The following is a 72,089-nucleotide window of genomic DNA, read 5'->3' as shown; positions in this document are numbered from 1 at the left end:
CCTTACTACTTGTAGATTATGTGAGCCCTGGTTGAGATTTGTCCAAGTGCCCTGAATATGTAAGTTAACATATATCACTAGTCCCCCACTAGCTCTCCCTGAGGCTGCCTTTGTAGCTGGGACATGAAAACTTTTGTAGCCCTCTAAACTACAGTCATTTGATTCAATAACCCATGTTTCCTGTAGGCAAATTATTTGAAATTTATTTATGTAACTGATCCATTCTCGGGACTCGAGTTTGGCTGCTAATCCTGCTATAATCCAGGATACAATTTGTAAGTTTTCATAAGTGTTCTCCTTAGGACGTCCTGTTTGGTCTCCTAATGAGTGCACTGCCTGCTTGCCAATTTTAGTTAATGTAGTAAACCTGGGTTGTGGACTACAGTGAATAGTTGATCTGTTTTGTTCAATGGTGATCATATATTCTGGGGCTTTTATCAAATCACCTCTATCTCTACTTGTTTTGGGAGATCTATTGCCACCTCTCTCACACTGGGCAGGTAATGACCTATTCACATCTCCCCTTCTCGTTCCTATTTCCAACAGTTCTACCTCTCTTGGCCTTATATATTTCAGAATTTGCTTTCCCCTTCCATGTCAATCCACCTGTTCGAGAACGCTAAACCTGTTCCAGTGTGCGTACTGTGTCTCAAAGGGATCGTAATTTGTGGCCGCATAAAGAGGCCTTTGCCACTGGTTCGGTGTGTATTGGGTATCCATTTGGGGGTTTCTAAACATCGGGGGTCTGTTGGTCTGCATAGGTCTATGAAGTGCGTGAGGGTAGAAGTAGGATAAAATTACAGGGTGAATTTGTGAATGAGTATCACTGGGAGATGCATTGCAAATGAAGTTAACCGCTGCAATGTCTCTGAAATTCACCGTAATTATATCCCCTGCTATTGTCTTGGTACCTTTGCCGATCCATTCCCCTCTTCTTACAGAAAGAATCTGTCCATGAATGTTGGGGGGTAGTGGTCTATGTATTTGCAACCACTGGGCACATTTATTTTTTAACTCTATTGGTGTTTCCCTTTTGCCTTCTCTTAGGGGTGGAACTCCTGTTAGTACCACTACAAAGGGTAAAGCTTCAGGTGGGAGATTAATTGTTCTAAAGCGGGATGCTGTTTTATTTTCTGTAATGTTTGCTGGAGGGATAAAATTTACCTTTGGGTTCACTTTCGGAGTTTGGATGTTATTTCCAGATGATGTTTGAACAGATCCGGAGGGTGGTTTATGTATTTGAGAATTTGTTTGTTTATTAGTCTTATCTAAATTCAGTATGATACTGCCTGTCTGAGTGTCTTTTATACTTATTTGTGGGTCTCTAGGAAGATTATTTGCTACCACGTCCTGTATTGGATTTACCTTATCTTTAGTTGGTTTGTTGGATGAGGCCCCATCCAATTTTGTTGTTATTGAGGCACCCTCTTGTGCTGTTTGGCATTTTAGTGCAGCACCTTTATTATTTATGAGAGATGTTAGCCTGTCAATTTTAGATATGAGGGGTTTTATCAGCACGGTGATGGAATGTTCTAGGTCCGTTTTAAGGTCGGCCACCATGTTGGTAATCCAGCAAGGTATTGCTGTAGTAGGTGGGTTTATAGGCGTCACCAAGTTATGGTTTCTTGTTTTGGTTTGGCCTTTTTTCTCTCCGCATTTCGACCCTTCTCTAGACCAGTTATTTTCCGTGGTGTTTAATTTCCTCTTATTCTTTTTTGTTTGTGAGACAAGTCGCTCCCCATTCATCTCGGTGGAAACCTGAGCACACGGGAGATCGACAAGTGAGGAGGGGGAAATGGCCAAGCTAATATCAGGATCATCTGCGAAGTCTAAAGAGACTGCAGAGACGTTATTTAATGTTTCCTGTGTATCTTGGACGATGATCACGGGTGGTAAAGACAGCCTCCTCTCCGTGTTAGCAATGGCATTAGAAACTGCCCCTATGGTTTGCTTGAGCATCTTATCAATGGCAGTTAGAGTTGGTAATGTTTGTTGGGAATCAGGTTTTGATCTGGTGCTTGATCTTAATAAAGGCATTTTTGGCTTTCTGACAGGCTTCCTCATAATATGCTGCGAGGGGGTACAATAGAAATGGGTGGATTTCGCCGGATATAATAATGCACAGTTTATTTACCTTGATCGCAGACTGCTGTGATGGAAATTGGGGGGATGGCCCAGCCCAGCCTCCTCTGGCCGCTGAGAGCCGTAGAGGGCCCGCCCTTTGCCCGGGCTTAGCACCGGGCGTCCCGCTCGCGTCCCGCGAGGCTGAGGGCTTGCTGAATTTGAAGCCCCTCCTGGCGCCTTGGTCTTGCGTCAGGGAACGCGCCGCCGCCGCAAAGGCTGCCGGGGTTTGTAGTCCCGGAGCGGCGGTGGTGTGCCTGGTGATGGCGGTCACTTGCAGGTGAGAGGATGTGGCGTGGCGTAGCGTTTGTCCGCAGGTCTCCTCCTGCCTGTTGTCCTTAGAGTGTCTCCGCAAGGTAAGGAAAATGTTTGGCTCCCCCCGCTCCACCGAGGGCTTGCTGAATTTGAAGCCCCTCCTGGCGCCTTGGTCTTGCGTCAGGGAACGCGCCGCCGCCGCAAAGGCTGCCGGGGTTTGTAGTCCCGGAGCGGCGGTGGCGTGCCTGGTGATGGCGGTCACTTGCAGGTGAGAGGATGTGGCGTGGCGTAGCGTTTGTCCGCAGGTCTCCTCCTGCCTGTTGTCCTTAGAGTGTCTCCGCAAGGTAAGGAAAATGTTTGGCTCCCCTCGCTCCACCGAGGGCTTGCTGAATTTGAAGCCCCTCCTGGCGCCTTGGTCTTGCGTCAGGGAACGCGCCGCCGCCGCAAAGGCTGCCGGGGTTTGTAGTCCCGGAGCGGCGGTGGCGTGCCTGGTGAAGGCGGTCACTTGCAGGTGAGAGGATGTGGCGTGGCGTAGCGTTTGTCCGCAGGTCTCCTCCTGCCTGTTGTCCTTAGAGTGTCTCCGCAAGGTAAGGAAAATGTTTGGCTCTCCCCGCTCCACCGAGGGCTTGCTGAATTTGAAGCCCCTCCTGGCGCCTTGGTCTTGCGTCAGGGAACGCGCCGCCGCCGCAAAGGCTGCCTGGGTTTGTAGTCCCGGAGCGGCGGTGGCGTGCCTGGTGATGGCGGTCACTTGCAGGTGAGAGGATGTGGCGTGGCGTAGCGTTTGTCCGCAGGTCTCCTCCTGCCTGTTGTCCTTAGAGTGTCTCCGCAAGGTAAGGAAAATGTTTGGCTCCCCCCGCTCCACCGAGGGCTTGCTGAATTTGAAGCCCCTCCTGGCGCCTTGGTCTTGCGTCAGGGAACGCGCCGCCGCCGCAAAGGCTGCCGGGGTTTGTAGTCCCGGAGCGGCGGTGGCGTGCCTGGTGATGGCGGTCACTTGCAGGTGAGAGGATGTGGCGTGGCGTAGCGTTTGTCCGCAGGTCTCCTCCTGCCTGTTGTCCTTAGAGTGTCTCCGCAAGGTAAGGAAAATGTTTGGCTCCACCAAGGGCTTGCTGAATTTGAAGCCCCTCCTGGCGCCTTGGTCTTGCGTCAGGGAACGCGCCGCCGCCGCAAAGGCTGCCGGGGTTTGTAGTCCCAGAGCGGCGGTGGCGTGCCTGGTGATGGCGGTCACTTGCAGGTGAGAGGATGTGGCGTGGCGTAGCGTTTGTCCGCAGGTCTCCTCCTGCCTGTTGTCCTTAGAGTGTCTCCGCAAGGTAAGGAAAATGTTTGGCTCCCCCTACTACAGATTGAGTTTCCATCTAGTTCAACACAACCTGCTAAGGTGCCAAAGATAGACCAGGCGGCTACTGGTAACTTCACTAAGTTTGGTGACTTGTCCTCCGACACATTTGAGCAAACTCCACCACCCTTGCTTTTTGAACTGAAGGTGCATGTCTTCCTTCTTGGCTGAAAAGAATATATTTTGTTTGTTTATGGTTACACCTTTGAATTACCAATTGGATTGGTTTTGTGACTGTGTTTTTTTGTGTGCTTCTGAATGGACATTTTATTCCAGAACACTCTGCAGTACAGACAACAAACTTGGTTCTGAAATCACACGCATTATCACACCATGAAAAGAGAGACTTGTCCCTTGTGATCTTTTCAGCTGTTTCAGTTCTGGATGGGATTTTATGGGATAAGGTATTATTTGATGTGTATGGTCCCACTCAACTTTTTACAAATTCTTCACTTGTTTAAATTACTTCAAATAATAATATCACCCCATGTACAGTATCTGATGATTGGGACATGAATGCAGTATATCAAATGCTAGAAGATCTAGAACTTTCGACTGTGTTTTCTTCTGATGAGTTTCATAATTGCAAATAAAGAAAGCAGACAAGCCCTTTATTAGGTTTTAGGGCATAGTTCCTGACCTGAACTTTTGAAAAAGGAGCCCAAACAACAGCTAGTTGTTTTTGGAATCCCCTTCCCCACCTAACTAGTAGGTGGTATGCTTCATCTTTGGGGCCCAGCTGGATCACCGAGTGCAATCCAGCTGTGCTTCAACGCCTGAATTACAGCGGAGCTGGTTGTTTGAAATATACAAAATCCGCTTTTGAAAAAAGAGCAACGTTGGGTGTACAGACTATATACTCAAACCAAGGATCTTAATGACAATGTGCCATGGAATAGCATACAGTGAAACTAATTGGTCCCAACAATTGAGAGGCGACTCCATATCAGAGTATAATGATTTCTCTTTATGGGCCTCATTCGATAACAAACCTATCAAAGAGATCCTAGATAAACACCATATCAGAGGATCTTGCACATATGCATCTCTTTAGGACGCGTCCGAGGTGTAGCCCATACACAATCACGCTTTAACCAATATGTATGTATATATGAGTCAATGAAACACAATGCCAATTAGCTCACCATATATCCATCCCACTGCAAAATCAGCCTAATAATAGTGCCCCTTAAATGCACAGCAATTTGGCCATAGCATTCATGTAACCAGCGCTGTAATTATTGTTAGTGCCCCACTCAGGCACAATAGTTCCTCTACAATGTTTTCCAGCGTTTATCTGACCAGCTCTCTAGCAATAGGCGCCTTAAATACCTCACATTAAGCCACAGACAGTGTTAGAAAAGCACACTATTTCCAGGAACGGACGCTTTAGTAACAGGCGCCTTAACACACATGCGTATCTACACACCAAGCCACAGGCAACACAAGGTTAGTGCACCAGTTTCAGGAACTGGCGAGTCCCGCAGTTCCATCCACGTGATGACACAACCACTTCCTCCTTTGTCCTACTTCTAGTAGTAAGACCCTCCTCAAACCGCAAACGGCGGGACCTGATAGTCAACGCAGGTCACAATGTCTAACATCACCCAGACAAATGTGAGTACAAGCACCCGCTGGCTACACGCAGGAGCCGCAATGTGATTCAGTACTTTACTGCAACCGATGTCCTAGCCATTTTACTCCTTCTTTAGGGTCAGAATTGGGTGTAGCATTGATTGATCGGATTCATGAGGCAATTTTCAAACAGAGTCAAAGTGAGGCTGCATTTATGTTGTCAGTCATTTATGTTGTCAGCCACTATGTTCTGTGAGTCTGTGTTTAATGTATTCTCTTGATAAATATCACGCGCAACCACTAGATACTTAATTGTAAAATACTCAACAAATGTGCCATAATGCGAAACATATGTGTACTATAAATAGTCCACTATTGCTCGAAGACGCAAACATCTTCATGTGCCATTAATCTTTGGATTTGCATTTAAGTAGGCACCACCGGGGCACATTGTAGCCACGCATGGTTATTTTTCAGATAGCCATCATGCATGCCTTTACCCAGTCACATGCATGATGCCATCATCTCAACATTCTCCACTACTCTTTGCATGTAGGAGCGCTAATAAATAAGACATGCATGAGAAAACAAACATGTTGTATTGTACTTGAACTTAACACCTCTTTCCTTTATAGGTACTCCCTACAAGGATCTGTAAGTAACGAGATCCCACCACACTCACAGCACACTTTAGGGTGTGTGCTGATATTTGCACCACAGTGGCCCGTTACTTTGTCCACACACTTAATTGGTCCTGACGAAAACCTCTTGAACACATCTAAAGGCTGAAACTAGTAGACTTAAATCTTTAAGCGATACAGAGGTACATTTCAAAACCTCATGCTGATCCCGAAGATGTTTTTACCTATGTCCTAGGACCCTTCCATTAAAAATTCTTACAAGGGTTTGTCCTAGAGGCACTTTTATCACATAATTGCACTTCACATAGCACTTCACACCTCTCACACAAACAACCAGCTCTGCTGTAATTCAGGTGTTGAAACTCAGCTGGATTGCACTCGGTGGTCCAGCTGTGCCCCGATGATAAAGCATGCCACCTACTAGGTAGGTGGGTGAAGGGTTTCCTAAAACAACTATATGTCGTTTGCGCTCCTTTTACGAAGGTTCAGGTCAGGAACTACGACCTAATACCTACTAGAGGGCTTGTCCACTTTGTTTATTTGCATACTACCCAGGGAAAAAGACAATTATTTTTTCCTTACTCTCTAGTTGCTCTATTGAGTTTTATGATTGTACAGCTAAATTTGATGAGATGTTTTGTTTTCAACATTACGGACACCCCTTTTTCTACACAAAGATAGTATTCCTCATGACGTTTTCAGCGGTACACAATAGGAACATTTTCCTACACCACCAAGGGGTAGTTCAAATGTATTTGCACAGAAGTTTGATTATTCTTCTGAGGATGACATTTCTTAAGCGGCCTCATTCTATTTTAGGCCTGCACTGTCACCTGCAGAGAAAAATATGTTAACTGACACTAAGCTGATTTACTAAGCTTCTTTCCTTTCCCAGATCTCTGTACAATGTTTGAACTTTGGGAGGGACACAGTATATGTAAAATCTATCTGGGGGACTTCAGATTGGCAGGTTCAGGGAACTGAGGCTTTATTTAGGGCCTATTCAATATCACAACGAATGATTTTCCTGAAAGAAATGTGTAACAGACAACGTGTCTTGGCCATGCCAAGATTAAAGATTTAAACACAACATTGGTTTCCCACTCTTACACAATTTGAGAACATGCAGCAGTTAACACCACACACTGAGGATATCATAGAGAGTATGCTAAATAAGAGTAAACATAACTCATCAGATCCCAATTCGAAGGGATGGTTAGTCTGGCTGTTAAATTGTAGTAATGGTTTGTTGCACACTGCTGTTTTTAAAATATAATTGTATAGTAATCAAATATTTCTGATTGCTAAGGTATATATAGATTGCTGTTCATGAATGAGGTGGCCTGCCTCACGTTTCATACTGTTAATTTTGCAAGTGCAATGATGCACTTGACCCTTTCCACACTGCTGTAAATGAAGAACTTTCTGTACACACATTAATCATACATCAATACATAATTCATCTTCTTTTTATTTTTGTGATCTTTTTCTGTGGATTGTTCTCCGCAACTACAGCATATTTTGTTTTGCAAACATCAATGTCAATGACAATTTTACAATGTTTAACATATATCTGTAATTCACAAATTATACAAAACAATTCTCTCACAAAATATTCCCAATGCATTTTGGGATATGAATACCCCTTCTTTAAGAGTGCTGTAATGTAAACAATAAGACTGCTTATTAATCTGAACAGGAAGAAGCTGGCATGCTTAAAACATCCTGCATGCAAACTGCAAACAAATGACAGCACGTTCCTTAATCCAATGATTATTAACTTCCATATTTACGTGAATCTCATGAGTGATAAGAATTTAACAACAAGAAACCAATTCAGAGACATAACAAGTTTAAAAAATAATTCAACTCCATCAGCAATACCAACCTAACCACTCTATTTTGCACCTCTAAAACATGGATAAATGGTGATGGTAAAAAAATTGCTCTTGGTAATCCCAAATGTGCTCACTGGAAGACTGAAAAAAAACCTTGTACAGACACTTACTGAGAGAAACCTTTAGTCCTCTTTGACACTTAATATTAATGCCAAGTTGACAATAATCATAAAATAACCTGAGGAAACAAGAAACAAACCATTTTATGAGACCCAAAACCACCACTTCAACAATGAACCAACTGTCTAGATACCTGAAGCTTTCTGATATCTACCCTGAGTTCTACGGTGTATGTATTTCCAAATGTCGTATGCTTGAGTAATGCTCTTCGATGCTGTAAAGCACAAATGAAGTTTTCAGAGCTTAATTAATAATCACAGGAAGCTCTAATGCGAGACATAAGTGATTTGGTGTAAAATCAATTGTACAATCAGTTAATCGCCATTTTACCTGCTCAAGTGGAAATCGTGTGCGTGGTATTCCGAAGTTCTAACTTAATATCTCAGTTACTGTATGGGTGTGTGAGTGAGTATGTGAGTGACCGTGTGGGTGAGTGAGTACATATGTGAGTGGCTGTATGAGTGAGTGACTTTATGTGTGAGCAACTGTATGGGTGAGGCACTGCATGTGTAAGTGGTCTATTGCTGAGTGAGTATGTGTTTGAGGAACATTATGAGTGGCTGAATGAGTGAGTGGGTATCTGAGTGGTTGTATGGGTGTATGAATAGCTGGATAGGAGAGTGACTGGATGTGCCAGTCACTATATGGGTGAGTGAATTGGTGTGTGTGCCTGTAATGGTGAGTGAATGGGTGTAAGAGTGACTGCATGAGTAAGTATGTACATATGTGAGTAGCTGTATGAATGTGTGACTGCATGTACGAGTAGCTGTCTGGCTGAATGGTTTTATGGATATGTTAATGGGTGTGTGAGTAGCTGTATAGCTGAGTGACTGAATATGTCAGTGACTATATGGGTGAGTGAGTGGGTGTATGAATGACTATATTGGTGAGTGTGTTTGAAAGGCTGTATGTGTGAGTAACTGTGTGTGTGAATAGCTATATGGATGAGTGAGTGGATGTCTGAGTGGCTGTATGTGTGAGTGAGCATGTGCATTGGTAGCTGTACAGTTGAGTGACTGAATGTGTCAGTAACTGTAGGGGCGAGTGAATGGATGTGTGAGTGACTGTAGGGGTAAGTTAGTGTGTATGTGAGTGGCTGTATCAGTGAGTGACTGCACGTGTGAAAAACTGTATGTGTGAGTGAGTGTGTTCATGAGTGACTGTATTGGTGAATGAGTATGTGTGTGAGTAGCTATATGAGTGAATGAGTGACTAAGTATCTGAGTGATTATATGGGTATGTTTGTGGATATGTGAGTAGTTGTATAGGTGAGAGACTGGATGTGTCAGTCACTGTATTGGAGAGTGAGTGACTATATTGATGAGTGAGGGGGTGTGAGTGACGTATGCATGAGTGAGACTTTGTGTTAGTAGCTGTATGGGTAAGTTAGTAGATGTGTCAGTAACTTTATGGGTGAGGGATTACATAAGTGGCTATATGGGTAAGTGAGTGAGTATGTGAGAACCTGTGTAGGTGAGTGAGTGGGTGTGTGGGCAGCTGTATGCGTGAATTTGTGTGTATGTGTGAATGGCTATATGGCTCAGTGAGTGACTGAGTGAGTGGTTCTGTGAGTGGCTATATCCATGAGTGAGTGGCTATGTCAGTGACAGTATAGTTCGGTGAGTGGGTATGTTATTGACGGCATGGGTGAGCGAGTGGTTGTACATTAATCAAATATATGGTGCCATTCATCTGTTTAAAAAGAAACAACATAAATATAATTTAGTATTCGATTTTACAAAATTACATATCATAAACAAAATATTAAACATTTCTTATGCTGTAATAATATCCTATATTACATTAAAGCATTTCTTTTCCCCTCTTTTACTTTTATACCTGTACACCATAAATGACGTACTGTATAAAGAATCATCCCTGAAGAGTGGGGACAAAAATCATATAGATTGTAGGAAGAAAAACAGAACCACACAGTATGTCACTACAAATAGGTGACTCTAAGCATTGCACTCACTACAATTATTTACTCAATAATTTTATCTATAGTTGTTGAGCTCATTTAAACATGCATATTTTAAAAAGAAATCCTTTATAATTAAAAGTGGTACAATACTACTAATAGATATTAAGTGCACTGGAATTAGGGAGACCCTTAGCAGGACATCACTCATAATAGTCCGAGGAATGTCATAAGCATTGAAATTCCACGTAGAAAAACCCCATGTACCACTTTTTTAACAGTAATCCTCCTTAGAACTTTGCTTGTAGAAACAAAAGATAAGAATTTGGTACGTTGAAAGGCAGTTTTTGTTTGAATTTAAGGTTGCTGTAAAATAGACAGTGTAAGGTCCAGATGTTACACTACACCTTTTGTGAAAGATGATTGCCATCGTATTATAGGTTCTTCCAGAAATTAATATTTGTCCAGGTTTGAACTGACCCCGGGTCGAGTACTCCGCTCCGCCAGCAGAGTTTGCGAAGTTTTAAACACTCTGTGCTCTGCTGGAAATGCAAGGTTGCAGCAAAACTCCGGCTACATGGTTTAGCAAAGTAGGCACCTAAGCCGAGGCCAGCCCCTACAAAAACCTTTTCTGCGGGCCCTCTTCCTACTTGCCACGGTGTCATCTTCTTCCCGTCAGAAGGAGGAGAATGATGAAAAGAAGCAGACACTGCAGCAAGGAGGAGGCCGGCCACTAGAGAAGGAACGCGGAGCACCCCTCCACAAACTCCGACCAGGGTTACATTTGAAGTTTGCAATCTCTGTTTCCAATTTGCTTCTATCAGTTCTGCATACCTGTAGCGTTAATATAGATACTTTCCACTTCGTTGTACATGTAATGTTGGCTTATTATCTGACTGTGAAGTTGGATAGGTATTGTTTTGGTTAGCTTTTTTGATCAATCTGTCAAAAGACACAGTTTTGCAATCCGTTAGCGTTAAATAAAGAAATTGTTCCTAATCTATTTGTGTATTTAACGTGAAAGAGCTATCTTCACACTCTTGGTACCATGAGTAACTGAGTCCAAATAAGTCATCAATACTTATTCTTTTAAAACTACAAGGATGACCATTATAAACTCCTGTGTATCTTGTTTAGTGTCCTGGGTAAATTGTACTGATCCACTATATAAATCTACTAGACCTCGAATGACTGAAGCACACTGCATTACTGTCTTATCACTATGCAAACGTCGCAGCAAACCACATAGTGTGGAACATAATCTCTTCTGGGGTTTCTTTTCAATTGCATTTACAACATGTGGTAAATGAAAGAGTACATTGAGAACAACATTTGCATAGCAGTTTACAGCAGAATGCTTTGGCAACTGGTAACCTAGAATAGCTGATTTATTTTCCTCTTTTTTCCTCTTAACAGATTCCTTGTTCTCCTTTTTTTTCTTCTTTTGTGCAACAGGCGTATAATCCTTTGTAAACTTTTGCTTTAGACACATTATCCATTTTTCATCAATGGGATACTGTCCTAAAGGAGGAGCATCTACACTTCTTAACCAATTGTATTTTTTAACACAACTTGCATTAGTACTAAGGGGCCTATGAGAATCTCGGGCAGTTCGCCACTGCCCGGCCGGCGGTGGCGATCCCCCCGCCAAAGGTTCCTGTTTCACCCCCGCCATATTAGTGAGACGACGGGTACCGTGGCAGACACAAAGACCGTCTGCTGCTTTTCCGCCGGTCGGATTGCCGGTTGGGTGAAAAAGGCACACAATATGGTGGCGGTGCCGTGCAGGCACCGCCATCCATATTATGATGCCTTGGGAGGAATGCCTTTCAATGGCCTACACTTAAACCTTGAGACAGAAACTGCTGCTGTCAAACATACAAGTATATTACAAGCTAAAAATATGAGCGAAATTTGAGAATTTGCGGTCCGCGAATTTGCACGAAATCGAATTTGCGATCCGCAAAATCCGGAAATTCGTGCGAATTGGCGAAGTTTTTTAGCGTGTTCGCGGGGTTTTTTGCGTATTCGCGGGTCGCTTGCAGTTCACCGACCGCGAAGTTACCCATGCGGTCGTACATGGGCGCGGCCATCTTGTGCGCATTGCGTATTTCCGTTTCCGGGCGCTATTGGCAATCTCGCGTTGTGTGCGGTGCGCTATTAAAAGTTTGTGTGTGTTTTTGCGTTCTCGCGGGGGAAATATCGCACAAACTTACCCATGCGGTCCTCAATGGGCGCGGCCATCTTGTTTTTCATTCATTGCTATGGTTCTGTGCCTGGCTTTTTGTCGTGGGTAAATTGATCATATAATGTACAGGTAGCCAGGATGATTTATCCAAGATGTAAGTTTATTGGATGATTAATACAAGTTCCAAGTAAGTTTCAGGTAATATCATAAATATAAGTATATAGTAAATATAAAGTCCCACCAGGAGCTAGATGTTAATTGCTCAGCCCACTCTTCTCAACTGTCATTCCACAGACATACAGGCACACACACATTCTGAACTCTCTGACATCACGCACTCAAACATTCTACATAGACTCTACATTCACTCTGGCTTGAGCAACTAGAAAGTGGTAGAAACCATGTACAACATATCCCCTTTTCTTCACAGGGAATAAACAGTAAATAAATATAATAACTTACAACTAAGCAAATATAACATAAAAGATAAACTTGTAAAGAAACTGGCAGATCAAAAGGAAAGAGAGAAAGAAATAGGTGAAAAGAATAAAGGAAACAGAAATAAAGCAAAAGGATAAACCATAAAACATGGCACATATCCCTTTCTTCTGGAGAAATTAAACAATGTGAATGTAAATTTTTTTTTTAAAGTGCAATAACATATAGTAGATATCTCATTGCATTATACATATTATGGGAATGTACAACTTTTAATAAAATAACCTCAATGCTTAAACTTATTAATAATAACGCTAAGGCGTATTCATACCTGTACTTCTTTAACAATAACGCTAATGCGTTTTGAAACCTGCGCTTCCTCAATAACGCAAACGCGTTTTAATACCTGCGCTTTAATCTACGAAGTTAACACGTCTTAAAATCTGTACTTTAATTTATGAAACTAACACGTCTTTATACCTGTAATTTAATTTACGAAGCTAAAACGTCTTAATACCTGTAATTACTAAACATTGAAGCTAACGTGTTTTGATACCTATACCGTGTTTTGATACCTGTATTTGCTAAATTGACGAATAACGTGTTTTAATACCTGTATTATCTAAATATTAAAGTTTGTGCTATAATACTTGCACCATATACTTGTATCATATAATAATTATAGAATATCATTGCGTCTTACTACTTGCGCTTTAAAGTTAAATAGTACACACCTAAAGTTACATAAACTATAGTGCACTATTAATAAATTAATTTAAAACATGGCTAAAAGAATATAACTTACACTGCTGGATGTATAGTGGATGTATAGTGAAAGTAAGTCAGGCATCACATAAATATGTAGGTATTGTACAGTTAAAGAGTGTGCGCATTACTCTCACTGAATAAATTAATAAGAGTAAGAAGACCAGCTTCTTCCTAATTATATTCTACAAATAAATGTGGTATAAATACTCAAGAATATTAAATACAATACCTGACTACTTTATGAGAAGGTTAATAGAAGCAGTAAATAATATAACATTCGCTTAAAATCAATGTAAATATTAGTGCATACAGGAAGCATTTCGCGCCTTATGATATGTGCGTGTTAATTAAATTGCCAGATAACGCGTCTTAATATCAGTGCGCAGGAAGCATCTTGCAATTTATGAAATGCGCGTGACCCTACCTCCTTATATATAACTATTGCTAAACACATCACAGGTAACTTTAAATTTTAGCACAAGTCAATATAAGCTTAATAAATTGGAATCACAATCTCAAATAAGAATGCATGTAATATAATATAAACAGTGCAAACCCCAATAAAACTAGAGTAGAGTTCAAGTTGTCATAAACATAGCAGAAAATCAGTTCCGGTAACTGCAGATTATAGTATCAATTACTATTTGTAGAGGAATCACATAAAAATAAAAAAATAAATAAAAAAATGGGTTATCAGTTAAGTGCAGGAAACTTTAATTGAGTATTACACCTTCACCAAAGTCTTGTCAAATAAACTTCATCATCGGTAAATTCTGGCAGCTCTCACAGGCAAATCCAAGATGGTGGCACGTAAGAGTCATTAGAGTCGTGTGGCTCACAGCAGCTGCGTGCTCTAGGTAACTTGCAGAACGTCATAGAGGTGATGAAACTCCGCAGGAGGATTACACAGAACACTTAAGACGCTGTCAGTCAGAAGCTCGAGGTAAGAGAGAGTCTCGTGGTAATTTCAAATGTCGCTTGAAATGTGCCAGTAACTGTCATAGCGTTGAGAATGAGTCATGGTTAATATTGAAAACTGCCTAATATGAGTAAAAACAGTCTGACTTGAATTAGAAAGCAGGAATTTCCAAACCGCTTGTCCAGGAGCTTGTAGTCAAGGCTAAACAATAACACCTCACATCACAAAATTGTTCTAAGAAATGACGAACAAACTTTGAATAAAGTTAGATGGAGTATCGAAAAATCCCATTAGATGGCGTACGGCGTTCACTTGTCAAACTTTGTAAAAGACTATTCGTATGCCACAGGACGATCTCATTGAAAGGCAGAATGTTTTATTTTAATTGAGAAGTTTGGCGCTTGTAAATGAGCAGAAAGCTTCAGTGTAATTAGGTGACAGATTGTCTTCAAACGATCTTCTCTTATGTTTGTAAAGCAGGAAGTTTTAGTTTAAACAGGTAACAGGCTGTGTCTTCAATTGACATCATTACAACTTCACCTTTTCTTTTTTTTTTTTTTGTTAGTGAAGGATATCTCATCACAGCACCAGTTTAAATAACGCCATGGCACACTTCTCTGCTCATAACACTAGTAAAGATGACTTCACCTTGAATATGTACGCTAATTGTGACACTGGTTTAGAGTTTAGGGCGACAGATTTCGGGGTCACTGGTGGGGTTTTGTAGTGTCAGTTAGCTTAAATGTATATTTTAAAATGAAAAAAGTCTTTACCTTGATCCAATTCTGTTTCTTAAGGTTTTGTTCCTTGTAGATACCTTAGTTTGCACGCTTTAAGTTCTCCAAACGTCGCCAAAATGTCGTGGGTAAATTGATGATATAATGTACAGGTAGCCAGGATGATTTATCCAAGATGTAAGTTTATTGGATGATTAATACAAGTTCCAAGTAAGTTTCAGGTAATATCATAAATATAAGTATATAGTAAATATAAAGTCCCACCAGGAGCTAGATGTTAATTGCTCAGCCCACTCTTCTCAACTGTCATTCCACAGACATACAGGCACACACACATTCTGAACTCTCTGACATCACGCACTCAAACATTCTACATAGACTCTACATTCACTCTGGCTTGAGCAACTAGAAAGTGGTAGAAACCATGTACAACACTTTTCTATCCTCTATTAATCTTTGCAATCCTTTGTTTCTTTGAACTTTGTTTTGCTCATTATCTATCTCTCTATTTGTCTAGATCTATATTTTGTGTTTTTTTTCAACTTTATGTTACTTTAATAACTACTTTTTTTGTTTATCTCTCTCTTTTTTTTTTCCCCCTATTCTTTTCTTCTTTCGCCCAGGACCATGGCAAAGGGAGCCGGCAAGTCAAAGGGTAAGGGTCCTGCACCCAGTAGCCGGCTCACTTTGCTGGCGATTGAGGGGAGTGGATGTAGTGGCCAGGGAGGCTTTTACCACGGAGGAGGTGGCCGCCCTTATATTTTTTGTTCTGTGCCACCTCCCTAAGACCGTGGCAGCAGGGGGCAGGCCCGGTCAAGGGTATGGCCTCGGGGAGCGTTGCCAGCGGTGGGATAAGGTATGCCTGGCCATTCGGAGGGAGTCGGGGGTCCGGAGCACCTATAACCAAGCGACGCACGGGTGGGCTGACGTCCTCGACCGGGAGCAGGACCTGCTCCACCTGCTCGGTGTGGAGATCCCTGGCCTTGGTGAGTAGCTATCTAATAACTACTTTGTATTCTTCTGCTCTGTGTTATATTGCTAATATATGTTTTTCCCGAAGAGCAAGAATGCTGCCTATTCGATTACGTTGCAGGTAAAATAGTGTTTAAATAGCTTCTGTGATTGCAGGTGCTTGCCTCCTCAGTGGCGTTGCTACTATTCTTACTTGTTTGCAAATTTGTGCTCATTTGGCCTGAATATGTGTGAGTGTAGTACTTTACAGAACTGCGTAATGCTAGAGAGACTAGAGACTCAAGTCTAGTCCTTCCTTTGTACTCCTGCTGCCACTAAGAAGAAGAGATAGTGATGTATTGATAGGTTGAGTATAATATGACTTGTTATTAGAAGTAGGACATTTTTTAGTGCTCTGCAATCATGATGACGGACTGTGTCTGTCACGTCGCGTGCTGCTGAGTGCTGGCAGTCGTAGTAGAACCTTTTTGTTGTTGGTTTAGTTAGTGATTTACATAACTTTTCAAGTAGACGGTCTGCGAATCCAGCAATACTGTACTAGTATCCTCCTAGTTGACCAGATCAGATAGGTCAATACATGTAGTGCAATTGTTGCTAATTTGTTTCCCCGAGATAATTTTAGATTGTGGTCAAAGAAATCAAATATTTCCAAAAAACAATCATCCATGTTTGTGTTTATTTCATGATCATCAGCACCTCCCAGGGGCAAGGCAGCAACATCCCAGACTCCGGCGGAACAGAGTGGGCAGAAACGGTCCTCTGCAGGCTCTTCTGCTGGCCCCAGTAAGTTGTTCTGTTGTTAATATAATTATACTTCCCTAACTCTTACAGCTCCTATTCATTCCAAACTGTTTCCTAATTCTATTTTTTACAAAATAGTCTTTGATCTTCTTGTAGACTGTTTCTACTGTCTTATCCTGCCTCTTTACCATCACTCTCTGTGCTACTACTATTTACTATTATTTATGAGTCATCTGTGTAAGTAGCTAAGCTTGGCCAGTCGGCAAACGGTGTTAAACAAAACTCTGATCCAGCAATAGCTCAAGAGGCACTCAGTGCAATCTTCTGGGTTACCCTTGCTGTCTATTCCAGTCTTCTTAATGTTAGTGCTTTGACAATTTCCAACAACAATATGTCAATGTCCACCAAGAATAAGCTAGTAGTTGGATTTTTGATTTGATAGTAGCACATACCATACCGCTAGTGTTTCAGGGACTATTCTACACATACAAAAGTATGGACAAGAGAAATAGGACATTGTTGATGATAGGTGCAGTTCGACTTTCCACATACCTCAATCAGAAGTATCTGTGCGGGACTCGGGAGCCCTCACCTGGTTGGAACTTCAATTCCTCCTGGTGGTGATGAGGAGTAGTTGGTTCTGTCTGTAATTATAAAAATGTTGCATGCTAAAGAGCAAGCATTCATCAGTTGTGCTAAAAAGAGTTGCATGTTATGGCTAAGCATACAACTTAACACCCTCCCCAAAACCATGACTTCTTTTCAGTCCCAATAATTAAAAATTGTTTAGCATTTTCTCTTCCATTACGAGATGAAGTAGGGGGTGGTGTATGGCATCTAAAAATATGACATGTTCTTTCTAGGCGTCACAACATCTGATGCAGCATTTGCCACCACCAGTGCCAGCAGCGCGGAGGGGTCCACTCAAGCGGCGGATGCGGTGGCGCCACCAGGAGGAGCTGAGGGGGATGGCTCAGCAGCGGCGGACAGTGGTAAGTTATTATTATACTCCTTACTTATTGACATTCCTAGGCTTGCAAAGGAGTGTATGATGTACTGTACAGTAGACAGTACACTACTACAACTACACTGTACTGTTAAGAACAGTTACTGATTTAGAACTAAATTTTTTTAGCCAATCACGGAGAATACAGTCACCCTTGACTTAGCAATAGCATTAGCGGCGGTAGTTCTCGAGTAAGCAATTGCCCCCTCTATTTGACTTCAAATCAGCTAAGAAACTTTTATCGTGAAGCCAAGTCATATCAGATGAACTTGAGGGTTGTGATGGACGAAAAGGGAAAGAACTTAGGGTCAATGGAAGGACGAGCGAGTCGTAACATTTATGACTAAAGAATGATACGTGTTTCTGAATGCAGGCAGAGGTGGCTGATAGGAAGGAATCAGATGCATGGCTGCTTGAAGCAATGATGGTTAGAGGAGAAAGAAAAAAATACTGCCTGTGTGGGTCAATCAGAAAATTCATGTGTGGTTTGCATTGCAATATATAATTTTGGTGAAACTCAAATGCAAGTCAAGACGGTGGTTTACCAAATAAAATGAAAAGGGTGTTATTTGGTTGTTGAGAAAACGTAAAGTTTTACAGTTGAGACATTAAGAAGAATGATAGACGTTTACTTTGGAAGCCTGGACAGTATCTTCTTCCTCATACATAGCAGAGGTGTATGTGTAGAGCAGACGCTCAGTGCATGAAGAGTGTTACTTTGTTTGACCAGCCTGTCCGTGCCAGATTAGTAAAGCAGAGGAAATCCAAATACTACAAGTTGTGATTGTTCAGAAACTCTCCTTTGCCTAAAGTAACAGTACAGTAGTTTACTTTGGAAGCACAGCATATATTGTGAATGTATTCTATAGTTGACAATTATATCAAGTCAAGTCCCTTCCTCCGGCAATTATGGTTACCACACTCACTCCCTATGTTTATAATTTTCTTTCTGCTGTGTTAATCATGGGTGGACTATCGCTGTTGTTCACTCAATCGATCACAACAAAGCACCTAAAGTCATCCATCATATAAGCAAAGAGATCATGTAATCGGCTGAATACATGATCAAAAATGAATAATCTTCATTTTCCTTTAGTAGCCCTGAAGGCCCAGGGGGGGCAGTGCGAAATATAAATTACATTGAGCAGTAGCCCTTGATGTAACCGAGTATGTCCAGTGCCACCCCTATACAAAGGTACGAGCTTCCCTATCTCCACCTGCATGTACTGCTTAAAGTAATGCATGCAAGTTTGCGTCATCATGGCTTGTGTCTCTTTTTCTTGGGTGCAAGCTGACTGAGCTGGCATTATGCCGGCTACCACAAGTTCACGTACAAGTAATTTCTTTAGCAAAACTAGAGAAAAAAAGAAGAATACTGGTATACTCTCTGACTCTCTGACTATGTATTGAGTCCATAGTGCTGCCTGGTAGTAGAATTCCTGAAACTCCCACTGTTACAGGCCTACAAAGACGGCGGAAAGATGCATGCCAAAATGTTATACTGTGCTTGCAAATTGCTAGTGTTACTGTGAGACAACTTTCTGTTGAATTATTTTGTGTTATTGTTAAAGAGTATTGGTTACATTATTTTTCTTTCTTTCTTCATATAGATGCTCCCAAAAAGATCACCAGAAGGGAGATGGCTGTCCGGGCCAGGGCAGGGAAGCTGGAGGCCATTCGGGTGGAATATTGCCGGCTGTGGGCTCGGGAACAGGAGGAGGGGGCGTCAACAACCTCCTCCAGCACTGCCCCCGTGTCCAGCAGCCAGCAGCCTCCAGCACGGCACCGTGCTCGGACAGCCCCCCGCCGCCGCTCAGCTGCAAGAACATCAGCAGCTCCCCCCCCATAGCCTGGAAGTCACGCATGCGCCGCCTAAGCCTAAGAGTGGACTACCTGGAGCGCAAGGTGGACGACCTTGAAAAAAAGCTCCGGGACCTCGGCAAGGAGCGGCGGGACCGCCTGCCGAAACACCGCCAGAAGTGACTGTGTCCCTTGCCCATTTTTTAAAGACTGTTGGGGGTTGCTAATCGGGAGTTGGGGATTATTTGGGACTAGTGGACTATTTGAAATGGACAATTGTTTGTGTTAGGGAGGGGTGGGACTAGTTTATTTTTGTTAAGGGTAATATATCATTATTCTTTTTACATACTTCAACATAGTGTATGCGTTGATCTTATTTTGAGGGGTGGTGGGCGGGGTTACGGCATGTTTGGTTTCATCAAACTTACCAGCATGAATTATCTAAAACGTCCAAAAATTTTCAAAAGTGCCACTAACAGAGTTAGTGAATTCAATTGGCCAACTACTACTACTACTACTAGTAGTACTTTACTAGTACTACAGTCAGTCTCTCCTTCGAGTCCTAGCCCATTATTCTACCTCCCCAAAATGCTTATCTTACCTGTGATTCGTGTTTGAGAATAGAGCTAGGCACAGCGCTGGCTGCATGGCAAATGGCGATTACGCCATCCCGGACCGAAATTCCGTTGTTGTGGTGTTAGTAGGACTGGTACCACACTAGCAGTAGCAGCATATGAAAAACAAAGTAAAAAAAATAGACATTAAGTGGCCTGAGATGAGTATTAGAAGGAACAGTAGCCTAAGCAATGCTGAAGATAAGTATGGGGAAAAAAGAATTGCATGGATGATTATAGCTACAACAAGAACAGTGACACAGCAGCGTAACAACAAGTCTTCTTGACATGTAGGAGGATGATGTTGACGATGGATCCAATCGATGGTGGGCATGAAATTCAGAATTTATTTTAAAATACTCGTTGTTTTTTAAACCAGAATTACAATATCCTGGGATTCATCTAGCTGCCTTAAAATTGATTTGAGGAGGTTGCTTGCACCTTATCCTCCCCAGCAAGTGTGTGGAATTATTGTTGTAATTTATTCACACCTCAATGAAAATCACACATCCCGGGGGAAGAGGGTTAGGGTTTGAAACTTGGATGGGAATGGGGTTTCTGGGGAAAGTTTTGTTGAGAGAGGAAAAAAAACACAGCATGGTCAAACAACAAATGAAGATAAACAAATCTTAGGATACAAAGCTATCCATATATCCTTTAAGGGACATAAAGGAAGTGCATGCACTACTGCATGCATGAAGTTGTTTGCCAAATGGATAGGTTACTGAAAAGTAAGTAGTACTTTCTACAATGTACTAACTATGAAGAAACAATGTGACAGTACAGGGCTGCAGTAATTACGCAATTTCACTTGCCTATCTGCCCTCAGAGAGAAGAACCACTTAGTACATTAAATTAGTTTAAAAAATAGCAAAGAAAAAAGTATACGAAGGCTGGAGGGATGAATTGAAGCAGAGAGCAAACAAATGCACAGTCACACTCATAGAAGTTCACAGCAATAACATTACTTAAAAGATAAGTTTAAATGAATATGGATACTGTACTGTATGTTGTTGTAGTTGTCCTGTTGAATTTGGGAAGTTGCCTGCATCCAGCCATTCCTCTTTTTCGCGTTACACCTCCATTCCATCTGACGCTCCGTCGATCAATGTTGGGGACCAGAAGACACCTTGTCCACTGCCTGCCTGGTGGATGCTTAACTGCGGGTCGCTAATTGTAAGCCTGAGTTCATAGTTTTTGCCATTGCACAGGGTAAAAGCCGGCCTGTAATTGTTGATGGAAAAACAGGAAGTGATATTAAAACCCCACGGAGAAAAAAATATAAGGTATGCTGTGTATTGCAAAAATAACACTTTCAGTTTCAGAGTCGACAGTATTACAATACATACAAACATCATTTCGAAAATGCGTACTCTAAATCTCCTTTTCAAGGATAAATAACTTGTGTGGGTGAAATTTGCGGATCTTTCCCCTCAAGCTAGGTGTAAAGTGTAAACTGCGATTTTAGAACAAAATTAGACTTTCCCAGCAGTGCTCCCAGACCCCTCAACCCATCCCCCAAACATCTAGAACCCCAAGCAGCCCCCCGAAAATATGCAATACTACTAGGCCTAACTTTCAACCGTGCCAAAACGCTCTCTGCAACTAGGGCTAGGCTCAAATCCCCCTCTTCCACCATGGATTTTCTCCAAACCACTTGCATCCGATAATAGACCTTCCCAGCATTGCCCCCAGACCCCTCAACCCACCCGCAAAAAAGTAGAACACCGCCAAACAGGCCAAAAATGGAAAATCCCACACTTAGAAAATTTGAGGCCTACCAGTCAAAATCACTCAAAACGCGCTCTGCAACTAGGCCCAAACCCCCCTTTTCCACCATGGATTTTCTTCCAACCACGTGCAATCAAAATTAGACCTTCCCAGCAGTTCTCCAAGACCCCCGACCCACCCCCACAAATCTAGAACACCCAAACAGTCCCCCCAAAACATGCAATACTGGTATATCCAAAACATGGCAAATTGCGCTGTTCACAAAAAATTGCTGTTTTCAGCACTGCCACTACTTCGATCCTCTTGAAACTTACCTGGACACTTGTTCCAGCGATTCCCAAGAATCTCAGCAAGGCAGGACAAAATCGAACCACTGCGACATTTGAAGAATAAGAAGAAGGTCTACAACTAGTTTTCACTTTTCACCGAAACACACGCGCCCGCAAAACACCAAAAGAGGCCAAAATTCTGCCAATTCTGGACCAAAGAGCGCCAAACCCCCCTAAAACCTTACCAACATCATTATGAATGAGCCTGCATCGGGCCTTGAGCCCTAGACTCAGCGGGAACCCTACCAGCTTAAACCCAAAAACCCTAGTAAATCGCACTGAACCCTAAACCCTAGATATGCTTTATCTGTCTGTGTCAAAGAGCCTAGGTATGCTACATCAGGATGCTTCACTCAGCGGTACCTGCCTTCACCGTCTGCATGGCCCTGCCGCAAGCATGGGCCAAAAATCCGTTCCGCTCAAGAATTTGTGAATTTTCTGTAATTTTGCGAGATTCGCGAAAAACCGAAAAACAGCAAATTTTGCAAACATAATGGATGTTTGGCCCAAGCTTGAGGCAGGGCCATGCAGACGGTCAAGGCAGGCACCACTGAGTGAAGCAACCTGATGTAGCATACCTAGGCTCTTTGTCAGACAGACAAAGCATATCTAATTGTATGCAGCAAGCCACAAAGCCCCAATTGCTGTCTGGAGTGGAGTGGACTCTGCCTGGCATAACAACAACAGTACACTGCCTCGCCCTCAACCACTACATACCACAAATAGACAGACATGTAGTTCTACTGTAGTAGTTGTTGTAGACTGGTTTACCTGTTTGCCACTCACGAATTGGCCATAGTTCTTCCGTAAACCGACGCTGATGATCCATCCATCCCTGTGAGTGACTGTAAAGAAAAAATATATATTATTTAATCAATCGTCATGGTATATTGGCAAGTGAGTCCACTCTAAGGACACACATTTTGCATATTGGAAAATGCAACATAGTGGCCCCTGAAGTTGAAGTACAATTTGAATTAAACAAGGTAAAAAAAACCTGAGTAGTAGACATGAGTTACAATTACTGTGTAAAAGATTAAATAATAACTAAGACCAGACATATGATTCATTTCATGCACAAAAAACAAACAGCAATTGGTTTAATCAGAGACAGACAGCCATTGCTGTCCACTGCATGCCATCTTCTCATTATTCATTACCTGTTCTACTTTTTGTCCGCATCTTCTTCGGAAAGTGAGGGCCCACAGGGCAGCCACTCCTGTCAATTTCAGAGGTAACTCTGTCAGCAATCAGCAAGCATGTAGTCAGTCAGTAATTTCAGTCCCACTTGAGGGGACTCGTCTACGAAGACAAAGTTTATTTATTCTTCGTAATCCATCCATCTGCCTTGAGGGAAATGGATAGGGGGAGTCTGGAGGAGGAGGATAGAGGAGCATGATTGAGTTGTGAACTTGTGAACCTCAGAAATGCAGACTGCGGCACCTTCAAATCAATAAGGAAAAGAAGATGAAGACAGTGCTGCTGACGGACTTGTTGTGATTAGGTGATTAGAGTTTTGTTGTGGTAAAAGTTGCAAAACAAAGGAAGACACACAGGAATAAAAGTGAATGAGGACGGAAAAAAAGAAAGTCATTTTCAGGCCTCGGTGTCAGGGAAGTAGAGCTCGTCCTCAAACTCTATGAATTGAGACGGGAGTAGTTCAGCTAACAGAGAAGAACTTCTGTCACCTAAGTCGGTGTCCTCTTCTTCCTGCGTACATTCACGTATTTTGTAATCTGGTGGTATGAAGTGCTGATTCATCTTGATCAGTGTTAACCTCTCCAAATTTTTGGGCGAGAGGCGGGTCCTTTTTGATGTTACAACGGCACCAGCAGCACTGAAAACACGCTCAGAAGACACGCTTGCGAGTGGGCAAGACAAATAATTTAGAGCCAGGTTGGTGATCAGTGGCCATAGAGGCCTTTTCCTATACCAATACAGCAATGGGTTCTGATTAACAAAGACCTGTGTTGGGTCATCCAGATAGGCCTGCACCATCGACTCAAGGTTCTCCAGGGTTGCTCCACTTTGCGTAGCATCTGTGGCCTTTGCAGCACTGGAACAAGCAAACCCTTGATGAGTTAGCCAATCTGCTTCCGACAATTTTATGGCTGGGCCTGGTGCAGTTGAGGATGATGATACAGTTGCTGGTGTCGTTAACGGCTGTGAGGGAAAGTGACTCCCTTCGGCAACAGATTCCGAAGTGGAACTTGACGCCGGATGGCCTGCTGATTCAGTTGTACTTCTGCCGGCTCCTTGAATTTTCTGCTGCTCTTTTTCGAACCGAGTGGCTGACACAGCTAGCCAATGTCTGTACTTTGAAACATCTGCTTCATCAAAAGGAATGAATGCTTTGTTGGCCACTGCCTTTTGTACCGTGGATCCAGAATAGTGGCACAAATGATGTAATGTTGTTCTATATGTATGTTTTTAAGCTTTTCATTGTCAATTGGCAGCTTCATAACCTCTCCTCCAACTGATATGCGTCTTGCTTTTCAGCATCATCTTGGAACATTGAAGACACCGCCTTCAGTTGGTGCTCTAGCATGACCAATAATAGGCTAGCTTTGCCCAAAGAACAGTGCTCCCTGCTGACTTCACGCGTGAAGACCTCAAAAGGACGAAGCATGTCTGTCAGGCTTGCAACTAGCTTCCATTCCTCCAACTCTAGCCTCATTTCTTTCATAGTAGAACCCAGTTTATAGACATAATCATTTATTACCCCCCACTGCTCAGACAGACGCTCAAGCATGTAAAAGGTTGAGTTCCAACGTGTTGCCACCTCCTGGATGAGTCCTTTGACTGGCAGTCTAGGTTCATGTTGAATGCTCCTCAGCTGCTTCCGGGCCTTAAAAAATTGGCTGAAATGTGTGCAGATTCTTCGGCAGGTGGTCAGTAACTTGCTGACTGTGTTTTCTTTTTTCAAGAAATCTTGCACCACAATGTTAATACTGTGCGCCAAACACGGCACTCTGAAGTACTCACCATCCTGCATGGCCTTAACTATATTACTGCCATTATCCGTGGAAACATAACTAACTATGCGATTTCTTGGATGCAGCCATTCAGAGACCTTCCTATCAAACTCCTCCAAAGGGTTAAGTGCAGTATGAGTTTTCTCCATGGCAAACATGGCTACTGTTGCATGTTTCCGAGTAGCTTGAAAAACTGTGTCCGGGTCAACACCTGCATTTATCTTGTCTCTAACCCCTGCAAAAGAGACCCAGTGTGCAGTGATGTACATGTAATCAAGGGCTTGGCAACTGGTCTACATGTCTGTTGTCAGGTGGATGGTGTGAGCAGCACTCTTGTCGGTCGGTTCTTGACTTCCCCCCTGTACGATCAGCCCCTTATCATCACCAGATTCAATATCAATGGATACATTTGGATTTGTTTTTCTTTTGGCTTCCTGGATCTTCTTAAGGTGCGCCTCCCACTCGATAGTGTGGTGTTTTTTTAGATGGCCTCTCTGGCCTCCGGTGCCATAGTTGGTACCAAGCTTACCCCGACTAACTGCTTGTCTACAAATCGAACAAATGACCATGTTTTCTGCCTTTTGGCTAACAGTAAAGAAGTCCCAAACTGGGGACTGGAGAAGTCTGCTTGTGGTGGAGGTGCTACTTTGAGTTTCAATGCCAGATGAAGTGGAGGATGGGCATGGCTGATTTCGTTTCTGTTGTTCACTTACAGCACCACTACTTGAGGTAATGGTGGTCGTGCTGAAAGGAGGTCCCTGACGGCCCTTCTGACTAAAAAATATGGAAGCTGTAGGTCATGTTGGTGTTGTAGTTAACTGCGTTGGTGGTGGTACCAGTGCCACGCCGCCCACATCCCGCTCAGCAGCCATTTGGGATAGGGTGAGATTGTCTGTCTGCTGCATGCCCGCTTGGACTGGAGTGACGTCTGTGATGACTGGGCCATCGTCAGACTGTTCATCAGTAGCAGAAGACACCACTTCATGTTCGTCGTCATCACCCATAAGTGGAAGCCTTGCGGGAACCTTCCTTTTAGGCTTAGCTACCTTTGTCCGCTCATGGTGTGCCTCACTCTCAGACTGCATTTGTGGGTTCCAATCAAGATCAAGGTAATCAGAATGAAGGGGACTTGAAGAAGAACTTGTAGTAGTAGTAGTAGCAGCCCTCCATGACCTTTTTCTTGCTGGGGATCTGGAAGACAACTGATTATCATCAGGAGGAGTGGCTTCCTCGGATGATACCTCTGCTTGAATATCAATTTCCTCATGTGCCCCTACTTCTGGAGGAACAAGTGTTGTAGGCAGTTTTGCCGCTCCATGAACCTCTAGTTGCACCTCTCCTTGCGCCTCTCCTTGTCCCTCTCCTTGCGCCTCTCCTTGCGCCTCTCCTTGCGCATGTATTTGCGCTTGTACTAGTTACACCTGTGGTTGTCGTTGCGGCTGTGGTTGTTGAACACTCGTCAGCTGACTTACACCCGGCGTTGATTGGATGGTACTTTCTTGTGGTGAGCCAACATCACTGGTCGATGGTGATTGAGAAAGTAAAGTGGCTGCCTCAGCAGCACTCATGGTCTTGGACCTAACTTGGCGTGGTGGCACTGAGCCCAATGAGGCGGAGGTGCTGCTTCCAGCTTGGTCCCCGGCGGACACCGCTGCTGCTGCAGGCATAGTTTTTTTCTCCCCAAAAAGGTGTCGGTGGGCACACCAGTCTCCTTGGTAGGTGGTGCCACTTGCTTCTTCTGCTCCTTCTTACGGGCAGTGGCACTGGCAACTTTTTTCGCTGAGGCGCTACGGCCACCTTTCTTTGGGGCCATCTTCTTCAGATGTCAGAACAGCAGGCCGCAGTTGCACGAGTTGCAGAGTTGTCTTGTCTGTGGCCACACGTGATGTCACGTGACGTTGTGCTGCACACAACGCTGCAGGATTTCTTCCTGGCACTGGTGGTTCTCTTGTGCACCTCAAAGCAATGAAAGCCAGAGGAACATCAGTTAAACACCCCAAAAAGTAAAACAAAAAAAATCACCACAATCCAATGCCATCCTTGCCCTCAATGATGTTTAAATTCAAGACACCCCACAAAAAGACTTGGTCCATGCACCACTGAGTACCCCTGGGCCTAATGGAAGAAAGCAAGGCAAACTGGGTGCAGGCCTGAGCACACTGCCTGGCTTCAAAATGGGCCCTTGCCCCCCAGCCACATAGCCAGGCCCTGCCTGGACCAGGCCTCAAAATGGCCCCCACCCACATGGCCAGGCCCCAACAACACCCCAAAAAGTAAAAAAAACACACAAGAAATCACCACAATCCAATGCCACCCATGCCCTCAATGATGTTTAAATTCAAGACACCCCACAGAAAGACGTGGTCCATGCACCACTGAGTACCCCTGGGCCTAATGGAAGAAAGCAAGGCAAACTGGGTGCAGGCCTGAGCATACTGCCTGGTTTCAAAATGGGCCCTTGACCCCTAGCCACATGGCCAAGCCCTGCCTGGACCAGGCCTCAAAATGGCCCCCACCCACATGGCTGGGCCCCAACAACACCAGAAAAAGTAAAAAAACACACACATAATCACCACAATCCAAAGCCATCTATGCCCTCAATAATGTTTAAATTCAAGACACCCCACAGAAAGACTTGGTCCATGCACCACTGAGTACCCCTGGGCCTAATGGAAGAAAGCAAGGCAAACTGGGTGCAGGCCTGAGCACACTGCCTGGCTTCAAAATGGGCCCTTGACCCCCAGCCACATGGCCAGGCCCTGCCTGGACCAGGCCTCAAAATGGCCCCCACCCACATGGCCAGGCCCCAAAACACCCCAAAAAGTCGAAAAACAAACAAAAATCACCACAATACAATGCCATCCATGCCCTCAATGATGTCTAAATTAAAGACACCCCACAGAAAGACTTGGTCCATGCACCACTGAGTATGCCTGGGCCTAATGGAAGAAAGCAAGGCAAACTGGGTGCAGGCCTGAGCACACTGCCTGGCTTCAAAATGGACCCTTGACCCCCAGCCACATGGCCAGGTCCTGCCTGGACCAGGCCTCTAAATGGCCCCCACCCACATGGCCAGGCCCCAACAACACCCCAAAAAGTCAAAAAACACACACACAAATCACCACAATCCAATGCCATCCATGCCCTCAATGATGTCTAAATTAAAGACACCCCACAGAAAGACTTGGTCCATGCACCACTCACTACCCCAGGGCCTACTGGCTAGTGAGGCTTTACAGGCACCCCAAAATTAAAACTAAAAATCAACACATAACAGTGAGCTAAAATTCCATGACATAAATGAGAATTAAGTTAAAGAAATCACAGAAACAGTTGTATCATGCACCCATGACTAACCATGGGCCTACTGGATACTGTGGCTACCCACAATATATACTTTTTTAAAGTTGCGAAAAAAGTTTTAAAACTGTAGTTGCAGCAACTTCAATGCTCCAAACAAACAACACCAACTTACTTGTAAAATCTCAAGTCCAAAAATGATCCAAACTCCAAAGTCCAAAAAGTCCTCAAATACAAATATCCAGCAGCGCCAAAAAAAGTAATCCTTCCAGCTCCAGATCCAAATTAAAAGTGACCAGGACATGGACAAAGCACTGGGAGGAGCCTGCTGGACAGGAACAGGAAGTTGGAGACTCTCTGGGGCACTTCCTTCCTCCCACCCCCCCTTCAAAATGGACTCCTTGCACCAAAAAGTGCGGCCAAATGTCAATCTGAAACAGAATTGCAATTTTTGCAATTTCGGAAAAGCAAGCTGATCAAATCTCCCGCCAGAAGTCAGCTGCGCGCCACTTCTACGAGTTCGGCTTTGTTTACTTCCGCAATGCGTGATCGCGGGCCCTTATGATGTACTCGCGTTGTCAAACTCAGCGGACACTGCGGTGGCAGGGCCAAGCAGCATGGATGCCTCGCAGGAGGTGGAGGACAGCAGTGCCATGGCCAATGAGGATGACTCAGGACATGCCCTCTTATTTCACCAATCCCCCCAATTGTCACAATCCCCACCATTGCAGTTCTCACCAGAGAACTCACCCACACGGTCCCAGCCAGCACCTGCCACAGCTCCAGCCAGGAGGAGTATTGAGGCCCCATTGACCATCATGGAGGGAGCTGCGGGTCAGGCACCAGCACCCACACCTGTGACACCTGTGGCACAGCAGGCCACCCAGCAGACCAGCACCAATCTCCGCCGCCCACGCACTTCCAGCAGCGCAATTCCATCACGGGAGGGCACCGTCTTCCAAGGGTTGAGGGGAGCATGGTGCGGATCCAGCGGATGCAGGCCAAGTCCATCCTCGCTTGCCACCGGCAATTGCGTGAACATAACCTGCAGATGGGGGAAATGACAAATGGATTTGCTGAGTTTGTGGCAAGTAACCGGGCAATTGCAACAGGAATGGGTCGCATAACAACTGCCATAACACAGCTGTGTGCCAAGATGGAGGAGAATGAGCACACAAGGCGCAGGGATGCCCGTGTACAAAACCGGGCAATTAACTGTCTTGCCGCAGCAACAGCCCTGCTATGCCGCCGAGGGGCAAATATGGAACAGTGCCTCACTCAAAACACTGCGGAGGTGACCAGGGGCATGGCCCGCATCACCAGTGCCATGGAGACACTCCTCATATCCAACGTAGTGGTGAATCCTGCCCTGGACGTGGCCGAGGCTGGGAACAGCAGCAGCCGCAGCAGTCCGGCCAGCGCAGTGTCCGAGCTGCGCCGGAGCTCCAGGCGCTCCGCAGAAGCAGCCGGACATGCAGAAGGGGGGGAGCCGCATCCCAGTGGGTCTGCAAAGCGCAGCAGGAAATGACACTGCCAGTGTGGGTGAGGCAACCCGGCCCATTCCCTGTCCCCACATTGTAGTTAATAATTTCATTTGTTGCACATCAGTGCTGTAACGTTGTACCAAAAATTTAAATTTTGCATTTCTTCACATCCATAACGTGTCTGTGCATCTGTACTCACTCAGAAATAGTTGTATGTTATTTCCTCACGTCAGAACCTGCCATCACTTGGTGTTGACACTCCAGCAGGTTGTGTTTGTGGCACAGCAATGTCATCGTCAGGGTCCTCGTAGTCAGACAACTCTACCTCTGTGCCCTTCTTGACCGCAAGGTTGTGCAACATTGCACAGACAGCAATCATCTTGCAGCAGGTGATGGGGGTATATTGCCTTGCACCTCCGCTCTTGTGCAAGCATCTGAACCTGCTTTTCCAGATGCCAAAGGTCCGTTCTACTACATTCCTTGTGCTTTTGTGCACACGGTTATACCTCCTTTGGCTGGGTGTTGAGGGGTTGAGGTAGGGGGTGAGAATGAATGAGCGGAGGGCATATGCACTGTCGCCTAGAAGGAAAAGGGGTAACATTACTCACATGCATACATGTACTTCACACTGCTATTTAGGTTATGGGGGTCTGACACTGTGTCTTACCTAGGAGGTATCCTTCACCGAATTCCCCTGCCGTGCATAAATTCCGCTATTTTGAAAGATGTAGGAGTCGTGGGTACTCCCTGGAAATTTTGCAACCAGGTCAGTGATGACACACTTAGCATTACAAATCACCTGCACATTTATGGTGTGCCGTGACTTCCAATTGCGGTATACGTATTCCGTGTCAGCAGGAGGGGCAAATCGGAATCTGTGTGCCATCTATGCAGCCAATGATGTGGGGGAATCTTGCCATCTGGTAGAAGTCTGCTTTTGTCTGTACCAGTTCTGCATGGGTTGCAGGGAAGGAAATGTATTGGTCCATCCTTTGTATCATGGCATCAAGGAACTTGTGGAAGAACCTTGACAGGCAGCTCTGGGTCACCCCTCCTGCCACAGCAACTACACTTTGATAGCTGCCAGACGCAAGCAGGTGTAGGCTGTATAGCACCTGCACGTGCACTGGGATTGCGTGTGCCCTGGGGTGGTGTGCTGCAACAGGGGTTTGAGGTCCCTAATGAGCTCTAAGATGGTCTCTGGGTCCAGCCTGTACCTCTGTAGGATCTCTGCATCTGTCAGCATGAACAGGGTGATCCGCTGTCTATACACCTGCTCCTGTCTCAGCCATTCCCTCTCTCCTTCCTGCTGTAGCCGTAGCCATCTTGCAATGACATACAATGCCGCCATGGTGCAAGAAGAATTGCATTTTGGGTCCATTTTTATAGGTTGCACCTGGTTACCACCTGATTCCAATCTATGGTAACTACAGACTCTTAAATACCGAATTTGAAGCTAATTCGGTATTTCAGAGCTTTCCTACATCTCAATCTTCAGTTTTTCACACAGAATCGGATTTACACCGAATCGGTAATTTTACCGAATCGGTGACTTTACCGAATCGGTATTTTTTTCCGATTCTGTGTTTTTTCCGATTCGGTATTCTACCGAATCGGTGATTTTTCCGATTCCCTATTTTTACCGAATCGGTTTGTTAACGATTCGGTATATTTACCGATTCTGTGTATTTTCCGATTCGGTATTCTAACGAATCGGTAACTTTTCCGAATTGGTATTATCACCGATTTGGGCGGTTTTTGGACTGCTACATCTCGATGGCTCGATACCGATCGGTAACGGCCGAAAATACCGATTTTCAGCCGTTACCGACCGACCTACATCGGGCCCTTGATGTGAAGCCAAAAACGGTGTCCCAAAATGGTTCCACACATTTGCAGAACAGTAATAGATGGGCTAGGTCTCCTATCTCTTCACTACACTTCCAGCAGGGTCTTATCGAATATTGTGTGAATATAACTGGGCTGGTGTCCAGTAGGCCTTACTTAGAAGCCAGAACTTTGTCTGGGAAAGGGCATGTGAGATGTTACTCCTCGAGACAGAGCTCCAAGTTTTGGTCCAGTCAGCCTCAGAGATCGGGGACGAGGAATGCGAATACCAGAAGTATATAAGCTTCCTATTGAGGGCAGTTTGTTGTGGGAGGATTAATTTGTAGATCCAAGAAACCTGATGCCCTAATCTATTTATTCTCGCCATGTATTGTGGCAGGGAGGGTGGTAAGGGCAAACGTTTAGCTTTCGTCAGAGCTGCCTTTATTTTTAAGAAGTTCTAAAATTCCAATGGGTAGAGGTTATATATAGCGTGTTTTTTTTAAAGTTAAGGGGAAAGCTGAGTCAAACAGTTGGTATGGAGAAAAGATACCTCTATCAATCCAGGTTTCCTTGTCTAGCGTATTCCCTTTGTATAAAGTTTCATGATTATCCCAAAGGGACTCAAGATTAGATCTTCAATTGCTGGTGTCTAATTCTTTATCCACTTTCAGTAGTGCAGAATTTGTGTTTTTAAATATGGATTTTGAGAAAGTGACGTTGATGAAGTTTGAGGTTAGAAGGGCTGCTGGGGCGAGGTTTTTAAGTAATGATTTTTCAATTAATAGCCAGACTGGGGTGTACTACTCCGGTGTGACAAGCCAATGTGCTTTTGCTAAGAATGCTGTCTGATGAAGTTTGAAGTCCACTAGGTTGCCCCCACCAATGGATTTGTCTTATCTGAGTTTCTTCAGACCAATTCTGGCCCTTTTCCCTATCCATAAACAATTTGAGAGCAGGATATTCAAATAGTGATGGAATTCCTCCAACAGTTTGAGGGGGAGCATGGTTATTAAATAGTTCACTAGGGGCGTAACCATCATCTTGATGGTCTCAATCCTACCCCACCATGTGATGAATCTTGGGGACCATGCCTCAAGGAGAGCTTTGATTTTCCCCAGGGTGTTAGCTTAATTTCATTGGAGTGACTCTAAGATAGTGCTATCGAATTCTATCCCCAGATATTTGATAAATCCTGGCTGCCATGTAAGACCCGAATCTCCCAGTGCCTCATGGGTACAGTGGATGTTCAGGGGTTTAACTACAGATTTGGCTTGGTTTAACTTTTACCCAGAATGGGTTGAGTACATTTCTATGGTATGCATCAGGGCCTTAATGTTTGAGATTCGGTCCTCCTTGACTATAAGAATATCATCCTCATACGCGGCAAGTTTCACTTGAAAATCCCCAAAAGTTACTCCTTTTATTTCATTATTGCCCTTGATATCTTGAATTAGTGGTTCTAGAGCTAGGAGAAATAGGGAGGGGGAGAGAGGGCAACCCTGCCTGATTCCTTTTTCTAGTGTGAAGGCATCCAAGAGGATTCCATTGATCGCTATGCAGGCGGTAGGATCTGAATACATAGCCATATCCATGTCGTTGTAAGAACCACCTAGGTTAAAGGACAGCATGCAGTGTCTCAAGAATGACCACAACACTCTGTCAAGCGCTTTTTCTGCATCCAGGGTGATGGCGATAGAGGGGATAGATGTAATATTTGCCTGCTCAAGTATGTGACACAATAGCCTAGTGTTATCAGTCGACATTCGGTATTTGAGAAAGCCAACCTGGGAGCTACTGATTAATTTAGGGAGAACCTCATTCAGTCTCATGGGTAGGATTTTGGCATATATTTTACAGTCCACATTGATCAATGAGATTGGTCTATAGTTTTTTGGTAAAGGAGGGTCTTTCCCTTCCTTCGGTATGATGATAATATTGGCTTCTCTCATTGATTTCGATGTACGTCCCTCTCTAGCTATGGTATTGAATACTTTTAATAAGGTTTGTTGAAGGGACCCACCGAATGCCTTGTAGAAGGAGGCTGAGAAGCCATCTGGGCCCGGACTTTATTGTTTTTAAGAGATTTGATAGAGATTGTTAATTCCTTTTCAGAGATGGGTTTCCCTTGTGCTGTATTCTCTGCCTCTGACAGTCTCGGTAGGTTTAGTGAGTCTAAGTATCTGGTGCATTCTTCCGAGTTTACTGTTTGTTTACTTTTATATAGATCCTCATAGTAGGCATGGAAGGCGCACAGGATCTAATTTTGATTCATTTGGATATTATTATTGGAGTGTTTAATCGAGGAAAAAGTGATCTGTCTCCGCTTGTGTTTAAGGTACGAGGCTAATAGTTTGCCAGCTACATACATACATACATACATACATCCCGCTCCATTACTCACAATTTTGTTATATTCATATTTTTTCTTAACAAGTTTGTCTAGGGTATCTTTGTTGTCTAACACCTCGGCAGGCGATGCTTCCAGGTGTTTAATTTATTTTCCCAGTGTATCTAATTCTAAATTTAGTTTTTTATTAATCTTCACTTTAATTCCAAAGAGGACCCCCCTGATGGTCACCTTTAGTGCATCCCACAGTATGAATGTGTCTGTTTCTGGGACAGCATTATATTTTATGTAGTCCTGAATAGCAGATTCAATCTTGTATTTGTCTACTAGATCAGAGAGTACCTCATCATTAAATAGCAACCTTTTAGGAGGAGGAAAGGAGTGAGTACCTGCTAATTTGGTGTTAATGCAAGAGTGGTCTGATACTAGTTAAGGGGCTATATCCGTTTTGGTCTGTAAGATGTGTGTATGTGGCTGAATTGAAAATGTAGTTAATCCTAGTATAGAAATTATGCAGTGCTGAATAAAATGTATAATCCCTTTTGTCTGGGTGCTGGAGGCGCCATGAGTCTTTAAGATTAAACTTGTAGCAAATTTTATTGAGAACCTCGTGCGAACGTGTGGGCTGGTATCTACATTTGAATTGACGGTCAATAAGTGGGTCTAAATGCAGATTAAAGTCACTGGCTACTATGATGATATCCTCTTGAGGAAAGCTCACAATTGTATGACCATTTTTATTAACAATATCTGTTCTTCCATAGAAAGCGGCATTGCAATCCAGAAGGATACAGAGTCTTCTATAGTGTCTATGGCATTACCGTAGTTAATGCGCATCAGTGCACTCTTATCCCTTAACACTTTTATCCCTAGGTATTTAACTTCCGCCTTGTTCCATTCTAATGGGCAGTCAAGGGTTTAGGGCGTGACTTCATCTGTGAGAGGGAATATACCTGATTTTTTCAAAATAATGTGTATATAAGAGAACTCTCCAAACTTCATGAGCTCTCATAGCAGGGGGTTCAGGTTCTCCTGAGGGTCTTTCACATAAAGAGTGATGTCATCTGCGTATAAAGATATTTGGATATGTCTGGAGGGGCATGCTAATGCTTAGTCTTTGTAGTGTTGTCTAAATTTAGCAGCTAAAGGCTAACGCAAATAAAATGGGTGAAAGTGGGCAGCCTTACCTTGTGCCACTTGTGAATGCAAATGGGGGTAAACGGGTACCAAGAAGGACAGTGGCGATAGTTTTATGATACAGGAACTCTATCCATCTTTAAAAGTCAGGGGGAATTCCCATGTCCTGTAGTATACCACTGAGAAAATCTCACTCCACAGAGTCAAATGCTTTGGTGGCATCAAGAAATACAGCCACTGTAGCAATACCGGGTCTATGTCCTGTAAAACCGCGAACAGGTTTCGAAGATTGGGTGATGTGGCTCTACCCGGGATAAACACAGACTGGTCAGGCAGCACCAATCTGTCCATCAGTACATTTAGCCTGTTTGAAATACCGAAGCAAGAATTTTAATATCGCAGTTTATCAACGAGAATGGCCGGTATGACCACAGTGTTCTGACGGCTTACCTGGCTTCAGTAGAGAAGTAATCATAGCCTCCCTCATTTTCATTAGGAGCAGCCCATCTTCGTATGCCTCCTCAAACACCTTCTTGAGCATGGGGGCTAATTGATGATGTATGTCTTGTAAAATACTACCGGCAGTCTGTCCGATCCAGGTGACCTCCCTGAGCCCATCTGAATGATTGCTGTCGTGATTCATCCATTTCAAGCTCAGCCATAAGAAAGTCCCCACCATGCCAATGCGGTGTTTGCAAGGTAGTGCAAAAGGTCAAGAGGCTCTGTCCTTTGTGAGGTATAAAGGGTGGTGTAGTATGTTGGGAATATATTTAGTAAGTCGACAGCTTCCCTGTGTATGTTTCCTTAAGAGTCGTATAATTCTGTTACAAAGTTGGAAAACATATGTTGTCTTATGCAGTCAGCAATGACCGTCCCTGGGCGATCCCCTTCCCATTAGCACTGACTCTATGATAATTACTTCTAAACTTACAGTCTCAGTCACCCTTTTCCTTGTAGTCTGTGAGTTTGTCTCGCAAAGTGGCTTTCGTATGTCCCACACTGTTTGGTTCACTTGCTTTTTGCTCTATCTCTTTTATATCCCTCTCCTGTTTATTAAGTTGTGTGCGGATATCCCTCAATATTCCCTGCCCTTTGCAATACAGAGACCACACATGGTAACTTTAAATCCTTAGCACACCATGGTGATTTTGGGGATGGTGTTGATATTACATTCGAAAAGTTCCTGTATCGCTTGTCCTATTTCCTCTTTGAAGACTGGGTCTAATAGAATCTCCGGGCTTAATCGCCATTTGCTATATGGAGATACTTGTCCTGAGACCAAAAGTGTCAATTTCACTGGGCAATGTTCGAAATATGTTCTCGCACTCTGAGCGGTCTGTTCTACCCAGAGTCCCATTCCTTTGGTAATTAGAGAGTAGTTGATTCTCGCTCCACGTCGAGTGTACTGCTGAGTAGTGCGTCCCTTCTTTCTTGGTGGGATGTAGTTATATCAATGCATCAAGGAGGTAATTATCTGTAATGATCCCTGCTAGTAGAGTCTGTACAGGAGTGTGGTGCTGCGCAGTAGGGTGTGATCTATCCATGTAGGGCAAGACTGTGAGGTTGAAATCACCTCCCCAAAGAACATAAGTTGTTCCGATAGAGAGTATTTTTCCCCACAAGGTAGTAAAAATTTGGCGATCATCTACTTTGGGGCCGTAACAGTTAGCAATGGTAACTACATAGGAACCTATATGGCCCCACACCATACAATATCGGCCCTGTTGGTCCATTATCGACCCTGCAGAGACAAATAGCATGTTTCTCAGGATGAAGATCGCCAACCCACGTGCGTACTTAGAATACGATGAGAAGCAGCGGTGTGGAGTACAGCGGGCAGCGAAGCTTGGTCAAAGCGGGTCTCCCGTAGGAGTGCTATTTGAATTAGGTGTCTCTTCAAGTATGCTAAAAAGTGTAGCCTTTTATGAGGGTTATTTAACCCCCTTACATTCTAAGTGATGCAATGAATTTTGACCAGTGTTCTAACATTTCTCATCATCTCTTAAGTTTGGGGAGACAATTTATGGTGTTTTTGTCTCGCTATGCAGTTTAACAAACGTGTTCCCCATCCCACCCCCTGCCACACCAACATCCCCAATTATAACATTTCTTCTTATGCACAGCCATCATTACTGACTGTGCTGACAACAAAGAGGTGATTCAAGGGGGATCTCTCACCGAGGTGTCACTAGGGGGAATTGTGACAGCCCTCTATCCCAGTTGCCCCAATGATCAGAGAGAGTGACATCCAACTAGGGGAGGTGTGTGGGAGCGAGGGGGGCATCCGGGCCTTTAGCTAAAATCTGAACCACTTAATAACAATGAAATAAAGGTAAACACATTACAGTAAGAATATTGCAATAAAAAAGGAGAAATAGCAAGGGCACTTCTGCTCCGTGCAGAGAGTGCCCTTTTCCATCCATCAGACCATGCTGGAGGCAACTTTGCTACCTCGCCAGATGTTCCATACTGGTCTGAAGCTCACGTCGACTTGTGAATTAGATAGAGTAAATGTACTTAGGAATTGTGCAGTCTATAGCGACCGAACACTGTTGGCCATCTGTCAGTTCAGTTTATTTTAGCTACTGGTGAGGAAGATAAGGACCGTGATCGGCTGCGGGCATCGCCTGGCGACGAGCATATATGTTTTTCCAGAAAGTACTCAGACTGTTGTCGGTTCTGGAAGAGATGTTGATTCCCTTTGTAGGCAACATGCAGTCACACTGGATGTGCCCATCAGTTGCGGTGCAGAAGCTGGGGGGGGCGCATCAGTCCCGTCATGGTATCCATTCTGTCAGCCTGGCAGGGGAAGCGTTATCTGCTGCATGTATTTCTTCACTTCCTGGCCTCAAAACAAAACCTCAGCTAGTTAGGCAGCCGGGGGAGGGTACATCAAGGTCTGGTCTGCTGCGTCGGAGTCTCGTAGCCCCCATATATCTTCTACAGATCACGGAGCGGGGGACTCGCTGTGGGCTCGGCCCACTCCTCGTGTGCAGCCGTGGGCTCAATTAGGTGATGTGCCCTCCTCAGAGGTCCATAGTGTACTCTGCAGCAGTCGTACTGGCTTGTGTTAGCTTTGCCTTGTTGCACTGCAGCTGCCAGAATATCTCGGGACGTCAGTAGAATCCTGCAGCACTCCGGAGTTTATCCCGGCACGTCAGGTGCATTTTATTGGTGGTCGTGCATAATTGTTGATTATTTATGGCCAGGATCACCGGAGCCTCAGCTTTGAGCGTCCATCTGGGTCACACCCCTCCTAGCGCCCTCCTGGTAATTAATCTTTTTAAAGTGGGGATGGATGGTAGTTGTCCTATGACATGTTCAGGAACCGTAGTTAACACGTTCATAGTATTTAGCTACTAGTCTGTTGGGAGGTAGTACTTGCTTCTGTGATTGTTTCTAGAGCATCTCTGACCTTGATTTCAGTCAATTTGGGGGAATGGTTGTGTTCTCTAACATTGACTACATGTGTTTCTACTGTAGTGGCTCTCCCATAGCAAGAATTAGAGTAATACTTACTACATTTTCAATGGGTTTTGTTTCCAGTTACTTGTAGCACAGAAGTAGTTTTTCCATTTGTGAAGTTGTAAATTGTTCTCGTTCTGCCATTTTCTGTCTGTCTGTGTGTGTATATATATATATATCTATATATCTATATATCTATAGATATATAGATATATATATATATATTACCTACTGGCGGTCGCCAGTAGGTAGTTATAGTTAGGATTGTTTTCCATTGGAAAACTCGCAACATTCTATTGGGAATACCTTTGGCGCTGGTGGACGAATCTTCGCGAATTTCTTAAAGAAGATGGCCCGCTCAGCTCTGCTCCTTCCCTGAAAGTTTGGGGGGGATTCGTCAAGCGGGGGCCGAGATAAAAGGGGGGTCCCAAAACGTGTTTTCCCCATGTTAATTTCCATAGGGCGGTTGGACTCACTTTTAGCCCGAACGGCTGAATGGATTCCCACCAAACTTGGCAAAATTGTAGGGACTGGTAGCCCGATGTGCCTTTGCTATGTCTCAAGATATGTGCTCCAGAGGATTTTGAGTAATTTAGGTTCAAAAAAATATATATATCTATTTTCGCGCCCCGGTACGTGCACCATCCAGTGAATGTGTGTCTTTCCGAAAAACTAAATATGTGTTATATATGTATATGTAAAAGTTGATGAAAGAATAAATGTTTAAATAAGTGTTTATATGGATGTTTTAAAAAAAAAATTGATTGGTTAACTGGTTTTGTAAGTGTATCTTAGTGAATACATATATTAGAGAGTAATGTTTAAATATGTAAATATATTTATTAGTGTTTCACTTTGTGTATAAGTGGCTGCATGGGTTGGTGAGTAGCTACATGTGTATGTATATGGGTTATTAGATGTTTTTCTTAGTATCAGTATGAGTGTTTGTATGGTTTGGTGGGGGTATTACTTAGCACATACATGCATGAATGACTGACTCTCTCTTTGTATGTGTTTTGAAGACAGCATATGTGCAGGACTGTATGGGTGGATGAGTGTGTATATGTGTGTGTTAGTCAGTGAATGACTGTCTCACTAGTGTCTTTATCAGTAACTACATATGTTTTAATCTAGTATATGTGAATATTGGTGTATATAAGTGAGTATATGTGAGAGTGAGGGATTGTAAGAGTTCCTGTTTAAATTAGTATGTGTTTCTATAAGTGATTGTTTAAGAGAGTAAGTATGTGTAAGTTTCCTTAGAAGTAAAGTGGTAGTGTGTGTATAGCTGTATATGCAAATAAATGGATGTTCAATAGTTTATTTACATGTGTGAGAGTATCTTTTGGATGACTGTCGGTGTGTAAGAGGATGTATAGGTGTGTCACTGCATATGATGGGTGAGTATATGTATGAGTGACTATATAGAACTGTTGGTGAATGAGTGGATTTGTATATAGATGATGGAGTTATTGAATTGGTTGTTGTTACTGGTATGGGTATCTCCATTTTTTTGAAAATTGTAGTTTCTCTTTTTGAATATGTGTTTTAAGGGTTACATTACAGTGAAAGGAGGTCTGTCACTCTGTCACAAGGATGGTGTCATCAGTGATGTCATGAGTGATGTCACTGACCATGTCATGAGTGATGTAATATGTGACGTCATCAGCAGTGCATTGCACGCGCAAGTTATAGTGAGTCCAACTAACTATAACGTGGGAATTTCAATGGTTTTATGCGAGTAAAATTTCAAGAAAACTATCACTGGTGTGAAACCGATGTTTTTTCAGTGAATTTCATAGGTTTTTTAAATGCTAATTCCTAACTATAACTGGTGTGAAACCTATGGTTTTTTCAGTGAATATATATATATATATATATATATATATATATATTCACTGAAAAAGCCATAGGTTATAGACCATATATAGTTAGGAATTAGCATTTACAAAACCTTGAAAATTCACTGAAAAAACCATAGGTTATAGACCATATATAGTTAGGAATTAGCATTTAAGAAACCTTTTTTTTACTCACACAAAACCATTGAAATTCCATATATAGTTAGTTGTACTAACTATATATCGCGCACCCGCAATCCACTGCTGATCATGTCACATATTACATCATTCATGACATGGTCAGTGACATCACTGATGACATCACTGATGACATCTCAAATGACATCACTGATGACATCACTGATGACATCTCAAATGACATCATTGATGATATCTCTGATGACATCACTGATGACATCATTGGTGACATCTCACATGACATCACAGATGACATCACTGATGACATCACTGATCACATCTCAAAAGACATCACTGATGACATCACTGATGACACCTCAAATGACATCACTGATGACATCACTGATGACATCACTGATAACATCTCAAATGACATCACTGATGACATCACTGATGACATCTCATTTGATATTACTGATCACATCACTGATGACATCATTCATGTGATAATACGATGAACCTCTTCAGACTCTAATATAACCTTAGATACACTCAGTGCAAACAGACACTCACAGACTGTCACTCATCCATGGAGTTACTCACACACCTAGTCAGTCATGCAAAGAATCAATCACACCTCCATTTCCTCAACTATACAGTTATACACACCTTACTTATTCAAACATATACTAACACATATTTACTCTCTTATACCATCCCTGATACAAGTTCACAATGATCCATACAGCCACTCACACATTCACTGGCTCTTTTGCACAGTTATTTATATATGTCAACTCTCACATGTACTGTGTTTTACATATGTACTTACTTTGACATGTAGCACTGAGATATCCATTCACTCACCAATACACTCATGCACACAGTCAACCGCCCATACAGCTGTTTCCACATGCACTTTTGAACCCATACATCTAGTGAATCAACTGCTCACACATCTATGCACAGAGTCATACACCTCCCAGACACCCACACACACACTCAGTCTCCCATACAAATACTTGGGCAACCAATCAATAACCCATATAGTTACTCATATAGCTACTGATCAACACATGCAGCAGTTTACAGAACAACAGACATAATGATGCACAAATTAAGACAGTTTAGTCACTAACCCATGAACTCAGTGAGACACATTTAATCACTCACTCATACAGTCAGTCATGCACCTACTAAATCCTTCATCCAGACACTTATACATCCACTCATTCTTCAATATGTAAGACATATTTTAACTTTACAGAAACATACAGTCACTGGATGTTGTCATCAGTGATGTCATCAGTGATGTCATTTGAGATGTCATCAGTGATGTCATCAGTGATGTCACTGACCATGTCATGAATGATGTAATATGTGACATGATCAGCAGTGGATTGCGGGTGCGCGATATATAGTTAGTACAACTAACTATATATGGAATTTCAATGGTTTTGTGTGAGTAAAAAAAAGGTTTCTTAAATGCTAATTCCTAACTATATATGGTCTATAACCTATGGTTTTTTCAGTGAATTTTCAAGGTTTTGTAAATGCTAATTCCTAACTATATATCGTCTATAACCTATGGTTTTTTCAGTGAATTTCATTGTTTTTTTAAAAGCTAATATCTATAGCTGTAAAATGTATTCTTCTTTAAATCAAAAAATATATTTTATATGTTTATTAATAAATTTTTTTATTATTATTTTTTTTTGTTCGCTCCCGGTTCGCGAACCGGGAAGCTTCCCGTTAGCTCAATTTGGTGCCGCGACCCGGTCCGCGAACCAGTAAACGTTCCGTTTGCGCAACTGCCGCGTTAGAAATCAACATCGTGACGCGTCGCGGAAGCGCGACGTATCACGTTGTCGCGTAATGCGTCTTATGACGCGCCGCAATAGCGCACCCGGAAGTGCTCTGGTACGCGAACTGAGACGCGAAGCGCAGCTCCCCGGAAGCGATCCGGGGCGCGTCGCGAAAGCGCGACGTATCGCGTTGCCGCGTAATGCGTCTTATGACGCGCCGCGTTAGCGCACCCGGAAGTGCTCCGGAGCGCGAACCGAGGCGCGAAGCGCAGCTCCCCGGAAGCGATCCGGGGCGCGTTCCGCAGCGCGTAACATAAGCGTAACAGGTCATGTGACTTGTTAATAAAACTTTTCATTGGTTCATTTCACTTTTGGTTTCCTAATGATGTAAGGCTAGGTCATGTGACCTAAAAATAACACTTTTCATTGGTTTAGACCTATTTTTTTTCCAAAATGATGAAAACCCCTCCTTCTTTCCTCACTCTGACTTTCATCTTTGTGAGAGGAAGACCCTTTGTGATCACTGAGCAATGGCTTCATTAGTAGCTTCAGCTGGTGCACCCCCACCACCACCACCACCTCCTCATAGGAAGAGAGGACCACCTCCATAGTTCATTACCAACACAGAGGAGGAAGAGGATGAAGAAGAGGAAGAGGAAATACAGGCACCACAGTTTTTACAAGAGGAGCCCCGGGTATCTCATCATAAAACTAGTTTCATTTGGCAGTTTTTTTCTTTTCCTGAAGGACAGAAAAAAGTTAATGCTCGATATGTGACGTGCCTGATATGTAAAGAGGACTTATCTAGAGGCACAGAAAAGAAGTATAGTTACGGCAACTATACTATGCACCGTCACATGCAGAGGTGGCATCCACTAAATTACAGCCGGGCAGAGATGCGTGACCTTCAGGACAACCCACCAACTCCTGTGGCCAGGACATCGGCACAGATATCTCTGTCGGGGCCAGAGGCACGGGAAACAGTGCCAAACATTCAGGAAAACTTTGTCCACATAAAGATGGTCTGTTTATATTGCGGTACATTACTCTCATGTGCCAATATGAGCATTAACTTAATAAACAGAGCATTTGAAAACCACAAGTGCTCTAAACGCCCCAGAAAATAAAAATTTTTTTGCTCCTGTTGAGCCCTTTCCAATGCCTGTTTTTTGTTGTTTCCCCTCCAAAAAAAACAAAAAAAACATAAAACTGTTCAACAATTACAAAAAAAACAAAAAATGTTCAGAAAAAAAAAATATATATATAAAACAACAAAAACATTAAAAAGAAGTTCTTTTCAGAACTACCTCCCCTTTATAAATAAATTGCTAGAATGTTTAGCACTCTGGCAAGCTCTATTTCTTTTGGTTCGCTTCCCGGGTTGCTCGCCGGTACGCGAACCGGGAGCGAACCCAAAAAAAAAAAAAAAAGAAGAGTAAGTATAAGGGAAGTAAACAGAGAGTAATGTTAAAAGAAAGACAGCTATAGGGACTAAACCAGAGATACTGTTTAATAGATTTATTTACCGAAGAAAAGAGGGAAGAGGATATAATTCTGAAAAACAAAATAGATAAGGAAGTGAAAGAAAAAAAGGAGAGTAGAAGAATAACAAAGAAGAGTTTGTTAGAGAATGTGAGTGAATGTTCAAAATAAGATTAAAACATGTGGAATAACAAAGAGAAAAAACAGAAAGCAGAAAAGAAGAAGTAACTGAAAAAGAATAATTGAAACAGCAAAGAAATGTAAATAACATAGGGGCATATTATCAACATAGGCGATAAAAGTTTTGCAGCTTTTATCGGCAGAAATGTGTCGCTAAAGCCGCTTTTGAGGCAGAAAACTGCCGCTAAAACCGCTTTTGCAGCAGTTTTCTGCCGATAAAAACAGCAATAATTTTATTGGCTGTGTTCATAATATGCCCCTTAGTGTGCTTCAACTACACAGAGAAAGCATATTGAACAAGTAGTGAAAGAGTGATCAGTCAAAGACACTAAGAGTAATAGAGACAGAGTGAGTGAACAAGAGTGAGGAACTATGAGAAGAGAGGGACTGAGAAAAGGAGTGGAAGGAGTAGAGTAAGTAAGTAATAGAGAAAGGAATGAGGGAAGTAGCAAAGGCAGGAAAGTGAGGGTTAAAGAAATGAAGCAGTGGAACTAATAGTAGTTAAATGTGATAGAAATGTAATGAAAAGAGTACAAAACATTTACCTTATAATTGTCGTTAACTTAGTCACTTGTTATTTTTATACTTTCAATCTGTGAAAGAGAGAACAAACATTTGAAAAATATTAAAACATGTATTTAAAAATTAGAAAAGACAAGGGAAAAGATTGAAGGACAAACAGTTTTTCAACAACTTTGACACTTATAGAAGCTTCTGCTTCTCGAGGCCCCCTACACAGTCCTAAAGATATACATTTTAAACTAACAGTATCTTGATGCAGATGAAGTGAGGCCTATCTTGGAACATGGTGCATCTTTTGCACTGCTGTTGTCTCACAAAAGTGACGCAATGGCAGCGCAAAAGAGGTGCACAATCAAAATAAAACTGTTCCTAACATTTTAAATGATTGTTTCAGGATAGCAATAAGGTGTGTCCTATCCAGACGTTTGTTTCAGGTGAGGCCTACTCAGGGTTGCAGATGAAATTTAGGCTTGTTGAAGAGTATAGAGGACATAATACATGTGCAGGCCTACTAACGAAGTGAGTCATGCCCACTGCACTCTTGAACAAATGTCAGACCTCCTCTGTCTCCTGGAACAGGCCTAAACCTCATCTACACAATGTGATGTGTAATGTTAGGAAACACAGGTAATATAATAGAAAAACGTGCAATTTTTTTTGCTCATTCCACAATCACATCACCTGTGTTTCCTTTGCTTAGGTATCTCATTGTGGAAATGTAGTCTATCATATGAAAGACTACGTAAAATGTGAGCACTGTATGCAACAACTATGACACTTACAGAAGCCTCACCTTCTCCATGCCTCCTACACAGTTCTAAATGTACATCATAAATACAAACAGTACAGAATTAATTATACATGTTAAATGGTTTATTTTTGCTGTTCTCAGAATGTATCAAATTTCACTAAAAACAGTGACTTGAAGGTATTCATCATATAACAGCGGGGAAAAAACAACACAATCAAAATGATTGTGTTTAAAAAACCCATATAACATAACCAATCAGAAATCAGAACTCCTCAAAAGTAACTTACTTTCCATGACGTCGAAGGATGTCCTATGAACAGCTTACACTCGGTTGTGCTGTTTTTATTTTCAGCCCGCCACTTTCTGAAAGAAAACCTCCATCGTTTTGAGAAATATGTTACATACAATAAATGACTTCTCGCTCTCTACCACACGTTTCCACAAGGCCAAATCATGTAAGAGCCATTTATAACTCTTGGAATTCTTGTAAGCAAATCCCGTCATTTTCTATTTCCGCAACTTTCAGAAAGAAAACGTTCAAGATCACTTTCACAATCCTAGACTAGTAATATCTTACCCTTCTTGCTCAGTCATGTTCTACATTTCCTATGACACTGATACTGCTTACTATGAAGCAGACTTACACTACCTCTATGACTACTACAATTATTTAATTCTCTACATCACTTTTAATCACAAAGCAATATAAAACAGTAGATAAAATTATATCAACCCCTAGAATCATTATACGCCAGTTACCTACCCTAAATTCTCTTTTCTGAAAACAGAAAGTAAGAATATTTTTAAGTAAAAAGGCAACATTGTATCGTAGTCAAATGGCAATAATTTCCGAAACAGCAAATTTTTTTACATTTTATATAAGCTGTGTAATAAGCGGATCTTGTCAAATGTCCATCATGCCATATAATAGCTGCAGTTACAAATGTTCTTCCTAAAATCAACGACTGTGTAGCCACAACATTTGTAATTAAAGTTGAAGACTTACTTTCATCAGGTTTATATACTTGGATTTTTAAAATGACATTATAATCAAAAGTTTGGACCAATAATCTAGACAGCATTGCAGACTTACATTCCCTCTACTCCATGTTTTGATTCGCAGCTTGAATTAGCTTATAAAAAAGAAACAGTTTTTCTGAACTCATTCAAAGTGCAGTTATTTTTCCATGACATCAAGTGTTATGGTAAGAAGACCGTTTGCTTTGGGAAATACTCTGTTGTCCCTCAACTAATCTGTGCCCACCACTTTCTGTAAGAAAATCTTCTTTTTTTCCAGGAACTATTTAATACTCAAAAATAACTTATGTCTCTGTACTACACTTATCCTCAAGGCCAAATCGTGTAGGAGCCATTAGAACCTCTTGAAATTCCTCAGAGCACATCCCGAGATTCTTTCCCTAAAATTTTGGTTTTAAAAACACCAGGTAAGAATTTTTAAGGTCATACGGCAATTTTTTTTTGAAAGTTAAAACAGAATCGTTGCAGAATGACCAGCCGTTTCTAGACTTTAAATAAGCTGTGTAATGTCCTGATGTTATTGAAGGACCGTCATGATATATAATTGCTGCAGTTACAAAAGTCCTTCCTGATATTGACAACTGTGAAGCCACAAAATTTTTAATTAAAGTTGTCAATTTTGTTCCATCAGGCCTATATCGTTGGAACATTAAAATGACATACTGGCCATATGTTCGTATAAATAATGTTGACATCATTTCAGATTTACATTGGCTACACTCCATGTTGTGATCAGCTGCTTTTACTAGCTTATTAAAGGACACTGATTTACTGTCTGGCAAAGTTAAATATATAAATCTTTCTGAGTCTACACTAGTAGTACTTGATACCCTACAGTTCTCGCAGTCATGCTGCCATTGATAAGAAAGCCCAAACAGGTGATCTACATCTACACCTTCAGCATGCAATACATCAAGCATATACATTAAAAACTCCTGACAATCTTGCTGAATATTTTGAGAGAATTGTGTTTGACCTGAACATCTGTCTAACAGATTTCGAATTTCAGACACACTTTCTATTTTTGTTCTATCAGTGCTACATTTCTCTAACACAGAATTTAACAAACTGCAAAATCTGTGATCCGAATTGACCACAATCTCTTCTTTTACATTTTCTAGAGAAAACAAAACATTAACCACTACATTAGCATAGCAGTTGACACCAGAACTGTTTTCAAATTGAAAACCAACAACATCTTCAACAGAATCCTTTTTCTTTCTGCTTATAATTTCAGGTTCATCAACTTTTCGTCTTTTTGCTACAACCTCCCTAGTATTGGTCACATTTCTTCGTTTCCGGCCTACCACACGTTTCTCAAACAAAGGATATTGAGGCAAATGTGGCGCATACTCTCTTCTTAACCTATTGTATTCCTTAACACAATCTAGATCCGCACAAATGTTTGTGACATCACACTCAATCAAGTACAATCCCGATAAAGTTCTAACTCGTGACAATGCCACATATGCCATACCCTCCTTGAACACAGAACTGCCAATATTCACCAATGCACTGTCTACACTTAAACCTTGTGATTTATGGATTGTCACCGCATATGCCAAGCAAACAGGAAACTGCTTACGGCGAACATATAAGTCTTTTACAAGCAAAAATCTAGCAGAGCAACGACCAATTAGCTGTACTTCCTCAATGCCATCAAATTTAATTTTTAAAAATTCAATTCCACCTCTATTTCTGTATTTCACAAAATCAACAACATTACCCATTGATCCATTTACCAGACCTCTTTCAACATGTAAATTCCTTCTTAAAATTATACGGCAATTTAAGCACACATTCAGAGTCTTTTCAAAACCTGCAGTTTTAGATATAGTCTTCTCTAATGAATCCAATTTTGTTTTCAAATTCTCAGACAAAATAATTGTTGATCCCATATGCTCTACTCTGTCAATAGCTTCCAGTTTCACAATCTCTTGGTTTTCTAAATGCAACATTTTGTTGTTGAAGATGGCACATTCTGCAAGAGTTGGCATCAAACATATTCCAGATTTCTTCTCAGTAATTTTCTGAAAAATATTCTCAGGCACAACGTCTTGTTCTGGATATAAATTTGACAGTAATCGTGCATGTAAAGCTTCTTTCCCATGCTCGGTCACTTTTCCAATTCTAACATCTTGTAGAATATTCTTGTAAACTTCATCCTTCGCCTGACGCATATTTTCATGCAGTTCAGCATAATTGAAGTTTAACCATGTATTGACGTTGCCAATGCTCCCTAGGCACTTCCTGGTATCTTCATGCGTGAGCATTTTGAACACAGGTTGTCCTTTCACTGGTGTCAGCTGCAGAAGATCTCCGAAAACAATGATGTGTTTGCCACCAAATAACACATCATACTCTGTTTTAAGAACTTCTTGCATTCTCAAATGCACAAAGGCAAGCATGACATTGGAAACCATGCTTACTTCGTCAATGATAAGAAGTTTCATTTTCCTCAAGACTCTTGAAACTTCACAACAAGCATCTCCAGATAACTTGTGGTATTGTAATTTGTTATCATGCTCCACTGGCAGCATCAGTAGACGATGCAAAGTAATACCTTTAATGTTATGTGCTGCCAGTCCAGTTGGAGCGGTGACAACACAAGACAGCGATGACTCAGTCCTTTCCTTCAAATAACATGAAATTGCTTTAATGAGGAAACTCTTTCCAGTTCCCGCTTCTCCACTCACGTACAGTCGGACAGGCCTCAACGACGTACATGAGCACTCTTTCTTCTCATGACTTAATCCATGATCAATTTGCTTGATAACTTCGTCATATATTTTCCTCTGCTCAACGTTGAGTTGTCTTTCCAAGTCTTCTAAGTTAACTGCATCCTCCTGAGCATGTGCCATGGCTCTTTCCACTTCATTCATGGCAGTGGCAGCTTCATTTTCGATGCTATGCAAACAAAATTGACGAGGCTGTTCCTAACGGGGGCGGGGAAGTAGGGAAGGGGGTGCGGGGTTGGGTTATACAGGTATCCTGGTCAAGGAAACAGTGGTGGTAAAAAGGTATTGACCTCCCACTGGGTATCCATTATGTTGGACATGTTGGCCTCACACACCCTTGCAGGTGTCATGCTTCATCATCGGCGGTTGCTCCTCGTCGGGTAGGCGGTGCAATTCCCAACGGGCTCACCTCATAGAGGGGCTCTTTGTCGGAGATCTTTTGAGTCCAACTGCCTATTGGTGAAGTGCGGGTATGGGGCCAGTAGGTTTAGTAGACAGCAATGTGTGGTTAAAATGTAGCATAGGGTACCTGAGACTATTTTATTCGGGCGGTCCCTAGTTACAGTTAAAAACGTGTATCTAGACTAGAATAGCTAGAAAAATGATGTTTCTTTATTCTAGACTAGGCTAGAGATTGGAGAGGTTGGTCGACATGTTTCTCGCTATGTACAGTGACTGCGATTCATCAGGACCTATTATTTGTTGTCTACCTTAGGAGTTGCCTAAATCAATAGTGTTGAATTATTAAACAGCATATGGGTAGAAGTATTACCTCACTGGTGATAAGTCCTTGCCTAAAGGTCAAGAATTAACTGCCTCATCAAAACTCGGCGGGTTGTATAGCTCGTGAGCATGCCTCTGTCATAGGAGGCTATGTGACTCCGCGCGGGCTGCCAGCCCGAGCTCGGCGGTAAGAGGGGTAGGACACACGCCTACCGCGCGGAGTCACATAGCCTCCTATGACAGAGGCATGCTCACGCGCTATACAACCCGCCGAGTTTTGATGAGGCAGTTAATTCTTGACCTTTAGGCAAGGACTTATCACCAGTGAGGTAATACTTCTACCCATATGCTGTTTAATAATTCAACACTATTGATTTAGGCAACTCCTAAGGTAGACAACAAATAATAGGTCCTGATGAATCGCAGTCACTGTACATAGCGAGAAACATGTCGACCAACCTCTCCAATCTCTAGCCTAGTCTAGAATAAAGAAACATCATTTTTCTAGCTATTCTAGTCTAGATACACGTTTTTAACTGTAACTAGGGACCGCCCGAATAAAATAGTCTCAGGTACCCTATGCGACATTTTAACCACACATTGCTGTCTACTAAACCTACTGGCCCCATACCCGCACTTCACCAATAGGCAGTTGGACTCAAAAGATCTCCGACAAAGAGCCCCTCTATGAGGTGAGCCCGTTGGGAATTGCACCGCCTACCCGATGAGGAGCAACCGCCGATGATGAAGCATGACACCTGCAAGGGTGTGTGAGGCCAACATGTCCAACATAATGGATACCCAGTGGGAGGTCAATACCTTTTTACCACCACTGTTTCCTTGACCAGGATACCTGTATAACCCAACCCCGCACCCCCTTCCCTACTTCCCCGCCCCCGTTAGGAACAGCCTCGTCAATTTTGTTTGCATAACTTTGACTGAGGGCCTTGACTAAGGCTGGCCCTTCCACTCCATGTGAGTGGTAACCACGCCCTCCTGGATCGATTTGGATCACCTCCTCCCTTCTTTTGTAAACAGCTTCATTTTCGATAACAGGTCCTCCTAGTGGATCCTGATTCAATGAAACAGAACTCTGACTGTCCTGAGAACTGTCTCTGGAAATCTCGGCTGCAATCGTTGTTTCCTGCTCGATTTCCGCATTCAACATTTCTACATATTTGGGAAAAGCAGGACATTCTATGGTCTCCTTGGTGGCAGTGAAAGAGTCTTCGTAACAGAGGAAATCTCCAAGCAGTTCCTCTTCTGCACGCCAAGACTTGAAAAGTTGCAAAAGTGCTAAATAGAAAAACTCCTTTTTTTCAGGAGATTCGCCACTCAATTTTCGATGGTTTACCAAGTGGCATTTTCTTTGCTTGACCAGACATCCCTCACTTCCAATTACAGCATTCACTCCTTTATCAATATCTTCTTTGATGTTCCTCTTGAATATGTAATTTTGTAGAACCTCATACAGACAAACATTCTCAAGGTGACTACTTCGATTTGGATAATATGTATCCAACATGTTGGTCTTCAAAATGTCAGTACTGTTTGGCTCCTTTTCCGCCAAATACTCAATTTCCCGCACAGGTTTCAGAACTCGATTATGCGTTGCAGCAAGACCAAGACTCGCCCAAACAATACTCCTAGATTTGGCATAGAGACTTGCTGAAGACAACCGGTCAGAACATTCGTAAGCTCCGATTTCTCGATGCGACAACATCTTCAGACTGAAACTGTACAACTTCTTACTGAGGCTCTTTTCATGGGAAATGTCCTCCCACATATCCTTCAATTCTGTCTTTTCTTTTTTGGTGATGTAAGATGTCACATACCGAGCCACAGCCATACAGTTATCAGCCACAAACTGTATATCCATGTTAGCATTCCACATGGACAAAATCACTGGGTTGTAGTCGTTGATGTACTTGGACTCTTCATTCCTCTTCAAATTGTATGTGTTTTTAGGTGATTTCTTCATCACATTATGTCGCAGCGAAGACATCAAACTGTTCACTCTTCCTTTAGAAATCACCGGTCGTGGAAAGGCGAAACGACATTTGGTGTAGAACTTGTCCTTGTTTCTGAATTTACGACAACAGTACTTTCCGCAACGATGGCTTTGGAAGCGTAGATCTTGTTCTCTTAGGCTTTTGACCTCCTTTGCGTTTGGAACAGCACATGTAGAATACTGTTCTATGAAACTCATCACTAAGTCTTCTGGATCTGTTCCAAATTTAGGTGCATCCTTGATCCACAGCAGCATATGTATATGAGGAGCACCTCTTGCTTGGTACTCCTTTCTCCAGAAGAAATCCAACACCTCTCCAAGAGGTGGATTCTTCTTATTCATGATGAAAGACATCATAGCTTCAAATATATGATTAAAGTACCTGCATACATTCACTGGATCCAAAGAGCACAGTTCTCCGGGTGTCTTAAATTCGATGTTTTCGATGTTTCCATTTGCCTCTCGTAGAAATTCAAGTAAGTCTTCCCAGCCATACTCGGCACAGCTCAGAGTGAGGAACCATGTGGGAGTTCCTAAGTTCCTCAGCATACATTTTAAATCACCATGACGACGGTACCAGTACTCATTAGTACCACGCTGACACGCCATGAGATTAATCAGGTGACAATCCAAAATACTGTCTTGGACATTGACTTTATCCATAAAGTCACTTGCCGAGATGTTTTGCATCTGTATACCACTTTTCAAGATGTGGTTCACTGCATATGACAGTCCAGACAGATCGCTTTCAAACAGGAGATGAAACAAATAGGGAATGCATTGTCGAAACCTAGCATCTTCTGCATACAATCGTAAAGTCCGGTATTCAGAAGCAGGAATTTGATGAGGTCGCTCATCATATCTTCCTCCTTGACCTGTTGGAAATAGCTGTGGGAAACACCGAGCTTCCAAACTTTCCTCCCAGACACTAATGAGACTCCCTTTGGCTTGTTTCATTTGAAACAACTCAATAGCATTCCCCATGACTTCCTTGGAATGCAAAGGATGAACACTATAATGTTCATATATTTCTTCACTTTTAGAGGGATCTACTTTCTCAATTTGACCAGCACACAAATCGCTATCCTCTTCCTCACTTACTTCCTCTTCTGCAACATATACATTCTTATAGTACTTATTATTTTTTTTCAAATACAATGTTGCCTTTTTCACTTTCCTAACATCTACTAAATCTTGCCATATTTTCTTATTCTTTGTCGGAACCCCATTGACTAAGATAACCAGAGGTTCCTCTTCCACTTTTTCTACTCCAATTGTGTTAATGTTTTTCTTCAAATCTAGAGGCAAATAAACAACTCTTCCCTTTAATCCTCTCTGTAAATCTGATGGAGGCAATTTCCCTGTCTTTGGCTCCATTCTTACAATAGCCTGAAAGGGATGGATACTTTGAATCAAAATAGATTCATAAGTATTTAAATCCTTCAATTCAGAAGGAATCTCAACCAATTCCAGATTATTATGAACCGCTCTAGCAGGCATCTGGTTTTGATTTAATTTATTACAACAATAAGTACACACACGTTGATCCGATCCCAAATCAAAACAATTTTCTACCATCAAGTATGTTGCGAAATCCTTCCATTCACTATTATTTTCCCTTTCACTTTTTGCATATAAATCCACTAACTTAGTCTGATTCTTATAATAAGTGCGTCGACAACACACACAAGTGAAATTAGGCCTCTCACTTGATTTCACCTGAAACGTGACAATTTCCTTCTGAAAATTATCTGTACTGGAAACCTGTACACTATCTTCCACATTACCCTCTTCTTCTGGGTCAATTTCAACATTCTCCTCTTTACTTCCAAAGTAACAAAACTCAATTTCTTCACACATATTCTTCACATCTATTTCAGAACCATGCAAAAGAGCAGCGCATAATTGTTTAAGCATAACTGCTGGACTCTTAGCATAATACAACATTCTAACTAATTTCCTCACTTTATTATGATGCACTGCTAGCATCCTGAAATGATGAAAAACACTCTGGCATACTCTCCTGGAAAGACAAGCCAGTGAATGACCATGCAAACCTGTCACTTCTCTCACTCTGCAAGGATCTAATTCTTGCAACAACTTCATTTTCTGCTTCAAACTTTTCTTATTAAATGTCCGTACAAAATTACAAAGCAAATGTATGGAATCCTGTCGCACACTGCAAATACTACTACACTTCCAGGTGTACACAGGTCCCTTAGGACGTCTTCCTAAAACCTCATTACCTTTTTTTTTTTCTTTTTTTATTGACAGGATTCAACAAAAACAAAGGTAGTACATTCGTACATTGTCCATAACTCTGTTAGTAATAGAGTAAAATTATAGATATAGAGGGGAGAAAAAGTACAAACAATGTCAAATAGAGATTATAGAGACAATTAAAAAATTGCATAGAATTAAACTTTAAGAAAAGACAAATAATTTCATAAACAGTAAGGCTTTAACAAATAATCTATGCTACTGGTGCTTCAAAAAAGTGTTTCCAAATCCTTTCTTTTCTAGCAAGAGTTTTTGGGCCACGATATTTAGCTAGTGATAGTTCCAAAGTTCTAATTTCGCTAACCAGAGCCAGCCAATCTTCCAGGTGTACACAGGACCCTTAGGACGTCTTCCTAAAACCTCATTACCTAACATCTCTTCTGCCTCTGTTGTCACAAGTTTTTCTTTTTCAACTGGACAACCATCTTTCACCTCATAAGCTCGACCGCTGGTGTCAACTGCATGCACCAAATCATTATCCTGGAAATAACTCTCCTCATTGAAAAATGCCTCACAACTTGAACTATGCATCCATTCTCCGGAAAAAACTTCACAAAAATTACTACGATTAACTGTTCGCTTCCATCTACTATTTCTTTTGAAATCATAAATTGCCTTGTTCAGCTTTCTAATTCTATTGATTATCAAAATAAATAACTTTCGTTTAATTTCAAATGCCTGATCAATAACTTTCTCAACTTTTTTTTTTCTCGTATAAAAAACAACTTTCTGTTGACCTTTCTTAATATTTTTTAACAAATTGCCAATTATCCTGTTGCGGAACATTCGTTTACGAATGTCCCTAAACTGTTGTTTCCTTCTACTATCATGCACAGAGTTATCTCTTGCTCTAGCAGTAACATTTTTGACTGGCCTTTCCTTTCCGTTTAAATTGCTTCTCTTTTTCTGGACAAAAACATTTTCTGTAGTACTACTTTTTTTTCTAGAAATGTTTCTTATGAATGTTTTCGTGGTCTTACCCGGTGCTTTCTTGCTGACTTGACGATTTTTTATTGTAGAGGACTGCTGCAGTAAATGATGGACCTGCTGTCTTTGACGTTTTGTAGCCTTTCTCATTCTATCCTTAGTTGGCATTCTCAAAATTTGAAATGATCTGCAGTTGAATCTGTGGTAAAATATAATAAAAAATGTTATTAACCACTATTACCAAACAGTAAATCAATAACAGTCATCAAAACCTTAACACACTACTTGACATTTTTACATAGAATATGTTTTAGTGCTTTGGCAAATTTAGAATACACAAATATCAGAAAAGAAATGGAATTCTTATTCATTTTACCTGTCCTGTTTTATATGTGAATCTGATCTAATTTTATGAGCATATTTTAATATTTTATTGAAGACACTACACATAACCTGTTTTTGAAGGTGTGTTTAATTTTAAATGAAACGGTTTACATTTTTACTTTTCATTTCTTGTAAATTTTAAAAATAAATGTTTATAGTTCCATAGGCTCAAGCAGGTCAGCTTCCCACCCTATGTCATACAATTCTGACAAATCGGCATCCTCATCATGTTCTTCATCATCCTCAGGATTTAAATCATCCAAGGGATCTACTTCCACTGACGTTTCAATTACAAGTTCAATGATGAGGTCGAGATCAACTGATTGCTGATTGTCACTCATGGTTGATGCTGTCGTTATCTTTAAAGAAAGAGAACAACAATGAGATGTTGCAGAGTAAGAGACAAATCTCAGAGATTATAATAGTAAAATTGTTTAACAAGAGTAACATTTTGCAGCTATTATTTAGCCATGTCCAGCGATGCTGAGGAGGTGGGGCCTATGTCCAACTTTTCAGTGAGCAGGACTCATCTCTTCTTAACCTTGGATAAGCCTCACCGACTCTGTGTCCCCTGCTCATACTTAAATGTACAGGGGCAGATTTATGCTAAGTGGCGCATCCCCACGGATGCACCAGTTAATGTGCACTGCTGCACTGCCACCCATAGTGTGCCGCATTTACAATGTGGAGCACCATTGAGCAAAAACAGCACAGATGCGTCACACATCTGTGCCGCAAAAGCGGCACATTGCAGGAATCTTGCATAAGCGCGACATGTCTACTGCAATGCACAGGAGGAAGCCTCACATTGCATGGTGCATCACTTCTTATGCCTGTTTCAAACAGGCGTAAGGATTTGATTCAGCAATGCTATAAAGCTGAGTCAGTGAAATCTTCTAAATTTCACTGTGTTAGTTTTACAGGGCTTTCATGCAAATTAATGCATACCTTGCAACAAAACACCTATATGAAAACTGACGCAGGTTTCATGTGGCACAGGACTTTACAGCATGACACATCTGCCTAGATGCATCAAGTTATAAATATGTCGCCACATAGCAAATCTTTTGCACCGCCGCTGCGTCACAAAAGTGACGCAAAAGAGACATACACCTATCATAAATCTGTCCCTAACATTTTAAATGATTGATTCAAGATTACGATAAAGTGTGGCCTATCCAGAGATTTGTTTGAGGTGAGGCCTACTCAGGGTTGCAGATGAAATTTACGCTTGTTGAAGAGTACAGAGGAGATAATACATGTGAAGGCCTACCAATGAAGTAAGTCATATCCACTTCACTCTTGAACAAAGGCCAGACCTCTTCTGTGTCCGTGGACAGACCTAAACCTCATCTGCACAATGTCATTCGTAAACTTAGGAAACACAGGTGATGTAATTGAAAAATGTGGAGTTTCTTTTCCTCATTTCACAATCACATCACCTGTGTTTCCTTTGCTTAGGTATCTCATAGTGCAGATGGACTCTAGCATATCAAAGAGTACACATAAGTTGAGCAGTGTATACAACAATTTTGACATTTACAGAAGATTTAGCTTCTTATCTTGTTGGAGATGAAATGAGGCCTGTCTTGCAACATGGTGCATCTTTTGCATCACTGCTGCATCGGTTTCATGTGCCACGGGACTTTACAGCATGACACATCTGCCTAAATGCATCAAGTTGTAAATATGTCACCACATAGCAAATCTTTTGCACCGCCGCTGCGTCACAAAAGTGACGCACAGTGACGCAAAAGAGGCATACACCTATCATAAATCGTTTTTTTTAAGCCCTTGCTCCATTTTTAGATCACTTTTAACATGGCTATGTAAGTCAAATAATCAAGATCTAAATTTGCCAAGCACAGATGGGGGCGTATTTACAAGGACCTTGCACCACAGGGAAAGGTCTTAAATTAAAATGGGAAAAATAACATCAGAGCGACTCAAAGGCCTTATAAATATGCCCCAAGCAACCTATGAACCTCTAGCATTACATATCAACAAACCTAATTGATTTCAAAAAACGTTTTTAAACACAACTTGTAAAGCAATTATATTCATACATTCATGGGGAAGTTACTTAAGACACATGAAACCGTTTTTTTAAGCCCTTGCTCCATTTTTAGATCACTTTTAACATGGCTGTGTAAGTCAAATAATCAAGATCTAAATTTGCCAAGCACAGATGGGGGCGTATTTACAAGGACCTTGCACCACAGGGAAAGGTCTTAAATTAAAATGGGAAAAATAACATCAGAGAGACACAAAGGCCTTATAAATATGCCCCAAGCAACCTATGAAGCTCTAGCAGTACATAAATCGTTTTTAAACACATCAACTAAATCAATTAGAAACCTACATTCAAGGGGAAATGACTTAAAATGGCCTAAGACACATGAAAGCGTTTTTTTTAAGTCCCTTGCAACATTTTTGGGTCACTTTTAAAATGGCTATGTTAGTCAAAGAATTAAAATCTAAATTTGCCAAGCACAGATGGGGGCATATTTACAAGGACCTTGCACCACGGGGAAAGGTCTTAAATTAAAATGGGAAAAATTACATCAAAGGAAGTCAAAAGCCTTGAAAATATGCCCCAAGCAACCTATGAAACTCTAGCAGTACATATCAAGAAACCTAATTGATTTCAAAAAACGTTTTTAAACACATCTTGTAAAGCAATTATATTCATACATACATGGGGAAGTGAGTTAAAATACCCTAAGACACATGAAAGCATTTTTGTAAGACCCTTGCACTTTTTTTGCATCACTTTTAACATGGCTATGTAACACAAAGAAACAAAATCTATTTGTAAAACACTTGACACAAAGCAACATTTTAAATACACAACTTTCTTCATAATTTTCTCCCTAAACCATACTATTCTCTACCTAAATTAAATGAATCTTTTCTCACCTTAGCAAATACTTTATGAGTTTCAAAACAGTCTCAGAAACACACCAAATTGTCTTTAGAAGATCAAAAGGTATGCACTCCAGAGTCTGCAGCTATGAAAAGCACAGAAATGCTGTAACTCATCACACATATCTCTCATGTCACCCAATCAAAACTCTTCCCTCACTTTTTTCAAATCAACACCCTTCCCCCCTCTGGCCTTTCTGCCTTTTTTGCATAGCAACCACCTCCTGAAAGACCTCTCATGTTTGCAAGTTCACACAACAATGTTTCAATTGAACTCTGAACTCTCAGTGCACCTGCGTATCCAGTGCAATCTTTCATTAAATGATTTTTTCTTGACCATTCAAATTACATCTTTCGAACAACACATCCATGCACCCTAACTTTCTGTTTTCAGCAATCAAAATCCACCAATCACTGCTACTGCTTCCTTAACACAGAAACTCCACAGTTTTTTTCATTTTAAACTCTTATTTTTCCAACTGCCATTTCATTGCTACACTTCATCTGACTGCAGCAGAACCTTCTCTCACCATGTTTTCTGTCTGGATTGTTGGACATAGTTACATCTACTGGGCTCAAAGGTATGCTGAGAACAGAAATTTACCTAACCTCAATTTACAAGATGTGGAAATTAAGTGGTTTGGCCACAGAGGATTAAAATGTCACCAATTGATACCATTGGTGAAAACCTTTATGCATTTGCCAAAACCTGACCTGTTAATTGTGCACTGTGGAGGTAATGACTTGGGCACTTTGACTGGTGTAGGTCTGGAAATGCTTTTAAAGGACACCTTTGAGCAATTGATGGCACTTTTTCCTCAAACTGCCTTGGTATATTCAAATATATGCCAAAGACAGAAATGGAGGTGGTCGAACCAATTTTGTCCACAAATTGAGAAGTCGAGGAAGCATGTAAACAAATCTGTTTCAGCTTACATGAGAGACCATGGAATGGGCTCCATGTACAACAATAACTTGCGTTACTACATGCAAGATATCTACAGAGGAGATGGAGTTCACTTCTCAGATGAGGGCAACAGAGTTTTCATTTTGAATTTAAGACTGTGCATTGGTACCTACTTATAAGTACCTAAATGTACCATAAATCCAAAAGCTCTTCTCAGAGCTACCCTACATCTGATCACTCACAATTATTATTTTACTCTAACTTTTTTCACAAATTTTCAACAAAGTACGCTCCCCGGAGCGCTACCCGGTACGCGAACCGGAAGCTAACCGCGCGAAATGTTTTAAAAAAATGTTTTTTTTCCTCACATATGGGCCTCCTCAGCCACCCTCAGAAAACCTAGGGGGTCAAGATACGTCTACCGTGCCCCCTTCTACCCATTCTGAACATTATTTGCCCTCCATCTTGTATTTTAATTCGCCCGAAACACAAAATGGTGGACTCCCGTAACGCTGCAGATTCGCGTACCGGGGCGCTCACCGGGAAGCGCTCCATCAAAAAAGGTGGGAAAGTAATTTACAGAAGAAACCCTGGAGACACTTTCACCAAATATAGATTTGCTCATACTACATACCAATCCCTACCATTTTCACAAATTTGGTTGGAATTCCATTTAGCCATTTAGCCTGTAGACCTCTCTAAATACCCTGAGGTAAATTACTTCACAAAACACATCTGAAGTGTTGGAATTCACAACCAATTAAAATGTTACTTTCATTTTCTATTTTTTTTACCTGACATTTGATTGGTTATGTACCTGAATATATATAAAGGAAGAGAAGGAAACACAGCCATTTTGACTACTACTTCCTGGTGTACATTTCAATAGGATTTTCACTAATAACTAATAATATATATATTACCTACTGGCGGTTGCCAGTAGGTATATATAGTTAGGATTTTTTCTCTATGGGATTTTTGAAAATTCTATGTCTAATAACGTTGGCGTTTGTGGACGGAATTGGCTGAAAGTTTCAGGAAAATGGAACATTTTGTTTCTGAGCAGCCCCTGAAAATTTGGGGGGGTTTCGTCAAGGGGAGGCCGAGAAAAAAGGGGGGTCCCAAAACGTGTTTTTAACATTGAGTTTTCCATAGGGCGGTTGGCCTCACTTTTAGCCCGAACGGCTGAATGGATTTGCACGAAACTTGGCAAAATTGTAGGGACTGGTAGCCCGATGTGCCTTTGCTAGGTCTCAATATATGTGCTCCAGTGGATTTTGAGAAATTAACATTCAAAAAAAGATATATATCTGTAACAGCGGACCAGGCAGCGCTCCAGTTCGCGTACTTTTCGCGTTACGGAGCTTTGTGAAGCGAAGCTGATTGGTTCTCCGGCGTCTGTAAACATTCCAAACAGTCCGTAGCGGCCGCCATCTTGTCTCTCGGTAGGATCGAGAGACAAGAGGAGGCCAAAGCGAAGGGGCAAATGACCATAAGGGGGCATAGTAGATCCTCCCTGACCCCCTAGGTTTGATGTGGAGGTTTTAAAAGGGCCCAGCGGGGCAAAAAAAAATAATAATAATCGAACGGCTGAATGGATTTGCACGAAACTTGGCAAAATTGTAGGGACTGGTAGCCCGATGTGCCTTTGCTAGGTCTCAATATATGTGCTCCAGTGGATTTTGAGAAATTAACGTTCAAAAAAAGATATATATCTGTAACAGCGCTCCGCTTCGCGTACTTTTCGCGTTACGTAGCTTTGCGAAGCTGATTGGTTCTCCGGCGTCTGTAAACATTCCAAACAGTCCGTAGCGGCCGCCATCTTGTCTCTCGGTAGGATCGAGAGACAAGAGGAGGCCAAAGCGAAGGGGCAAATGACCATAAGGGGGCATAGTAGATCCTCACTGACCTCTTAGGTTTGATGTACCATTTTGCCAAGTTTGGTGTAATTCCGTTCAGCCATTCAGGCTGTAGACGTATCTAAATGTCCTATGGAAAATTGCATGGGGAAAACACATTTGAAAGTGTTGAAATTTAGAACCAATTAAAATGTTACTTTGGTTTTGTATTTGTGTGTGATGAAAGTTAATTGGTTATGTATATATCAAAAATAAGAGGAAACCACAGCCATTTTGTGATACTACTGTCTGAGGTACATTTGTGAGGAATTTTTGGTGCTCAATTTCTGGTGTTTGATTTACACAGTACTAACACTTCTCCTACTTTCAAAAAGGTGAGTTGTTAATTTGTAAGGGGAACTATGTTGTACACTTTAAGATAATTTGAAAAATGTTTTCTGTTATTCATTTTCAGTCCTTCTGTTATACTAAATACTTGATAAAGTTAGTTTTATATTATGTATTACTAAAAACGATAAATGAAAGTGATTATTTTTTTCTGCAATTTACAGCAAGAAATTTCAAAATAAAATGGATCACAATGAAGAGACCGTGGCAATTTCTTTTGAATTATCCACTACATTTATTGAAATTGACAGCACCAATAATTAAATATTCTCACAAGGAGGAGATGACTTGAATGATTTTTTTGATCAATCTCTTGACGGCGAATTTATCGAATGTTTGGAGACCATAGAGTTACAAGAATCATCATTGCAGACTTTTCATGAGGAGATTTCTGATGAGATGATTGAAGAGGAAATTCCTGATGAGGACATGTTACTAGTTCTTTCAAATTATGAAAATTCAGAAGAATAAATTTATATTTAGAAATCAAAAATTGTTTGAGACATTATTCATTTTTATTTTTAATTTATGAGGTTGTAGCGAAGTGATTGTAGTATAAAAAAAGACTTATAGTATAGAGTGCAAAAATTGGTTCTTTTTGGAGGGGCAAAAAAACAAAAAATCGGTTTTTTGGTGGGGTGCGCCCGGTTAGCGTAACGGGAAGTGGACTGGGGAGCGTACTACAAGGAAAGAAGAATGATTGACTTTTAACTTATTGTATGTTTATAGACTTGTTTTTCTGCTGAGTGACGTGTCGGCCTATCTCCACGGGATGCAGTCCCTACCATCTCGGCGTTTAAGCCCAGGGGGACCGGTAGTGTGGGAGAGATAACGGGGCATATTATCAAGGGGGTTTATCTCCGCTTTTTTGGCTTTAAAAGCCAAGAAAGCGGAGATAAAATTATCTCCGTATTACGTAGCTGTCACTAACACCAGTTAGCGACCGCTAGTAGGAGATAGCGACCATCTTGGCTCCACTTTGCATGTCAGTGATATTTATCACTAATGACATGCAAAGTGGGCATGCCAAGATGTTAGCGACTGGAAACAGTCGCTAACATCGCTATCTCCTATTACCAACTTTTGGAGATATTCGCGCTAAGCGCGAATATCTCCAAAAAGTAACACCTGTCCTGAGCAGTTCTTAGCCATGTCATCCAATGGGAGGTGGATAACATGGCTAAGAGCATTAGCTCGGTAATGCATGAATATCGCTGACTTTTCAGCGATATTAATGCATTGCGGCCGTTTTTTATGGCATTTGCGATAAACCTTGATAATAGCAAGGTTTATCTGCGATAATTTCTGACGATGCTTAGCGGTAAAAAATTCGTTGCTAAGCATCGTTAGGGATAAATATCGCTTAACTTTGGTAATATGCCCCAACGTCTGTTAACGTTCGATTCGAAGGAAATGAGGAAGTGTTGAAAAACATTGTCTGCGCCATCTTGCCTTTTTTCAAATGCCACACTTTTGTCGTGCACGGCAGCCATTTTAGATGCCTTGACCAGACCCACTCTCTGCACGCTGTCGATCCGTAGCATGGCTCCCCACCCTCGCAAGCATCTTCCCCAGGCACTGGTCACCCCCGCTCTCTGTCTTATGCATGGGCAATAAACCTCCCCCCATCTGCGCTGCTCTTCCCTGAGAATCACACCCTGTGCCCGCCCGACACCTCCCTTTCGCCCTATTCACTACCGCACCCTCTGACACTCCTCTTCCTCTGTGTCCGATTGTCCAGGCCGGTCCCAGGCTATCAGCTAGCCCTGCAGATGTAGTTTATGGCCCCAGCTGTAAAGAATCACCCCTCTTCAAAGGAGTTATAGTAGATCAAGGCCCACACCCGATGAGATCCGTCACACCACACGCGTTCCTACTATCTGAAAACCATCCTGTATTGTGATTGGGGAGGGGACCGAGCCTGAAGCGGAAGATTCCAGGGATGACTCTTTGTACATCAAAGTTTTTACAATTATGTGTCACATTAAAAATATATAGCACTCCAACAAAGTAGTAGGAATATAAAACTTTAATAACTTATAAATATATACAACAAAACAAAAACAGTAAAAACATTTAAACAATGAAGAGACCGTGGTAATTTCTTTTGAATTATCCACTACATTTATTGAAATTGACAGCACCAATAATGAAATATTCTCACAAGGAGGAGATGACTTGAATGATTTTTTTGATCAATCTCTTGATGGCGAATTTATCGAATGTTTGGAGACCATAGAGTTACAAGAATCATCATTGCAGACTTTTCATGAGGAGATTCCTGATGAGATGATTGAAGAGGAAATTCCTGATGAGGACATGTTACTAGTTCTTTCAAATTATGAAAATTCAGAAGATGTTGCCTGGGTGCCGCACTGATTTGGGTATCCGGCGTGGGGCGTCCCGGGGGGTGAGTCGTCAGTAGCGGTCTGTTGTGCGAATAGTTCCAAGGCAGCAGAACGCGCTGAAATCTGGATGGCACCAAGGTGATGTCCAGTAAGTTGCCGCCCACCAAATAACGGCGTGGGGCGCCGCGGGGGTGGGGGGGGGGAGGCAGTCCAAAGTTCCGTTAAAAGGGCAAAGGAAAGGATCGGTGGTTTGAACCATCAGTCAAAAAGGGGAGGGGGTGCAACAATTTTTCCTACCGGGTCACACTGTGCTTTCACCGGAACTGAGGTCTGCAGGATTCTAGTCATTCAAACTGAGGCTGGCGCCAGCATGGGAGCGCCGACGTCCCGCGGCTACAGTTTCGTCACTCCACGGGCGATCATGGCAGTCATTCCCCATCGGGGGTGTCTGCGGGGGTCGGGGACTCCCGCGGCTCCTCTAGAATCTTCAAGGTCGTGGAGGACTACGGTGGTGGAGTCAACCAGTGACCGGGCCATTTCTTTATGCTGGGCCCGCTCTTGCCAGGTCGACCGCCATTTTGAGAGTTCGTAGCTACCGGCGATCGCGGGGTCAAATGAGCGGACGGGCTCCACCCTGCCGGGCGAGACGTTGCAGCATCGCCACAGTGGAAGAACCCTTTTCCGGGCGCCTGGAGCGCTGAGGGTGCAGCTGGGAAGCCTCCACCTGGGGAGGCGGGAGAGGCCTGTTCGCACCGTCTCTCCCACCCAGTGCACCCCACGGCTTCTCGCTTGACATTTGTTATGGCCGGACCAGGCGATGAGGACGAGGGGGGGGGTCGGAGGCATGTGCAAGACATCCCCCCCCAGTGTTGTCGCAGCCATTATAAAAGAAAGAAGAAATGTCCCGTCCGTCTTTGGGCCGGACCTCCGGTGGATGGCGGCCGGACGCCCTTTGCTCTGGCCCCATGAACGGGTTCCTTGGCTCATCCGGTGGGGCAGGCCTTGGCATGTGGTGCCTCTCCTGGGCCTTTCGTGCAGTGGCCTCTCCACTCCCAGGCCCTCCATGGATGCTGGCCCAGACTGGGAGAGAGAGGGTCTAACCTGCAATTCTCCAGGGTTACCGCCACCGCGGCCGGATCCCGTCGGCCTCGGCCTCTGGTTGATGGTGGCCGGACTGGGAGAGAGAGGGGAGGGTCGAGGACACAGACATTCCCCCCCTTGCAACTCTCCAGGGTGGTCGTAGCAATCCCCCTGGACGGGTGCCATTGGCCTCGGCCTTTCCTCCGGCTACACCCTACGTGATGATCTTCTGCCGACGGTTGGCAGCAGGACCCGCCTTATATGTGTTGCTTCCGGCTGGGCGTAGCCGGAAACCTGTTGCACTTTGGAAGTTTCCAGAATGGGGCGGATGTCTGCTGACTTGTATCTTTCCCAGTTTGCCGTTATTTGGCCGTGGCAGGCGGTGGGACAGACACGTTTTGGGGCAGTGAGGGGCGATGAAGCCTCGTTGCCTTGTGGCCGTTGCAATGTCACACTTGGTTTCTCTTACTGTTTTCAGGTTTCTTATTACGGGCTTACTTCTAACGTTTCTTGTTTGTAGGACAATAATAGGTTTTATCATTACGTATTGTTATCGTTTCTTTGTTTGTTATTTAATAAAAAGTTCATCAGTGGCCTACTGATTTTCGTTTTCCTATTCCTTTCTTTCCAGGTTGTTTCATGCTAAAGTTTCTGTTAACAGGATACAGTGATCACTTCGTTATTATTGCATATGTCCTTTTCACTAGGGGTGCTCTCTGGTCGGGCCAGATGACCTATCTCTAGTAAATGGTCCGGGTGAAACAGGTGCATCAATCAGTGGGGAGTAGATAGCCATGACAGATTACAACGGGGGACAAAGGTCCGCATTACCTACCCTTTCACTACTTGCAAAGATTTTCCTACGTTTATTTGCAAACAGGGAATACCTCCAAAAAGAACCAATTCCCAAACAGTCAATGTTCGGGCAAACAATCAATCAATGAGGAACGAAATAGGCACGATGTGTTAAAGGTTTGCGTTACCTACCCTTCACTATCTGCAAAGGGAGAGAGAATATTCCTATTCTTCCCCGTTTGCAGGCAGAGAAGATCCTTAAGAGAACCAACTTCGAACAATTCAATGCTCGATTCAATCAATCAATCAATGGGGAGAAAAATAGGTATGACGGATTACAATGGGGACAAAAGTCTGCATTTACCTATCCTTCACTATCTGCAAAGACTAAACAGAGTATGGCGATTCTGTGCTTGTTTGCAAATGCTTGGATAACAATCAATCAAATGGAGAGAGAAGCAGGCACGACGGATTACAACGGGGGCAAAGGCCTGCGTTAACTAACCTTCACTATCTGGAAAGAGAGAGTACTCCTAATAGAAATGAGGGGGGGGCAGCATTGAAAGCAGATCAGTGTGCATAAACACGAAAATGTTTTTTCTTACCACGTACTTGACAATCGACAGCTTATGATATTTGCTATTAAAAAACCATTGAAATTCACTGAAAAAACCATAGGTTATAGACCATATATAGTTAGGAATTAGCATTTACAAAACCTTGAAAATTCACTGAAAAAACCATAGGTTATAGACCATATATAGTTAGGAATTAGCATTTAAAAAACCTTATTTTACTCACACAAAACCATTGAAATTCCATATATAGTTAGTAGTACTAACTATATATCGCGCACCCGCAATCCACTGCTGATGATGTCACATATTACATCATTCATGACATGGTCAGTGACATCACTGATGACATCACTGATGACATCTCAAATGACATCACTGATGACATCACTGATGACATCTCAAATGACATCACTGATGACATCACTGATGACATCTCAAATGACATCACTGATGACAAGATCCAGTGACTGTGTATTTCTGTAAAGTTAAAATATGTCTTACATATTGAAGAATGAGTGGATGTAGGAGTGTCTGGATGAAGGATTTAGTAGGGTCATGCCTGACTGTATGAGTGAGTGGTTAAATGTGTCTCACTGAGTGTATGGGTTAGTGACGAACTGTCTTAATTTGTGCATTATTATGTTTGTTGTTCTGTAAACTGCTGCATGTGTTGATCAGTAGCTATATGAGTAAGTATATGGGTTATTAATTGGTTGCTCAAGTATTTGTATGGGAGACTGAGTGTGTGTGTGGGTGGCTGGGAGGTGTATGACTCTGTGCATAGATGTGTGAGCAGTTGATTCACTAGATGTATGGGTTCAAAAGTGCATGTGGAAACAGCTGTATGGGTGGTTGACTGTGTGCATGAGTGCATTGGTGAGTGAATGGATATCTCAGTGCTACATGTCAAAGTAAGTACATATGTAAAACACAGTACATGTGAGAATTGGCATATATAAATAACTGTGCATAAGAGTCAGTGAATGTGTGAGTGGCTGTATGGATCATTGTGAACTTGTATCAGGGATTGTAAAAGAGAGTAAATATGTGTTAGTATATGTTTGAATAAGTAAGGTGTGTATAACTGTATAGTTGAGGAAATTGAGGTGTGATTGATTCTTTGCATGACTGACTAGGTGTGTAAGTAACTCCATGGATGAGTGACAGTCTGTGAGTGTCTGTTTACACTGAGTGTATCTAAGGTTATATTAGAGTCTGAATAGGTTCATCGTATTATCACATGAATGATGTCATCAGTGATGTGATCAGTAATGTCAAATGGGATGTCATCAGTGATGTCATTTGAGATGTCATCAGTGATGTCATCAGTGATGTCATTTGAGATGTCATCAGTGATGTCATCAGTGATGTCATTTGAGATGTCATCAGTGATGTCATTTGAGATGTCATCAGTGATGTCATCAGTGATGTCACTGACCATGTCATGAATGATGTAATATGTGACATCATCAGCAGTGGATTGCGGGTGCGCGATATATAGTTAGTACTACTAACTATATATGGAATTTCAATGGTTTTGTGTGAGTAAAATAAGGTTTTTTAAATGCTAATTCCTAACTATATATGGTCTATAACCTATGTTTTTTTCAGTGATTATATATATATATATATATATATATATATATATATATATATATATATATATATATATATATTACCTACTGGCGGCCGCCAGTAGGTAGTTATAGTTAGTAACTAGTTTCCATAGGAAATTCATAACATTCTATTTGGAATAAATTTGGCGCCGGTCAATGAATCTTCATGAAATTCTCCATGAAAATGGCCTACTCTGCTTCGCTCCTTACCTGAAAATTTGGGGGTGATTCATGAAGTGGGTGATGAGAAAAAAGGGGGGTCCCAAAACATGTTTTCCCCATGCAATTTTCCATAGGACCTTTAACCAGGCCTACAGACCGAACGGCTGAACGGAATTACACCTAAATTTGGCAAAAAGGTAGATTTCGGTTTGCAGATCATGCCTTTTGTTAAATGGTGTAAATCCATTCAGTAGTTCCTGAGAAAATCAAAAGTAAAATCATAGTTATATCTATAGACGAAGTACCGTACGCGTACCGTAAGTGTACCGAAAACCGTACAATTACGAGCACGAGCTGCATGCTGATTGGCTGTCAACTGTCTGTCAACACTCCAAACCAGGAAGTGTTGGCAGCCACCTTGTACCTCAGCAAAACCGATGCATAAGAAAGCAGTGAAAGAACCGCAAAAAACACACGAATGGGTCAGGGTAGAAACATCCCGACCCCCTTGGCCTGCTCAGGGGGTCCCACATGGATCCTCTAGCCCAAAAAAATGTTTTTTATTTTTTTATTTTTTAAATCGCGGGGTACGCGTATGGTACGCGTATGGTACGCGTACGCGGTGAAAAAGAAAAGGAAAACTAGAAGTGTGCTTTATTCTTAATTAGCCCCAAGGGGGGCCAAATCCCAGGGGTAATTTTTTTCCATAATGGGGGGACTATAAGGCCCCCCAAGCCCTGGGGACCGCCACCCCCGTGGCTTTATTTTAAAGTTTGCGGGGGGCTCACGGCCCCCCACCAGCCCCAGGGACCGCCACACCCCCGGGGCTTTTTCTTTAAATAAAATTTTAAAAAGTATGTGTGGGGGGCTCAAGCCTCTCCCCGACATGCCCCGGGGACCGCCACCTTCCTGGGGCAGTAATATTTAAAATAGGGGGGTCCGTGATGGACCCCCCAGCCACAGGGATACTGCTGTTTGCTATGGTAGGGCCGGAGCCTTGTGGCTCCCAACCTACCATAGCAAACTGTGTTCCTATTTGGAAGAGAGCAGGTTAACCTGTTCTCTCTTTCAAGTAGGATAGCAGATTGCTGTTTGCATGTAAGCTGCTCTCTCTGACGAAAAGCAATGCCGGCTCCCGAAGGACGCGGGGAGCCGGCTGGGACTGTGGGGGCATTGGGGCTCCCCCCACGGTCTCAAACGTTATATTTGAGCACTTGGGGATGGGGTCCCCGGGGATTTTAAAAATTAATGATAAAGTCTTTTTTTTTTTATGGTAGATTTAGCGTCTGCGTACCATGCACATATGTACAACGTACGGTGCAAAGTCTGTAAGTCGTCCCGTAAGCGTACCTAAGCTAGAAAAAATATATATTTTTTAGATATTTATCAAGTGTATGTGTTTACATGTTGTGTGGCTCTAAAAAGAGCCCTTATGTTTTTTGGGAGATTTTAGTACCTACACAAGTAAGTACCGATGCAGAGTCTTAAGTTTATGAGGAAGACTCTGTTCCCTTCATCTGTAAAATGTACACCATCTCTCCTATAGATGTCTTGCAGATTGAAACACAGATGGTTGTTGTAAATGGACCCCATTCTACAGTCTAGAGAAACGCAGAAACAGATTTATTCACATGTTTCCTAGCTTTCTCAATTTGTGGACAAAATTGATTGGAACAGTTCCAATTCTGCCTTTGGCATATATTAGAATAGACAAAGGCCGTTTTGGGGAAAAGTATCATCAATTGTCCAAAGGTGTCCTTCATAAGCATTTCCAGACCCACCCCTGTCAAAGTGCCTAGGTGTTTGCCACCACAGTGCACAATTATGAGGTCAGGGTGTTGGAGATGTAAAAAGGATTTCACCAATGGCATCAATTGGTGCCACTTTAACCCTCTCTGTCCAATCCATTTAATGTCTACATTTGGTAAACCTAGGTCTTCATGAGGTCCTTTCTGTTTTGCTTACCTTTGACTCCAGAAAATATAGCTGTGTCCCACAATCCACACTCTAAGCATCTTGAAGAGAGGTCTGGATGCACTCAGATTGGTTTCTGTAAATGAAGTGGCAGTTTGATTTTTCTAAAATGGTGGATAACAAGCATTTTTGGAGAGAAAAAATTAAATTATTTGTTGTTTGACATTATTCTACACAGAAAACTAGGGTGCATGTTTCTGTTTTTTAAAGCCTGATTTTTTTTGGTTAAGAAAAACTGATAGAAAAGAACGTTAAATAAGATAAGATGGTATATTGTCAAGTCAAGCACACTTGCTGTTTTTAATTGCAACAATGTATGATGAACTTTTCACCTGTGTGCTTAGTTCGGTGTTCCCTGAAGTGTTTCTATGGTAACTGGCAGAATGTGGAATGGGGGAAGGGTTGAAAGTTTTGTTAGTTGGAAAGGGTTCAAAAGCTCAAGCAATAGAAAAGTGTGTTTCATTTTGATTTAATGTGGGAATAAACATGATTTGTTATTTATTTGTATATGTTTGTAGATTGATAGGAAAAGTTTGCTATTTAGTATAGGATTTCCTGACCCCCTATGGCTGCTTACGGGGTTTTACAATGATCCCCAAGGTCAAAATCTTTTATTTGTTCTTGCTTTGGTACACTTACTGGACGACTTTCAGACTTTGCACCGTATGTCATCCGTACGTGCATGGTAAGTGCACGGTAAATGTAAAAAAAATAGCCTCTATCAGTAATTTTTATAAGCCCCATTCCCCAGGGCTTCTTTTTAAAATTAAAACACCTTTGTGGGGGGGCTTAAGTCCCCCCACACGCCCCGGGACCGGCACCTCCCCGGGGTTCTAATATAGAAAATAGGGGGTCCGTGACGGACCCCCCAGCCCCGGGGACCACCATCCTCGGGGCTTTGAATGTTGGGAGGGGGGTGAGCGGACCCCCTCCTGGAGCCTTTGATGGCCCTGGGGACCGCCACCTCTTGCATTGTCCCGGGGTGCCTACCCCCGGGACACTGCTGTTTGCTATGTTAAGGCGGGAGCTTTGCGGCTCCCACCCTACCTCAGCAAACCGCTTTCCTATATGAAAGAGAGAGCAGCTAACCTGCTCTCTCTTGCAAGTAGGAAAGGAGATTGCTTTTTGTCAGAGAGAGCAGTATGTGAGCTGCTCTCTCTGACGAAAATCAATGCCGGCTCCCGAAGAATGCGGGGAGCCGGCTGGGACCGTGGGGGCATTGGGGCTCCCCCCACGGTCCCAAAATTTATATTTAGCCCCGGAGGATGGGGTTCCCGGGGATTATAAAAAATTTGTGATGGAGGCTATTTTCTTTTTTACGGTAGATTTACCGTACGCGTACCATGCACATACGGACGATGTACAGTGCGAAGTTTGAAAGTCATCCCCTAAGCGTACCTCAGCAAGACAAAAACAATTCAAAAATATATTTTACATATATATATCAAATTTATGTGTTTACATGTTGGTTTGTTCTAATGTGACCGTTTCTCTTTATTGGTACTTATAAGTAAGTACTTATGCGTACACTAAACTTGTTGAGAAGCAGTGTTTTATAGAGTGCTGAACTTTTGACCTTTGTTGACAGTTGACTGTTGCATGATCTCTTGGGGGTAGGGTGGACAGTTATGTCAGTTGGAAAGGTTTGAAATGTTGAACCAATAGAAATGTGTGTTTGGCTTTGAATTACTGTGTGAAGGATTTTGATTTGTTATTTACATGTATATATGTGTAAATCAAGAGGGAAATTGTGCCATTTCTTGGTTCTGCTGCAAACACTGAAGTAGAGAGATTCTGTATAAGAATATTTTCTGTGTGAGTGGCATGCTTCTTAATCTACAAATCAATTTCAAAGGTGAGTTGATAAGTTATAAGGGAATGTATGTGGTACATTTTGTTTTTAGTAAGAGTAATGTGTTCTTTGCATTAGGATGAGTATTGTGATAAAATTATTTGGTAAGTTAATTTGTTTAGTGAGTCACCTTTGTGCAAT

Source organism: Lissotriton helveticus, chromosome 3_1, assembly GCF_964261635.1.
Source record: "Lissotriton helveticus chromosome 3_1, aLisHel1.1, whole genome shotgun sequence".
Taxonomy (NCBI): Eukaryota; Metazoa; Chordata; class Amphibia; order Caudata; family Salamandridae; genus Lissotriton; species Lissotriton helveticus.
This window is presented reverse-complemented; position numbering follows the sequence as displayed.